The 72,089-nt window shown below is 40.7% G+C and overlaps 3 protein-coding genes across 4 annotated transcripts in view; 1 reads left to right on the top strand and 2 right to left on the bottom strand.

Moving 5' to 3' along the window:
* Positions 1-9,836: 9,836 nt before the first annotated feature.
* On the top strand, positions 9,837-54,340 carry fmn1 (formin 1). The gene is made up of 17 exons (XM_060917834.1): positions 9,837-12,448; positions 13,050-13,155; positions 15,811-15,872; positions 16,046-16,755; positions 17,714-17,855; positions 24,311-24,398; positions 35,199-35,260; positions 38,114-38,202; positions 38,591-38,720; positions 38,974-39,120; positions 42,648-42,707; positions 42,805-42,925; positions 45,730-45,822; positions 49,491-49,542; positions 52,380-52,529; positions 52,756-52,837; positions 53,289-54,340. The coding sequence occupies exons 1-17, from the start codon at positions 10,406-10,408 to the stop codon at positions 53,331-53,333; spliced, it is 4,182 nt and encodes a 1,393-aa protein (XP_060773817.1). The 5' UTR covers positions 9,837-10,405; the 3' UTR covers positions 53,334-54,340.
* grem1a (gremlin 1a, DAN family BMP antagonist) lies at positions 53,932-59,869 on the bottom strand. 2 transcript variants are annotated; one of them, XM_060917836.1, is made up of 2 exons: positions 59,759-59,869; positions 53,932-59,179 (listed from the first exon to the last, which is right to left on the bottom strand). In XM_060917836.1, the coding sequence occupies exon 2, from the start codon at positions 59,177-59,179 to the stop codon at positions 58,658-58,660; it is 522 nt and encodes a 173-aa protein (XP_060773819.1). In that variant the 5' UTR covers positions 59,759-59,869; the 3' UTR covers positions 53,932-58,657. The 2 variants fall into 2 exon arrangements, with proteins under 2 accessions (XP_060773819.1, XP_060773820.1); XM_060917837.1 differs by having other exon boundaries at positions 53,932-59,257.
* A 5,036-nt stretch (positions 59,870-64,905) lies between these two features.
* LOC132883009 (neuroendocrine protein 7B2) overlaps positions 64,906-72,089 on the bottom strand; it is an 8,231-nt gene continuing 1,047 nt past the window's right edge. The window contains exons 2-5 of the mRNA XM_060916130.1: positions 68,401-68,550; positions 67,802-67,914; positions 67,473-67,526; positions 64,906-65,112 (exon numbers count right to left, since the gene is read on the bottom strand). Coding sequence (XP_060772113.1) covers positions 65,002-65,112; positions 67,473-67,526; positions 67,802-67,914; positions 68,401-68,550 — 428 coding nt within the window. The 3' untranslated portion in view covers positions 64,906-65,001. The remainder of the gene's footprint in view (positions 65,113-67,472; positions 67,527-67,801; positions 67,915-68,400; positions 68,551-72,089) is intronic.

Genomic DNA, 72,089 nt, shown 5'->3' on the forward strand with positions numbered 1-72,089 from the left:
CCGCCTTTCGCCCGTAGTCAGCTGGGATAGGCTCCAGCTTGCCTGCGACCCTGTAGAAGGATAAAGCGGCTAGAGATAATGAATGAATGAGATGTTATTGTTTCTATGGTAACAATTTGCATAGGGACTTGTATAATGGATGTTGCCCATAAAATATTTTCTAAATGTGTATAATCTTGGTGAAGATTTATGTAAGGACATTTTCCTGTTTCCCATTGTTGGATAGAGTCCCCAGTGTGTGTTTTTTGTAGTAGTAGTCAGAGATAAAGCTGTAATTTTCAGGACAGAAGGAACCCCTGTTCATATTAGGTGTTATAAAGTTCATAATAACAGGAACTAACTTGATTTCCGCATTTTCCTTATCATTAAACATAACCGGAAACAAATAAATGGTATGATATGCTTTCTTTTAATTTGCTGTGGTAAAAGAGGAATAACCCCCCCACCCCCATGTTCTATCCTGTATCACAATCCCATCATAGTTCACTTGAGTATATACAGCGCCCTCCACAATTATTGGCACCCCTGGTTAAGATGTGTTGAAAGCCTTAAAATAGATTACATTTTTATTGCAGAAGCATAAGCTCACACTGAAAATTGTAGAAAAATGTAACCCTTAACTCAAGTGAATTAAAAAAAAAAAATCCCTGACTAAAACATAATTCATCTCATCTCATCTCATTATCTCTAGCCGCTTTATCCCGTTCTACAGGGTCGCAGGCAAGCTGGAGCCTATCCCAGCTGACTACAGGCAAGAGGCAGGGTACACCCTGGACAAGTCGCCAGGTCATCACAGGGCTGACACATAGACACAGACAACCATTCACACTCACATTCACACCTACGGTCAATTTAGAGTCACCAGTTAACCTAACCTGCATGTCTTTGGACTGTGGGGGAAACTGGAGCACCCGGAGGAAACCCACGCAGACACAGGGAGAACATGCAAACTCCACACAGAAAGGCCCTCGCCGGCCATGGGGCTCGAACCCGGACCTTCTTGCTGTGAGGCGACAGCGCTAACCACTACACCACCGTGCCGACGAAAATAAATGTAATTGAAGCATTTCTGTCATTTCTACTGTAGTTTATAAAGTTGATCAGAGTATCTAGGAACCTTTAATTAGTAATTCATCACATCCTGTTTCCCTGGGGTATAAATATGATGTGACACAAAGGCCTATTTCTCTTATCCACTCTTCAACATGGGAAAGACAAGAGAACACACCATTCAAGTAAGGCAGATGTGTGTCGACCTTCATAAGTCAGGCAATGGCTACAAGAAAATAGCCACTCGCCTACACCTGCCCATATCTACAGTCAGAGGAATCATCAAGAAGTTTAAAACAACTGGAACAGTGGCAAACAAGCCTGGACGAGGATGCAAGTTTATCTTGCCACCACGCACAGTGAGGAGGATGGTAAGAGAAGTAAAAAGTTCTCCAAAGCTCACTGTTAGAGAATTGCATCAAAGAGTAGCATCTTGGGGTCACAAAGTCTCCATAACAACCATCAGGCGCTATCTGCATGCCAACAAGCTGTTTGGGAGGCATGCACGAAAAAAGCCTTTTCTCACTTACAAGCATAAACTTAAACATCTGGAGCTCGCTAAGCGGTACTGGGACTTCAACTGGGACCGTGTGCTTTGGTCAGATGAGACCAAGATAGAGCTTTTTGGCAACAAACACTCTAATACATCACAAAGATGAGTATGTGGAAAAGCACCTCATGCCCACTGTGAAGTATGGGGGAGGATCGGTGATGCTGTGGGCCTGCTTCTCTTTCAAAGGCCCCGGGAACCTTGTTAGGGCGCATGGCATCATGAACTCTTTGAAATACCAGGACATTTTAAATCAAAATCTGGTGGCCTCTGCCCGAAAGCTGAAGAGGGGTCGTCACTGGGTCTTTCAGCAAGATAATGACCCTAAACATGTGGCCAAATCTACACAAAAATGGTTCACCAGACACAAAATCAAGTTCCTCCTATGGCCATTTCAGTCCCCAGACCTCAACCCAATTGAAAACCTGTGGGGTGAGCTGAAGAAGAGAGTGCATAGGAGAGGACCCAGGACTCTGGATGATTTAGAGCAGGGCTTTTCAAAGTGTGGGGCGCGCCTCCCCTAGGGGGTGCCAGATTTCTTCGGGGGGGGGGGGGGGGGCAACATGAGGAAAAATAAACCAGAATAAGTTACTATTGCGGACATTTAGCGAACTTCAGCTAGCCTTTGCCAGAGACAAAATGGATCGATTTTTAGTACCTAAAGCTACAGTGAGTGAGGAGACAGAGTCTGGGCCAAGCAAAAAAAGAAGGAAGTATGACCACGATTATTTAAAGTTTGGATTTTCATGGACTGGATCTGAAGATGCTCCACTGCCACAGTGTGTTGTCTGCCAAGAGGTGCTAGCTAACGATGCTATGAGATGTTTAAAATGTGTAAAACAAGATGTTTTTTTTTTTAAAGCACAGATGTTTAAAATGTGTAAAAAAAAAAAAAAGATGTTTTAAAAAAGCACAGATGTTTGAAATGTGTAAAAAAGATGTTTTAAAAAGCACAAATGTTTAAAATGTGTAAAAAAGAGGTTTTAAAAAAAGCACAGATGTTTAAAATGTGTAAAAAAGAGGTTTTAAAAAAAGCACAGATGTTTAAAATGTGTAAAAAAAAGATGTTTTAAAAAAGCACAGATGTTTAAAATGTGTAAAAAAAAAGGATTTAAAAAGCACAGATGTTTTAAATGTGTAAAAAAATGTTTTAAAAAAGCACAGATGTTTAAAATGTGTAAAAAAGAGGTTTTAAAAAAAGCACAGATGTTTAAAAAAAGCACAGATGTTTAAAATGTGTAAAAAAAGAGGTTTTAAAAAAGCACAGATGTTTGAAATGTGTAAAAAAAGATGTTTTAAAAAAGCACAGATGTTTAAAATGTGTAAAAAAAGAGGTTTAAAAAAAGCACAGATGTTTAAAATGTGTAAAAAAGAGGTTTTAAAAAAGCACAGATGTTTAAAATGTGTAAAAAAGAGGTTTTAAAAAAAGCACAGATGTTTAAAAAAAGCACAGATGTTTAAAATGTGTAAAAAAAGAGGTTTTAAAAAAGCACAGATGTTTGAAATGTGTAAAAAAGAGGTTTTAAAAAGCACAAATGTTTAAAATGTGTAAAAAAGAGGTTTAAAAAAAGCACAGATGTTTAAAATGTGTAAAAAAAAAGATGTTTTAAAAAAGCACAGATGTTTAAAATGTGTAAAACAAGATGTTTTAAAAAGCACAGATGTTTAAAATGTGTAAAAGAAAAAAATAAAAATGTGTACAACAACCATTTTTTTAAATACGAATGGAACATTAAGTATAGCAACAACAAAAATTGTAAGGGGGGGGGGGAGTGCTGTTGTTTATTTGCTCTCTGAGGGGGGGATGACTCTCCCACACTTTGAAAACCCCTGATTTAGAGAGATTGTGCAAAGAGAAATGGTCGAATATCCCTCTCTCTGTATTCTCCCATCTTGTGAAATGTTACAGGAGAATATTAAGTGCTGTCTTGTTGGCAAAAGGGAGTTGTACAAAGTATTAACATCAGGGGTGCCAATAATTGTGGCACACATGATTTCTCATCTCATCTCATTATCTGTAGCCGCTTTATCCTGTTCTACAGGGTCGCAGGCAAGCTGGAGCCTATCCCAGCTGACTACGGGCGAAAGGCGGGGTACACCCTGGACAAGTCGCCAGGTCATCACAGGGCTGACACATAGACACAGACAACCATTCACACTCACATTCACACCTACGGTCAATTTAGAGTCACCAGTTAACCTAACCTGCATGTCTTTGGACTGTGGGGAAAACCGGAGCACCCGGAGGAAACCCACGCGGACACGGGGAGAACATGCAAACTCCACACAGAAAGGCCCTCGCCGGCCCCGGGGCTCGAACCCGGACCTTCTTGCTGTGAGGTGACAGCGCTAACCACTACACCACCGTGCCACCCTAAAACAAGATGTTTTTTTTTAAAGCACAGATGTTTAAAATGTGTGAAAAAAAAGATGTTTTAAAAAAGCACAGATGTTTGAAATGTGTAAAAAATATGTTTTAAAAAGCACAAATGTTTAAAATGTGTAAAAAAGAGGTTTTAAAAAAGGCACAGATGTTTAAAATGTGTAAAAAAAGAGGCTTTAAAAAAGCACAGATGTTTAAAATGTGTAAAAAAAAAAGAGGTTTTAAAAAGCACAGATGTTTTAAATGTGTAAAAAATGTTTTAAAAAAGCACAGATGTTTAAAATGTGTAAAAAAAGAGGTTTTAAAAAAGCACAGATGTTTGAAATGTGTAAAAAAAGATGTTTTAAAAAAGCACAGATGTTTAAAATGTGTAAAAAAAGAGGTTTTAAAAAGCACAGATGTTTTAAATGTGTAAAAAATGTTTTAAAAAAGCACAGATGTTTAAAATGTGTAAAAAAGAGGTTTTAAAAAAGCACAGATGTTTAAAATGTGTAAAAGAAAAAAATAAAAATGTGTACAACAACCATTTTTTATAATACGAATGGAACATTAAGTATAGCAACAACAAAAATTGTAAGGGGGGGGAGCACTGTTGTTTATTTGCTCTCTGAGGGGGGGATGACTCTCCCACACTTTGAAAACCCCTGATTTAGAGAGATTGTGCAAAGAGAAATGGTCGAATATCCCTCTCTCTGTATTCTCCCATCTTGTGAAATGTTACAGGAGAATATTAAGTGCTGTCTTGTTGGCAAAAGGGAGTTGTACAAAGTATTAACATCAGGGGTGCCAATAATTGTGGCACACATGATTTCTCATCTCATCTCATTATCTGTAGCCGCTTTATCCTGTTCTACAGGGTCGCAGGCAAGCTGGAGCCTATCCCAGCTGACTACGGGCGAAAGGCGGGGTACACCCTGGACAAGTCGCCAGGTCATCACAGGGCTGACACATAGACACAGACAACCATTCACACTCACATTCACACCTACGGTCAATTTAGAGTCACCAGTTAACCTAACCTGCATGTCTTTGGACTGTGGGGGAAACCGGAGCACCCGGAGGAAACCCACGCGGACACGGGGAGAACATGCAAACTCCACACAGAAAGGCCCTCGCCAGCCACGGGGCTCGAACCCAGAACCTTCTTGCTGTGAGGCGACAGCGCTAACCACTACACCACCGTGCCGCCCACACATGATTTCATGTAAAATAATTATTTCTTAATGTGGGATTTTTTTTCCCACTGAATAAATGCACTTGAATTAAAGGTTGGATTTTTCTCTTTTTTTGCATTGTTGTCCTATATTATTTTTTTTTAAGAATTTATTAGAAGCCTAAGAACATATCTTAACGAGGGGTGCCAATAATTGTGGAGGGCGCTGTATTGTGAATATATTGTTCAGAAGCACTTGAGCAGCTGCCAGTTAGTTGCTTTGTAGTCGTAGTCATGGTACGGTAGCCTAGATGTTACCTGGACGTGTCCTGAGATATGAACAGGCATTGATACTTTCATTTAGAGCAGAAGTTTCCCACACTACCTCTCCAGCAGCTATATTACAGGAAGCCAATAATGCTCCTTTCTCATCAGTCTTTCAGGAAATGAACTCTCTCAAGACACCCTGATCCCTAATGGGATTAGTATGAGAGAGAGATTAGTGTGGATTGTGACACACCAAGTAGACATCTAGTGCTAGGCATTTGAAGTGTATGTGAGATGAGCACAATGACTCACGTTTACTCATTCAACATGAAAACAGAGTTTTTCCCAGAAATATTGTCTTAAAAGGAGTTGTCATGGGGTTTAGATCAGTCTTTTCAAAAAAATGACAAGCAATGTCATGTAGGTGACACAGCCTTTGCATTTCCAGAAGCTGACACAAGCAGATAGTGGTGTGAGATGATAAATGATATGCAGTCTGTCGAGACGATGATGACTGTTCCATGTTAGTATCTAGGCCCTGATCACACTCCTCCTCCATGTGGTGTGAGAACACCAGCAAAAATAAGTTCAACTGATGGAAAGTACACCATACTGTGAACCTCTGCTACAGGAATGAAATAGAAACTAAACACATGCGGTAATGGCTTTGCACTGGTGTCATTTATTTGTTTTTACATTTGTATGAGTAATCATCTATGTAGAGGATGTACAACAGCATTTAGTGATGATGCTGATGGTTCTTGCTGTTGTTCGTTCATTCATTCACCTTCCGTAACTGTTTTATCCTAGTCAGGGTCCAGAACCTATCTAGAACAAATCCCAGGGCTACCTGTTTTTAAATGACTAAGGTTTGGATTAAACCAATTTGATTGAGGTGATCAGTCAAACAACATCATCATCATCATCATCATCATCATCATCATCATCCTCTGGCTTTGCTTCACAGAGCCCTGGGGGGACCAGGCTCCACTCTGAGAACCATGCATTTGGACAGTTCTGTGAGCAGTCATCTAAAATTAACACAACGCTCCTTTTATGAAACTGTTGTAGATGCCATAGCTATGTGGTGTATGATAAGTTAGGTTTATGGTACATAAAGCTGACAGATACAGCACATGCAGTAACTCTTCATGTCCAATGAGTGGCATCCTAGCAATTCCTATGATGATAGAACCAAACTGTCAGTCTGTACTGCTGGTAAGGACTGTTATCTCTCAGAATTTAAATATCCAATTTAGTTATCCTCCTGCTATTGATATTATATAAATATTCTGACACTAATCAGAAAATATTAGGATCCTTTCTGTCAAAAGATAATTACAATGTAAAATCTATTAATATCATGAAATTTATCTACACAGGGGAGGATACTTGGTTATTTTATGAGGCTCAGTGTGTATCCTGCTGCAAGTCTGTGGACTACACCTCCAGACACAAACACACTGACTTCCTAGGAATACTCTCAGCTGATAAAGGCACAACCCGTGACCCACTTACCTCCGCCAACCCGGCAATAACTGTAAGAGAATATCATTGTTTGAAACAGCATTACATGAAATCAATACAGAAATACCTTGGCAACAAAAATGCACAAAAACTTTGGCATAAATTGTTTCAAAGAATATTCTCTAAGCATTGTGATGATGATGAGTTTTAACCTCTATGTAGTTGGCACCCAATCTATACATAAAAAGTGTGTTATTTATTTGTGTTGTATTTGTCCTTATGTGTCATGGAAAAATGATTGTTTGGGCTAGTTTGGTTTTATAAAGTCTGTAACTGAGAGTGATGTCGCAGTGCACTGGACCCTGTTCATCTCAAAACTGCACCAAAAAGCTAACCAAATAAGTACCATTCCATTTATGTTGATTACTCGCACTCAGAGACAAAGTTGTGGAAAAGTATAGATCAGGGTTGGGTTATAAAAATATCCCAAACTTTGAATAGCCCAGAGACCACCTGGCACCACTACAAACCTGACAAGAGAAGGCCACCCACCAAAACTCACAGATGGGGCAAGGAGGGCATTAATCAGAGATGCAACAAAGACACCAAAGATAACACTGAAGGAGCTGCAAAGATCCACAGCAGAGATGGGAGTATCTGTCCATAGGACCACTTTAAGCTGTATATTACACAGAGTGGGGCTTTAATGGAAGAGTGGCCAGAAAAAAAGTAATTGCTTAAGAAAACACATTTGGAGTTTGCCCAACAGCATGTGGCAGACTCCCCAAACACATGGAAGAAGGTTCTCTGGTCAAATGAGACTAAAATTGGCCATCATGGGAAATGCCATGTGTGGTGCAAACCCAACACCCTGAGAACACCATTCCTACAGTGAAGCATGGTGGTGGCAGCATCATGCTGTGGGGATATTTTTCATCTGCAGGGACAGGGAAGCTGGTCAGGACTGAAGGAAAGATGGATGGCACTAAATACAGGGTGATTCTGGAGGAAAACCTGTTTGAGTCTAGCTAGAGGTTTAAGATTGGAACAGCATGTGGCAGGCTCCCCAAACACATGGAAGAAGATTCTCTGGTCAAATGAGACTAAAATTGGTTCATGTTCCAGCAGGACAATGACCCTAAAGATACTGCTAAAGCTACACTGTTGTGGTTTAAAGGGAAACATTTAAATGTCTTGGAATGGCCTAGTCAAAGCCCAGACCTCAATCCGATTGAGAATCTGTGGTACAACTTGAAGACTGCTGTACACCAATGCAACCCATCTAACTTGAAGGAGTTGGAGGAGTTTTGCCTTGAGGAATGGGCAAAAATCCCAGTGGCTAGATGTGCTCAGCTAATAGAGACATACCCCAAGAGACTTGCAGCTGTAATAAGTCTTGACTTTTTTTGGGGGGGTGAATACCTATGCACACTCCAGATTTCTGGGTTGTTTTTTTTTTATCTTAATTATTGTTTAATTGTTTTATTACTGTTTAATTCTTGTAAAACAACAATTTTCACCTTTAAAGTGGTAGGCATGTTGTGTAAATCAAATGGTGCTAGCCCCCCCAAAATCCATTTTAATTCCAGCTTGTAATGCGACAAAACAGGACAAACACCAAGGGGGATGAATATTTTTGCAAGACATTGTATAATGATATTTGAAAGCCCAGAGCTGACCAACTCTTAAATGACTTAAAGATACAGTTTGTATGTGTTCCAAACCTACAATAATCATAATTTTAAATATAACACAGAAACTGTTGTTTATAATAATGTAATGTGATGGATCTTGCTGAATTAAGAACTAAATATTATACTGAGATGTTATGGGGTTAAAGCCCCCCCATCCAAAGTCTCTGCATCAGTCAGAAAGAAATAGTGCGTTCAATGCAGCTGTAGCTTCCATTACTTGTATTCAAAAACTGTTGAATCTTTGCCAATTATCCATTACCTTATAACGTCACCATTATGCAAATGTGGAGCTATTCTTAAAATATGTGATTATAATTGCTATCAAATGCACACTGACACTTTTCTTAAGGGTTATTTGTGATTAGTGGCGTTCATTTCAGTCTGTCATGCTTCTGTAATAAGAACCAAGTCATATTTACACTATAGTTCCCACTAGATCAAATAGAGCACAATAATCATTTCTCCATTTTATGGTCTTACTATGAAAAAAGCAATGAAAAATGTTTAATTTTATTTTTAAGCATGGAAGGAAGGATGGATGGAAGGATGTTGCATCAATGTGGTTGAAATGGCTCAACAAATCTTCAAATTGATATTCTCAGTACAGATTGTTGAGCAAACAAATAAAAGGGTTAACAAGAGTCTTGGCCTTCCAAGGACATTTTAAATTCTTTTTTAGATTTTTTTTGGGCTTTTTGCACCTTTATTGGATAGGACAGTGTAGAGACAGGAAATGAGCAGGAGAGAGAGAGACGGGGAGGGATCGGGAAATGACCTCAGGCCGGAATCGAACCCAGGTCCCCGGATTTATGGTATGGCGCCTTATCCACCTGAGTCACGACGCCCCCCCAAGGACATTTTAAAACTCATTTTATGCATGTAGTGTCCAAAATATTGCATTGTAGCAGCTCCCTTTTCTCCCATTATTTGGTTTGGCAGAAGAAAAATGTACCTAACCTCTGAGGGCATGTTGCACATTGGCAGTGCCTGTGGATCGATCGGGTGAAAAGAGGCTAATTGTTGTGATTAACGTGGCAGTTTGTTGTGTGCTGAGGTGCAGACATCTTCAGCTGATCAGGGCAGGGGTCTAGTGAATAGATGTCACTGCAGCAAAGCATGTTTTACTGCCTAGCCATGACCTGTGTGCATTTGATAGTGTCAAAGGGTGTATTCAAACAGTGTGTGACCAGGAAAAGGAAAGAAGGTGGAGCGTTTGCACTGGGGAAAGGAGTGTATATGTGTAAATAAGATCATATTTTGCTGTGTGGTGGTTCTTGCATGACATACGGATTAAAAGCAAGAGGACCTGCCGATTCTACTGGTATAACTCAACTAAACTGGAGCAGAAAACTAAGTGAAGGTAAAGGAAAATCCCTTGGAGCATCCATACCAGTTGGAGAATTAATTTACTCCCAGCTCCAAATTGAACATTTGTAGATTGTCATTTGGATATCTGCTTTGGACTGACAAGATAAACAGAGATTTTGCATCATTCTCATTTTTACCTGACCTCATCCTTCTGGAAGTTTCAGTAATAATCAGGAAATCAAGATGACTAAAAGCACACTGGAAAAGAAGGATTTGGAGAACAGTTCCGGTGAAGAAATATGTGTACAATAACAAAGCATGATATTAGATGTTGTTGGCAAGTTTTAGAAATCCAACAAAACATTTATTTAGCAAGGATCCAAAAAACAAATTCTAGCTTGAATTGGCATGCCAACAAAACTGAATCAGCGAAAATGCAAAAATAACACGGAACTATTCTGCTTAGTGGAATGTTGAAGTCTGCATGTAAACCATAATATACCTCCAATTAAAGTGCCTTGCATGGAAAAAAAATGGATAGCAATCCTGCTAATTCATTGTTTGACAACTTATCCAACCTTTTCAACCCCATAGAGAAAACTGAAGACACACCAGTTCTTTCATCTTTTCGTTCCCTGTCTGAGAAAGACGATGAACCTCAGAACATCAGCATCCAAAAACCTCACACTATTAGGTTTGATAACGAAGTCCCTGTTGAAAAAGATCTCAAAGCAATGGATGGTTCTAGTCAAATTGATAGCGGGACAACATCTGAGACAGAAGACTTAATAGAGACGGAGGTTGTCTTAGCAAAAACAATCCAGCCTAGAGACAAATGCAACAACCATAACAATCTGGGTCAGAGATCGTCTCTGGAGCAAATACAGGATAATAATGTTGATACTTATGTTGATACTAACATTGACCGAGATGAAGTAAAAATTCAAGAAACATCAACTCATACTGGAAGGGAATTATTGGATATGGACCTACAAGTTTGTATGGATCGTGAATGCAATTCATGGAAAGATTCATCCTTGACATGCCAGGGTGACCAAAGGCTGGCAGATGCTCAAGCTGACAAGCTGTCCAAAGCATTTAGCCAGGAATATAATGATGCTAGTCTGAGTAACACAGCACCCACAGAGAGCCACAGAAGTGGGGATCTCTCAGACTGTATCAGCAAACAGACTGCAGAGGGATTACCAGACAAAGTTATGAGAGATGCCAACACAACTAATATCACCAAAGAAGAGATATTATCGACTGCACAGTATGAGAGGAATTGTCAAGAGTGGCCAACTGAGATTAAAGGTATGCAAACCAAAACTCTGGAACCATCACATATGGACAAAAATAAGGAACTATACACAGGGAGTGCATTTCAAACAAGTTCTCCAGATATCAACAATCCAATCTGTACTGTAGCAGAGTCAGATCATGCAGATGAGGCCATGTCTACTTTTGAAAGTAACCTGGTTATACCTAATGGAGACTTTGGTACAAAAGCAAAGTGCACAGACTCAGATACAAGCAACAATATGATCCAACTTAAAGAGGAACTCTGGAGCTCCTTAATTCCGGACACATGTAATGGATGTCATTTGGAATCAGACAGGCAAGCCTGTTCAGAAAATGGAGATTCAGTCCTCAAAGTCAAGTCTGATGGAGTGTTAAAAGTAAAATTAGAACCAACAACTCCAGACAGCCTCATTGAAACACAAAAAGGGAGAGAAACAAAAGATGTACAAGAATTGAGTAAGCTAGAAATGAAGAAGCTTAGTGGACAAGATGGAGGCATGATGATGAAAGACGAGAGTGAGAACCTGGTACAAATAGAGGGAGAAAACAAAGAAAGAGTGATGAAGGAAGAGACAAAGGATATATTACAAGAAGACAGCAATTCAGAATCCTTAGGTATTCCCTCTGCTCCTGGAAACCTAGAAGAGCAACCAAACACTGAAAACGCTTCAAGGTCCACCAGAAGAGATACCTTCTCTCCAAGCCTAAAGTTGGAGAAACCTCCTCAGCTACCCTCCATCTTTAGTGGACTGAAAGGGTTGAAAAAAGAAGTGCATGACCAGCAGAAAAAAGTATTAACCCTTGAACAACCTAAGCATCCTGTCCAGATGAAACAGGCTTCTGTTAAACGGGCACTTTTCTCAGATAAACATTCCAAAAGTGAGGGTAAAGGAAGCATCCTTGAGCAGCTCTCTCAACTCCTGAGCTTTGATGCTGGTAAAGTAGGAGCAAAAAAACCACAGGAACCCCCAGCAAGTCCTCCATTTTCACCTAGCAGTGAGACCACAGTAGCAGAAATGCCTTCCATAGAGGAAAGTGTGGAGGATCCTGATGTTGCTTCATCAGAGGAAAGTGGCAAAGTACAGAGACAACCCTCAGAGACAGCCCTCAATGCTTTCAAGGCTTTCTTTACCCCTAAACCAGCTAAGAGGGACACCTCAGACCATATCGACCTGGATGCTGTAAAGAGGGCGTTCAACCCGGAGACAATTCGAGCTATCTTTGACAGAAATTCTGGCAAGTCTCCAGACAACAAGAACATCTTTGATAAAAAAGTATGCATTAAGAAATTACTTTAGCATTGTTTATGAAAGAGTAAAAGCATATTTCAAATTAGAGAATTGTGCTGTATTTTTCCAAGATATTTAAAGTTTCTTATTGGAACCTTCTCTGATTGAGAAATACTCTGCTGTAGAATTTTGCATGGGCAAAATTCTTAGCAAAAAACCCTTCCCCCAGCGGGACTGAGCAAAAAAAATTTTACAGGTTCTTTAGTTAACATTTTTAAAACCATTTTATTACATGGCCAAGTAGTTATTTTTATTGTATTATTGTATTATTGTATTTGGCTTCATACATCAGATACACCAGCACTAAAAGCATGATTTAGTGTTGAAGTTTTATAAATGAATACAAATTAAAGTACTAAATTTAATAAATGAAGCCTACAGGAAACATGCTGTAGAATCAAGGTTTAGAATGTTATAAACATGGTTAAACAGTTTATTAAACTGGTTGAATGTCATTTAAACTCATTTACATTTTTATAAACTCTTACCTTGACTTTAAATTTGTACAGTATTGGAGAAAGTGACTGCTTGAAATGGTATGTTTATTGTATAAGTTCACGTGATGTGTTTTTTTCTTCTTCTCCAGGCTCCTGAGAGTGAGGAGAGGACTCCGGGGCGTCTGCAGGCTGTCTGGCCCCCTCCACAGCCCAAAGACAAGGAGGAGAAAATTGGGCTAAAATACACAGAAGCTGGTAAGTGGTTAAGAAATGTAAAGCAAATGTTTGTCCTGAGTGAAATATTTGCTTTTTATGTAATGGCACAACACTCTCCAAACAACTGCGAATACACCTCCACCCTCACTAATTCTTCAGAGAGTTAGATACCTTTTTTTTTAAATCAATTATATTATTTGTGGTTCCATTTTCCAACTCTGGTTTGCACCTAAATAAATAAATTGTATTAAATTCACTCAGGCAAACTGAAACCAGGTAAACTTTGTGCATTTTGTTATTCCACCATCACATGCTACTACTATTGACATACTTTGCGTATTGTACCAGGCAAATATCCTGTAATCCAGCAAGGTACAGAGTCTACAGACACACCTTAGTACACAATGTAAGAATAGTCATATCTCACATATGACTATGCTATTTATTAAAGGTGGGGTGAGCGATTTTTTGTCAGAACACTTTTAGTAATATTTGCTGAAGGTCTTCCAAAATCACAGACTATATCTTTATATTGTTTACTATTTCACATTTCACCCGTATAGCGTAGCTTTATTTCCATCTTTTGGAAAGTAGTCACTGTCTTAGTCACACCTATCTTGGAGCTATACTGATTGGATTTAACCGTTCAAACACAACAGCATTAGTGAGGTCAGGCACTCATGTCGGGTGAGAAGGTGCAGTCAGCATTCCAATTAATCTCAAAGTTGTCCAGTAGGGTTGAGGTCAGGGCTCTGTGCAGGCCGCTCAAGTTCTTCCAGTCCAACCTTGGCAAACCATGTCTTTATAGGCATTGCTTTGTGCACAGGGGCATTGGCATGCTGGAACAGGTTTGAACCCTTTAGTTCCAATGAAGGAAATTGTAATGCTACAGCATACCAAGACAATTTTAGACAGAATACAGTAGTATTTAAAAGAATACTGCATCCTAGTAACATTTTGGGTCATCAACAGAGCAGGTGCCCTGGCATGGAGGTGTTGTTGTTGCAGTGTTTAAGACTGTGAGCTATTGATTAGAAGGTTATTAGTTCAAAACCAGAGATTGCCAAACTGGCACTGTTGGGTCATTGAGCAAGAGCCTTATCCATTATCTGCTCAGCACAACTGTAAGTTGCTTTGGATAAAAATGTCTGTAAATGCACTGTGGAACTGTACTGCTGGGATGAGCACCATTCTTCCTACTCAAACAGGGTTGGTGATGGTGGTAGAGAGTGTTTTTTAACACGCTGGTCCAAATTCTCACATTGGTGTTCAACTGAGTTGAGATCTGGTGACTGAGAAGGACACAGCATATGGTTTATGTCATTTTCATACTCCTCAAACCCGTCAGTGCACCATTAAGCCCTGTAGATGGGGTTATTGTCATCCTGGAAGAGACCATTCCCATCAGGAAAGAAATGTTCATTATAGGATATCAGTCAGGTGATCAGTCAGAATAGCTTTGTATTGATTTGTAGTGAGTTTTCCCTCTACGGTGAAAGTGGACCCAAACCATATCAGCAAAATGTCCCGTATCATAATGTAGGGGCATTTCCATATCATCTGTAAAAACTAATGCATCAAATGTATTGTTTCCCTTCTTAATTTTGTCCTAATTGTATGCAAACTTGTGCTGTGACCTACAATACCAGTAAAAAGTTTGGACACACCTACTCATTCATAGTTTTTTTTGTATTTTGATTATTTTTTACTCTATAGAACAATACTAAAGATATAAAAACTATAAAATAACATATGGAACGTATATTGAATTATGTGGTAAACAAAAAAGTGTTTAAAAAAAGTTTCATATTTTAGATTCTTCAAAGTAGCCAGTGTTTACCTTGATGACGCTTTGCACACTATTGGCGTTATCTTAACCAGCTTCATGAGGTAGTCACCTGGAACGCTTTTCAATTAAAAGGTGTGCCTCATCAAAAGTTAATTAGTGGAATTTCTTCCTTAATGCATTTGAGCTCATCAAACTGTAAATAATAATAATACAGCAAATAGCTCTATACCACAACTGCAGTAATCCATATTATGTCAAGAACCGCTCAACTAAGAAAAGAGAAATGACAGTCCATTGTTACTTTAAGACGTGAAGTGTCTTTTAATTTAATTAAAAAAAAAAAAAACGACAGCGGCACGGTGGTGTAGTGGTTAGCGCTGTCGCCTCACAACAAGAAGGTCCGGGTTCGAGCCCCGTGGCCGGCGAGGGCCTTTCTGTGTGGAGTTTGCATGTTCTCACCGTGTCCGCGTGGGTTTCCTCCGGGTGCTCCGGTTTCCCCCACAGTCCAAAGACATGCAGGTTAGGTTAACTGGTGACTCTAAATTGACCGTAGGTGTGAATGTGAGTGTGAATGGTTGTCTGTGTCTATGTGTCAGCCCTGTGATGACCTGGCGACTTGTCTAGGGTGTACCCCGCCTCTCGCCCGTAGTCAGCTGGGATAGGCTCTAGCTTGCTTGCGACCCTGTAGAACAGGATAAAGCGGCTACAGATAATGAGATGAGATGAGATGAGATGAGATGAGATGAAAAAAATGACCACCAGTGACTTGGAAGATGTGTGCAAACTTTCGACCAGTACTATGTACATAGTATATGGATGATTGACAGCTCTGCATATATCAAAGCTATCACTGACTGCATGCAATGTTTTGGATAAATTGAGTGTTCAGCATTTTGTCCTTGCAGAACATCAAGCAGATCTTCTACAACTAAAAAGAGAGTGCAAAGAAGAGCTGGAGGCAGTAGAGGCAAGTTACAAACAAGACATGATCTTAAGCTGATAATTTGATGCTCCTGTCAAGTATTAAGTGTGTGAGAAAGGGGTAGAACTGTGGTTCTCAGTCATTTAAGCTAATTGCATATGCTTGACCATGTTTATCAAAGAATTTACCAAACTTATCCCTAAAATGATCCTGCACAGGCTGACTATAAGCTCCAGATCTATCACCTAAGAGAGAAGAATGAAGAATGTGTGTCCAGATTGCAAGCTGAAATTGTGGATCTGAAAAAAGCCACCAAGCGCTCACATGGTGAACTCAGAGATGTGGCTGTGTCCACAGAAGACAATTTCACACCTCGCATTTTTCGCACTGTGTGCATTCAGACAGACAGAGAGACTTTTATTAAACCTGTGGAGGAGCCAGAGTTAAGCAAAGACCTTTTCCTTCAACCAAATGTGCCTAAAAAACTTGATCTTGCATCAGTTAGCCTCTTGGGCAAACAGGAGGCTGCTCCACCTCCGTTACTGTCATTGACGACGCCACCACCACCACCCCCACCACCACCACCACCACCACTGTATGTTCAGTCAGGATTCGATAGTGTAACAACTTCAAAACCTTCAGCATCACTGCCTGATCCTTCTGTGTGTTATTCAAAATCTGCTCAGTCAGACAAGTGCCCGCCATTCACACAAGGCAATGGTCCACCCCCTCCACCACCACCTCCACCAACAATCAGAGCTGGTCTCTCTCCTCCACCACCCCTACCAGGCCCTGTGCCCTCTCTTTCCATTGGAGGTGGACTTTTCCTCTCTAGACATGAGGAGAGGCCACAACGAAAGCCAAGAGTGGAACCCATCTGCCCAATGAAGCCACTCTACTGGACACGGATACAGCTTCAAGATAGCAGGTAGTACTTGAGCACTCACATCACTCACATCATCAAACTTACATGAGCAACTTTTAGAAATCCAGTTCGTTAGTTCTCAAGGGGTCTTTGGATAGTTAAGGATTTGTAACTTACTAAAGGAATTTTACCTGGAACCCTCAGTGGAAGGGAAATACTCTGTTGTAGGGCTCTATATAGAAATTTTAAGATACAAGTTTTTTCCTGTCCAAAATGAATAACATCCATATCGCATTATTGAAATGTTGATTTATTTTTGTTAGACCCTGTAAACATAATATTTCCATGGCAAAAATATGGAGACATTTCAATCATCTTTCATCACTCCCTTCAAAGAAAGACAGATCTGTGTGTGAAAGCAGGAAAGAGACATTTTCAAGACTTCCTGATTAGACATCAGGGGCAGTATAAGTTTAACCGCAGCAGCCTGAGGTCTGTCTTTGGGGCCAGTAGTCGTACAAGCAGACCTTCCAGGACCTCTAGTGGTGGTGTGGATTTCTGTGGGATCCTGTTTCCAGGCCCTCGCTCTGCTGTTGCACTGTTATTTGACACCTCTTGAAAGCCTTCCTCCCTCACTGGGCAACCAGCAAGCCAAAGCTGAACCCAGTCAAGCTTAGCCTTGCAGCGCCTTGCTGGCTCTCTAACTGTTTTCATGGGAGCAAGAGTTTAGCAAGGCAGAGCACTCGTATTTGACCCCCTACTGATTTCATGTGGTTTCAAGCATGGTTACCCAGAAACAGTAACAGTGTGTTTCCATTAGTTTTTGCATTTGCTTAGTATTTGGTAGGCTGCCTGCCTGCTGTCTTTGAAGTGTGAAAACTGAATCTTGCTAACCTTTTACAATGAGAAGAAAAGCTTTCAATTATTCAGGATTATGTTAAAGAGGGAGGGAGTACGGCTTATAGAAATGAAGCCTTCGTGGTGTCTGGATGTCTGTCTTCATCTCTGTCTCTTCTCCTAGAAATGATACATTGTGGAGCTTGCTGAAGGAGCCGGCCATAATAAATACTAATGAGTTTGCTGAGTTGTTTGCTAAAATGGCTTCACCCGCCAAAAGGAAACCCCTATCTGAGGCATATGACAAGAAAGCCAATGCCAAGAAGGTATAAAATCCTCTCTAATCATCAGGATAATGGTGATTAAAGGACACTTTATATAGTTCATTAATATTTATATCATAGTCAGTCAGCAGTTTTTATACAGACTTCTGTAATTTACAAGGCAGTATTCTGTAAAATGGGGCGGCACGGTGGTGTAATGGTTAGTACTATCACCTCACAACAAGAAGGTTCTGGGTTCAAGCACAGTGGCCTATGGGGGCCTTTCTGTGTGGAATTTGCATGTTCTCCCTGTGTCTGTGTGGGTTTCCTCCGGGTGCTCCAGTTTCCCCCACAGTCCAAAGACATGCAGGTTCGGTTAACTGGTGGCTCTAAACTGACCATAGGTGTGAATGTGAGTGTGAATGGTTGTTTGTGTCTATATGTGTCTGCCCTGTGATGATCTGGCGACTTGTCCAGGGTGTACCCCACCTCTCGCCCATAATCAGCTGGGATAGGCTCCAGCTTGCCCACGACCCTGCACAGGATAAGCGGTTACAGGTGATGGATGGATGGATAGTCTGTAAAATGACAAAAGTAATGCCACAGACAATGTATGGTTCACAGGCTCATAAGCATGTATGTTTTTAAGTTGCCTTAAGGTTTTAGAATGAAAATTGTCTGGCCACACAGTACAACTACTTGTACCCTTAAATACCGAAAAACAGAATTGTCACATCTTTATTTAGCAACATCAACTACGAAAATCAAGCACTATGCCAATCTTTCCTGGCAGTAGCTCGATGATTTAGTTAGAAAGCTCTGCCAACATGGTAGCTACAGTAAGCATTACAGAATAACAATAAAATACCTCCCTAGGGTCCATGCCCATGCTCAGGCTCAGATCCGTGCCTGAGTCCATGCCCATGCCCGGGTTCATGCCTATGGTTGAGTCTATGCCCATGCTGATGCCAGGGTCGATGCCCATGCTCAAGTCCATATCTAGGCCTAAACCCATGTCAATGTCCTTGTGGTGTCCTTTTCACTTCCTAATTTGCTGGTACCCATTCAGCTCATTAAAACAATGCTTTATTCTACCTGAAAAGTAATGAAATACTTTGAATTAAGTAATGCTATTTGGTATCATTGTGTGCACCACATTGAGCATGGACCAAAGCAAAAGTATTCATCCCCTTGGCGTTTGTCCTCTTTTGTTGCACTACAAGCTGGAATTAAAATGAATTTTTGGGGGGTTAGCACCATTTGATTTACACAACATGCCTACAACTTTAAAGGTGAAAATTGTTTTTTTGTTGTGATGCAAACAATAATTAAGATGAAAAAAACAGAAATCTGGAGTGTGCATAGGTATTCACCCCCTTTCGTATGAAACCCCTAAATAAGAGCTGGTCCAACCAATTCACTTCATAAGTCACATAATTAGTTCATTAAGATCCACCTGTGTGCAATCAAAGTGTCACATGATCTGTAACATGATGTCTGTACAAATCAACCTGTTCTGGATCCTTCCAGACTCTGCAATGCTACTAAGCAAGCAAAATGAAAACCAAGAAGCACTCCAAACAGATGAGAGACAAAGTTGTGAAGAAGTATAGATCAGGGTTGGGTTATAAAAAATATCCCAAACTTTGAATACCCCACAGAGCACCATTAAATCAATTACAGCAAAATGGAAAGAATATGGCACCACTACAAACCTGAACTCAGAAGGCCGCCCACCAAAACTCACAGACCGGGCAAGGAGGGCATTAATCAGAGATGCAACAAAGACACCAAAGATAACACTGAAGGAGCTGCAAAGATCCACAGCAGAGATGGGAGTATCTGTCCATAGGACCACTTTAAGCCATACACTCCACAGAGTGGGACTTTATGGAAGAATGGTCAGAAAAAAGCCATTGCTTAAAGAAAAAAAAAAAAAGAAATCATGTTTGGAGTTTGCCCAACAGCATGTGGCAGACTCCCCAAACACATGGAAGAAGATTCTCTGGTCAGATGAGACTAAACTTGCACTTTTGGGCCATCATGGGAAATGCCATGTGTAACGCAAACCCAACATCCTGAGAACACCATTCCTGCAGTGAAGCATGATGGTGGCAGCATCATGCTGTGGGGATATTTTTCATCTGCAGGGACAGGGAAGCTGGTCAGGACTGAAGGAAAGATGGATGGCACTAAATACAGGGTGATTCTGGAGGAAAACCTGTTTGAGTCGGCCAGAAGTTTGAGACTGGGACGAAGGTTCACGGTCCAGCAGGACAATGACCCTAAACATACTGCTAAAGCTACACTGGAGTGGTTTAAAGGGAAACATTTAAATGTCTTGGAATGGCCTTGTCAAAGCCCAGACCTCAATCAAATTGAGAATCTGTGGCATAACTTGAAGATTGCTGTAAACCAATGCAACCCATTTAACTTGAAGGAGTTGGAGCAGTTTTGTCTTGAGGAATGGGCAAAAATCCCAGTGGCTAGATGTGCTAAGTAAATAGAGACATACCCCAAGAGACTTGCAGCTGTAATTGCAGCAAAAGGTGGCTCTACAAAGTATAGACTTTTTTTTGGGGGGGGGGGGGGGGGGGGTTTGAATACTTATGCACACCCCAGATTGTTTTTACATCTTAATTATTGTTTGTGTCACAATTAAAAAAATTGCACCTTCAAAGTGGTAGGCATGTTGTGTAAATCAAATGGTGCTAACTCCCAAAAATCCATTTTAATTCCAGCATGTAATGCAACGAAACAGAACAAGCACCAAGGGGGATGAATACTTTTGCAAGACACTGTACATCAATGTCTGTTTGTACCATCCATCACTTTTTGAGAAACAGTGGGCTCAATCGAAAAAGAACCAGGATGATTCCATTGTTGAAAGAAAAACTTTAAAAAAAAAAAAGCCAGACTGGAATTTACAAAAATGCATATTGATAAGCCACAATGCTTCTGGGAACATGTCCTTTGGACACATGAGACAAAACTTAAGCTTATTGGCATGTCATATCAGCTCTATGTCCACAGAAGAAAAAAATGAAGCTTTCAAAGGAAAGAACACCACACCTAATATGAAACACGGAGGAGGCTTGGTTATGATTTGGAGCTGCTTTGCTGGATCTGGCATGGGGTGCCTTGAATCTATGCAGGGCACAATGAATTCTCAAGATTATCAAGGCATTCTGGACCAAAACATACTACTCAGTGTCAGAAAGATTTGTTTCAGTCACAGTTCATGGGTCCTCCAACAGGATAAAGACCCAAAACACACAGCTAAAAGCACCTATGAATGGTGAAGAACAAAACTTTGGACTATTCTGAAGTGGCCTTCTATGAGCCCTGCTCTTAATTGTATCAAACATCTCTGGAAAAAGCTGAAACATGCAGTGTGGAGAAGGCACCCTTCAAACCTGAGACAGCTATAGCAGTTTGCTCAGGAAAGTGGACAGATGCAGAAGTCTCATGGAGAGCTACAGAGATCGCTTGTTAGCAGTGATTGCTGCTAAAGGTTGTACAACAAAATATTAAGTTAAGGGTCCCATCGTTTTTGTCCATGCTATTTTTATTTGTTTTGTTATGTAAAATATTAAGTTGAATCAAAAATCAAAAGCAAAGTCTGACTTGTGTTAAACAAGACATAAACAATGATGGATGCCATTAATTTTTGTCAGTTTCAAGTTATTTCAGAAATAGTTGTGTTTTTTCTTCATGGAACAAATTTGTCCATATCTGTAGCAAAATTAGCTACAAAAATCAAGCACTGTGCCCAACAGTAGCTAGATGACTTAGCTAGAAAGATCTGCAAACAAGCTCATTGTCACTGCTGAACCCAATCCAGACTTGAGGCAAACCATGTTTGGTTGACGCCAGTATTGCAGCAGTAGGGTGTCCAGTTCCTTTCTGCACACTCACACACATATTCACACCTATGGACAATTTAGAGTAGTCAGTTAACCTAACTGCATGTCTTTGGACTGTGGGGGAAACCAGAGCACCCAGAGGAAACCCATGCTGACACGGGGAGAACATACAAACTTCACACAGAAAGTCCCCCGTCAGTCACTGGGCTCAAACCCAGAACCTTCTTGCTGTGAGGTGACAGCGCTAACCACTGCACCACCGTGCCGCCTGCTAACAAGGTAGCTACCGTAAGTATTATAGAATCACAATAAAATGCATCGGTCAAGCTAACATTAAGCTTTTATATCATAGCCAAATCCAACAAAGAGCTTACGGTGAAAATTGTTTCACCATATAGACTTTTTTTTTTTGGAGGGGGGTATATATTTGAATAACTATTATATTAAAATAAATATTCATAAATGTAAAATTTATTTCTGGAATTTATATATGTCTGTAAAGCTGCTTTGTGACAATGTCCATTGTTAAAAGTGCTATACAGATAAAACTGAACCGAATATTACGTAACTAGTGTTTGTTAAAAAGAGCCCTCACCCTCCCAGTGCTATCAAAGGATTTTGTGCTATAAAGCCCTACAGTGTTTTAATACATTAAACTGGGTGCTAATAGTTTACATTTCTTTTTTGAGCCAAGTGCAAGTATCTTTTGTCAAAGTTTAGGTAAAATAGCTTTTGTCTATTAAGTGATGAAAGTGTGATCTATCTATCTATCTATCTATCTATCTATCTATCTATCTATCTATCTATCTATCTATCTATCTATCTATTTGGAACTGGATCATGTTTAGCTCAGTTTTTGTTGGTTTGTAGCTTTACCTAAAAATACCTACACTACCGTTCAAAAGTTTGGGGTCACTTTGAAATTTCCTTATTTTTGAAAGAAAAGCACTGTTCTTTTCAGTGAAGATCACTTTAAACTAATCAGAAATCCACTCTATACATTGCTAATGTGGTAAATGACTATTCTAGCTAAATTCTACTAAGCCCATGTTTACATTAGACCGTATCAGCGGATCATCAGATTAACGTTTTTAAAACGATTAGTGTGCACACAGCAACACCAATACACGGATACGCTCGGCTCCGCAGGCATCCTGCGCTCCAAATCACTCCGCCCTGAACAGCGAGTGCCCTCTGGAGGGTGCGCACTCCGGCCTTGCGCAGCTCACACAGCGCGCGAGTGAAGTGCACAACCAGTGATTCGGGACTGAGCCGCTGTGTGTGTGATCCCAGCGCATATCACTTACCACTCGCAAGTGGAAGGATGGCAAGCCTAAAGACAATCATAACTACACAATGGGCAGTATTTGCATCAGTATTTGCAGTATTTTCATACTTTTATACTCTTTAATGAAAGGTGATACAAGGCGGAAGTCCGCGCCGTTTTTCAGCAGTCGCATCACATGACCAACGCCAGCGAATCAGGAAGGTGGATGTCACAGTGACGTTGTCCAATGACGACGCCAGCTAGAGCTCAGCACAGCGTATCCGCGTATCTCAATGTTTACACAGCACCGGATCAGACACGATCTGGATTGAATACGTGGACCCTGGCGGATTCCCGTTTCCCGGCGTTTCCAGGCGGTTTAATGTAAACGGACAGTGCATCCGCGAAGAAAACGAGACAGATACGGTCTAATGTAAACTTGGCCTAAATGTCTGGTTTTTGGTGCAATATCTCCATAGGTGTATAGAGGCCCATTTCCAGCAACTCTCACTCCAGTGTTCTAATGGTACAATGTGTTTGCTCATTGCCTCAGAAGGCTAATGGATGATTAGAAAACCCTTGTACAATCATGTTAGCACAGCTGAAAACAGTTGAGCTCTTTAGAGAAGCTATAAAACTGACCTTCCTTTGAGCAGATTGAGTTTCTGGAGCATCACATTTGTGGGGTCGATTAAATGCTCAAAATGACCAGAAAAATGTCTTGACTATATTTTTTATTCCTTTTACAACTTATGGTGGTAAATAAAAGTGTGTCTTTTCATGGAAAACACAAAATTGTCTGGGTGACCCCAAACTTTTGAACGGTAGTGTACTATCTAACTCTCTGTTAGTGGAAACCTGATCCCCTGTTCATCTCTTTCATCTTTTAAGCAAAATGTTCACATTATCTTCACATTATCTTCAAAAGTGCTTGTGTTGTTTCACTGTCATCATTACTTGGCTTTAGATAGTCTTTACTGAAAACATTCAACAGTTGTTGCTTTTATTTCAGGTAGAAAGTAGTAGTATGGTTTCACTGTTTTGTTGTGAATATCAGATTTTAATAGTTAAATTTCTAGATTATTTCTATTTCAGGCATAATAAATTTGACTGAGACATTATTTGTCTTAATAACTGGACGCCAGAATTACTGTTTCTGAAACTGCCATATGTAATTATCTTGGGATAAAAACTCACCAATTCTCTCCACAGCATTTAAGAGTTTATTAAAGATAATTACAGTACTGTTACTCTTGACCAGAGACTTTTTTTTCCATTTGTAGTTATTAGCTCTCCTCAGTCTTGCCTAAGACACAAAAACTTTATTTTCAGTAAACTCTAAGATACTTGACAAATGAAGTGTGTTGACCTTTCTGTCCCTTCAGATCATTAAGATGTTGGACAGCAAGCGTTCTCAAGCTGTGGGCATCTTAATCTCAAGTCTCCACCTGGAGATGAAGGACATACAGCAGGGTGAGAAGGTTTTCACACACAGCTGAAGACACCAAGCAAAAGCACCCCATCACCCCACATCAATCATCATTCAGTCTTCCACTGAAATGAAGTGCATAGCTTGAAACATCAATTCTACATTTTGTAATAATGACCAAATTTATTTGGGCCTTGGATTCATGTTTGGGCTGGATTGTGAGTGAAAGCCAAGTCAACCAGTTGATATTAGACAGCATCCAGTAGAAAATACACGAGTTTGGTTTTGAAGGCCTTTTATTCTGCTTAGTTGAACTGCCTTGTCTGAGTAATAGCACTGAAATGCCTTATTTGGAAAGTACTTGTGTTACATAACCACATGGTCTTTCCTATATTGACCTCAGATGCTAGATTCATCAACAAAAAGCAAAAAGTACCTGAAACTGAGACCGTTCCCTGGTACAGATCAATTAGCTGAGATTGTACATCTTTTTCATTACACCAGTACCACTTGGTTGCTTATCCAATTCAGCATGTTTTGTAACATACTTTATATTTGTCTTTTAACCCAGTTCATTTATTTCCACCCATACTAAACCATAACCACAATTCCTCTGAAATGTGTGAGGCCTGCTCATGCATCTGTTTACACTGTGTTATTATAAGTAACGCTACCAGGTACGTAGCAGAGACTAGTTTGATTGCTTTACAGTAATGACAAGTTGGGCAGCAAATTATAGTACTAGTCAGTGTTGTAGTCGAGTCACTAAACCTTGAGTCCGAGTCCAGCCTTAAGTCCCCAGTGTTCAAATCCGAGTCAAGTCCAAGTCATTAAAGAAAATTTCAAATCGAGTCAGAGTCAAGTCCACTATTGAGCCGAGTCGAGGCCGAGAACAAGACTCCAACCGCACCATTTGACGGTGGCTGTTGCTGCCTTTATGTGAAACTGTCTCTGCTACTATGTTGGACTAACGTTACTGCTCGACTGCCCCATTTTAATTACTAGGCTACAGATAAAAAGCTTGTTCATCGCTCAGCAAACCCCATCCACTATCAACAGGGCAAATAACATGAGAGAGGGTTAACACTAGCTAGTCCATCAGTCAGCAAGCAAGCCCCGCCCACTATCAACAGAGCAATGAACATAGCGTGCCACTTCCTTCTCTGGGTGGAGTCTTGCCAAATGACGATTGAAGTTCGAGGTTGTCCCCGTCGTCTCCTCGATAGTTCTTCTACATATGGAACACATAGCAGTGCATTTCTTCCCACTGCACGAGAAGTCTGTATAAACAAAGCGGACAATCCTAGGGGCGTCTCTCCAGGCATTTTAGCGCCATTAACGTTAGTTTCTTCCTGAACATGACGTATGAACAGGTGATTGTGCATTCTCTTGCACAAACTTAGTATAAAAATTAATGTGGATATACTGTAAATATCTTATGCCAAATTATTATGGCATGTTACAAAACATAAAGAAAAAATCCGAGTCCTCGTCTCCAATTTACGAGTCCAAATGCAGTTAATGCACGAGTCCAAGTCTAAGTCCGAATCATCGGTGCTCAAGTCCAAGTCAAGTCATGAGTCCTTAAAATTAGGGCATGAGTCGGACTCAATTCTGAGTCCTGGACTCGAGTACTACCGTACAAGCATGGTACCAATCAAAAGTTTGGACACATTTACCCATTCATAATAACAAATGGGTACTGTATGTTACAGTGACATAAAACAGTATATCACAGGTATTTTTGTTGTTAATTGGTGCTCATTTGATTGCGTAGTGAACTGTCATTTGAAGAAAGCCTTTTTTTTTTTACACAGGGGAAGTTCATTCCACCACCTGAGTTCCATTACAGAGCAGAGTTTAACAAGCCAAGTCATCACATTTGCATAGGATTTATTGCCTCTTATTAACTGGCCAACAAAATAGAATTGAATAGAACTACATGAAAAGAGTGTGATAATACACCAGACCTGACAACCATGAAGAAAATTAATGCTTCGTCACACATTATTTCCTGGCGCAGAAGAGCAAAGCAAACAAACAGCACTTTTAATCACTGTCCAGTTACAATTTACCAAAAATATTATTTGTAAAGTGTTAGATTGAACACTTCTGTGAAGGCTTGTTTAATCTTTCAGTCAATATTTCAGCCTTTGGTTACAATATGTCATTTTTGGTGAATTCAAAGCATCCTCTATTTATCTTGACAGAAAGCAAGGATGCAGCATCAGTGCATCTTTCAAGCACCATGAGCACAGTCCAAAATATTACGGAAAGGAGTAGGGTTCCAGAGAGTTTCTAGAGGGAGCTCAAAATACCTGCACAAATGTTGACTGGCTGATCTTCTATTTTTATTATGGAAAAAAGACAGCTCTTTTGGGGATTTTTGGAGTACGTTCTAGCATACTTTGATGTTAAAATGCGGCGCTTCTACACAAATATGCATAAAGATTGTCAGGTCTGATACAGTCTTATAGATAATTATTTTTTAGTATTTTGGTATTTTCCATTTCACCCTTCTCCCTCCCAGTTGAATACCTCAGACCTGAGAAATGGTGGGTCAAGCCACACTATGGTAGTGGCTCAAAAGAAACAGCGCAAAGGGGGATTGATAAGTTCTTTCAGGTATGTGGGGCCTGGGCTGTTTTCAGCATTGTAGGAAAGCATCAGTGTTTTATATCAGATGCAGGAAACTACAGGAAGTCAGTAGGGGGAGCACAGCAATAGGTGATGTGGGAAAACTTGGGAAGAATGAAAACAAGTCATGCAGCTGCATTCTTGATCAGTTACAGGGGTCTGAAGACCTGCCAAAATTGAGTTGCAGTAGTTCAATCTCAAGGTGACAAGGGACTGAACAAGTACCTGAGTGGCCTCTGTGGACAGAAATGGCTAGATACTCCTGAAGATGTCAGGGAGAAACCTCCATGACCATGTAAGGTTAGCAATGGGAGAAGAGACCAGTAGTCGGTTGTCCAAAATTACCCCAAGGTTAGGTGATCTAAGAATTATCTAGGAATAACACAAAGTCTTGAGAATGTACGTCTAGGGATATACAGCAGCTCAGTTTGCTGGGATTTTTAAGGTGATGAGCTGCCATTCATGATAAGATGTCTAGCAGATACAGTGGTGCTTAAAAGTTTGTGAACCCTTTAGAATTTTCTATATTTCTGCATAAATATCACGTAAAACATCATCAGATTTTCACACAAGTCCTAAAAGTAGATAAAGAGAACCCAGTTAAACAAATGAGACAAAAATATTATACTTGGTCATTTATTTATTGAGGAAAATGATCCAATATTGCAGATCTTTGTGTGGCAAAAGTATGTGAACCTTTGCTTTCAGTATCTGGTGTGACCCCCTTGTGCAGCAATAACTGCAACTAAACATTTCTGGTAACTGTTGATCAGTCCTGCACACCGGCTTGGAGGAATTTTAGCCCATTCCTCCATACAGAACAGCTTCAACTCTGGGATGTTGGTGGGTTTCCTCACATGAACTGCTCGCTTCAGGTCCTTCCGCAACATTTTGATTGGATTAAGGTCAGGTCTTTGACTTGGCCATTCCAAAACATTAACTTTATTCTTCTTTAACCATTCTTTGGTAGAATTACTTGTGTGCTTATGGTCGTTGTCTTTCTGCATGACCCACCTTCTCTTGAGATTCAGTTCATGGACAGATGTCCTGACATTTTCCTTTAGAATTTGCTGGTATAATTCAGAATTCATTGTTCCATCAATGATAGCAAGCCGTCCTGGCCCAGATGCAGCAAAACAGGCCCAAACCATGATACTACCACCACCATGTTTCACAGATGGGATAAGGTTCTTATGCTGGAATGCAGTGTTTTGCTTTCTCCAAACATAACACTTCTCATTTAAACCAAAAAGTTATATTTTGGTCTCATCAGTCCACAAAACATTTTTCCAATAGCCTTCTGGCTTGTCCATGTGATCTTTAGCAAACTGCAGACAAGCAGCAGTGTTCTTTTTGGAGAGCAGTGGCTTTCTCCTTGCAACCCTGCCATGCACATGATTGTTGTTCAGTGTTCTCCTGATGGTGGACTCATGAACATTAGCATTAGCCAATGTGAGAGAGGCCTTCAGTTACTTAGAAGTTACCCTGGGGTCCTTTGTGACCTCACTGACTATTACACGCCTTGCTCTTGGAGTGATCTTTGCTGGTCAACCACTCCTGGGGAGGGTAACAATGGTCTTGAATTTCCTCCATTTGTACACAATCTGTCTGACTGTGGATTGGTGGAGTCCAAACTCTTTAGAGATTTTTTTTAACCTTTTCCAGCCTGATGAGCATCAACAACGCTTTTTCCGAGATCCTCAGAAATCTCCTTTGTTCGTGTCATGATACACTTCCACAAACATGTGTTGTGAATATCTGACTTTGATAGATCCCTGTTCTTTAAATAAAGCAGGGTGCCCACTCACACCTGATTGTCATCCCATTGATTGAAAACACCTGACTCTAATTTTACCTTCAAATTAACTGCTAATCCTAGAGGTTCACATACTTTTGCCACTCACAGATATATAATATTGGATCATTTTCCTCAATAAATAAATGACCAAGTATAATATTTTTGTCTCATTTGTTTAACTGGGTTCCCTTTATCTACTTTTAGGATTTGTGTGAAAATCTGATGATGTTTTAGGTCATATTTATGCGGAAATATAGAAATTTCTAAAGGGTTCACAAAATTTCAAGCACCACTGTATGCTGAAATGTGAGGATACAACCTCACTGATAGAGAGTGTATAAAAGGAGAATAGAAGAGGACTCAGTACCAAGCCTTGTGGGACACCAGTGGAGAATCTGCATGGGCAGATGTGGATCCTCTTCATGTCACCTAATATGATTATCCTTTTAGATATGCAGCAAACCAACAACATTTGGTGCCACTATTTATAAGGAGGCTGTACTCATGAAGATGTACACAATTGTCTTGCAATTGACTATGTCAAAGGCTACCAAGAGGTCAAGGAGGACAAATACAGATGATACTGTAGTTTAGCTGATACAGTGGCATGAAATAACAGCCACAAGGGCTCTTTCTGTGAAGTGTGCTGCTTTGAAGACAGACGGGTTGGGACCTTGTTGGTTGTTCTGGGTAAGAAGTAATGATAACTGACTGTATACAGCACATTTATTTTCTGAGGGAGAGGTGTGCATCTGATCTGGGATCCCATGGGACCCAACAAAAAGTTGCAGTGGTGGGCCATTTTTACTTTTCTTTCATGTGAGTGGGAGTAGGCAGTCAAATATGAAGGTTGAGGAGCAAGTACAGACCACAGTTAACATATGAGCATATTGGTTCCTCGTACACTACACTTACCGTGTTCATTTATTTATCACAGTAAATGATTTATCTTGGTTAGAATTGCTGTAGATTATATTACTAACTTGTTTATGTTTTAAGATGTTTGTTCAAAAATATTGCAGGTATTTTCAAACAAAAATAATAATTGCAAGAACAGATGTGATTGGTCAAATGTTCTACAGGAGCAGGCAGAATTGGTTTTGAGTTTCAGTCAGAGTGGGTGAGATTGGTCAGAATTATTTTAGGAGCAGACAGTAATGCACACAACTCAGTTCTGAGGAGTCTAGCGTGTGCAGGCGACATGGTGGTGTAGTGGTTAGCACTGTCGCCTCACAGCAAGAAGGTTCTGGGTTCGAGCCCAGTGGCTGATGGGGACCTTTCTGTGTGGAGTTTGCATGTTCTCCCCGTGTCCGCGTGGGTTTCCTCCGGGTGCTCCGGTTTCCCCCACAGTCCAAAGACATGCAGGTTAGGTTAACTGGTGGCTCTAAATTGACTGCAGGTGTGAGTGTGAATGGTTGTTTGTCTCTATGTGTCAGCCCTGCGATGACCTGGCAATTTGTCCAGGGTGTACCACGCCTCTCACCCATAGTCAGCTGGGATAGGCTCCAGCTTGCCTGTGACCCTGTACAGGATAAGTGGTTACAGATAATGGATGGATAGTGTGGGCACAACTATTGCTGTCTTGAAAGCAGTCAGTACATGACCAGATATTATGGGATCATTTATGATGGAAGTGATCATTGTGGTGTCTTGCAAGATGGTCTAGAACATTATAGAGATGGGACGGTAAGAGGGATTGTGCAGTTTAGGAATATGGTAAGGGAACGATGCCAGATTATGGTGGCAGTTCATCACATTAATGATGGCGGCAAAGTCATCAATAGTCAGGGAATAGGATGGGGTGAAGGGGTGGTTTGGGAACAAAACTCAGCCTGGAATTTGCATTAATGTGGCCCTCTACTTTTGTCCAAAATAACATTAATGAAAGTGTGTTCAAAAGTAAGACATAGAGTGAAAGGATTACTCAGTTTCTCCTCCACTGGAGTCTGAAAAAGCTTCCTCCAAAATTGGAAGGTTTTTAAGTATCACCTGTTACTTAAAGGACATGGGACATGGATTTTTTTCTGGGTATAATTATGTATAAAGGACATAAGAAATGCCATCTAAATCACTGCAGGGCGTCAAAAATGTGAAAATCATCACATTATTCAACTTTTTTATACATCAGCGTAAAACAATGATTCGTTAATTAGCTAGGTGGTCATGTGACCCGTGACGTCACAAAAACTTTCGAAGGAGCCAGCGCTTGGGAATCTAATGTAAACAGGTTACCGAAATGGACACCATCGACAGTGACATTCCCGATGTTTCACAGAGATGTGAAGTTAGACCCTATCAATTCGAACCGATAGCTGGAAATTCACATGAACATGGATCTTGTCTTTACTCTGACGGGTCAGATGATTCTGAGAGTGAGAGTTCATTCAATCCCCATGAAATTGAAAGCGGTCGGCTCGATAACACTTCCTGGTAAGTTAAAAACAATTCTGCTCAAAGGCTAAGGCCAAATTAAAAAAATAGTGTGTTTCCGGTAACCCGACCGATCGAGAATTTCCGTGTCGAAATTGCCGACCGTAAAGTTTTTATTACAAATTTCCCTCGATCTTTTAGTGTAAGCGGCGTTAGTTTGTCATAATTTTTTGTTTCAACGCATTCAAGTTGTGAAAGAAACGATAAAAAGTAAAATGTTTCGCCACTTCTATCCGCCCTCCTGCATAAACATGGAAGCGCACTTGTATACTGAAGGAGGAAGGGAAAACCGAGCCGAGCCGCCATTTTGAATCCTCATTCAAGGCTGTAATGCAAATTGCTTCCTGTTCAGTATATAAGTGCACTTCCATGGCAGGGAAAAACACTACATTTTACCGCCTATGTAGTCCCCTATTTATACAAATAGGAGTCATTCAGGATTCAGCCATGTTTTTGCTCGGTGTTTTTGCTCGACCCAAGTTCTACAGTAGGCTAGGCTAGGCCGTCTGCTTTTAATGGAAGTAGCCTAGCCTAGAACGTTATTTTCACGTTATTTCTTGATAAGGTGTTTTCACGTTATTACATGAAAATATCATGAAATGTCGCTTCCGTAGATCATTACTCGAACTCTCGCGATATTTTTTTTTATTCGTTTAAAGATTTAAAACACTTTTATTTTATTATGATGTGTGGTATAAAGGATTCTGTGCCAAAATACTATTTTGTAAGATGTTTACTTGTATTAATTTTTTCGAACAAAATAAAAAAAATTAAGAAAAAAAAACTTCTTCCTACCTACCGACCTTATTTTAATATTTCATGTTACTGGAAACACACTTTTTTTTTTTTTGGCCTAATGATCTGTTGAAAGAAGTATTATTTTTGTATCATACATTGAAAGTTCATCATAGATCTAGCTAAAGTCCGTTGCAAGCTAGTTTTTTTTTGCTGATATTTTTCGAGATTGATTGAGATACAATGCTTCCAGAGTCCGAGATGAAAACATTCAAAATGGCGAAACGCCATCACACAGCCAACAACACTACGCCATTTGGCGAAAGAGATGAAAATTAATAAAAGTTAAACAAACTTACCAACATAACATTAATTTAAATGTCCATTAATGTTACAGGATTTCTTGACTGTCTCTACAGTTGTAGAAATGTTAGGCCCTGTATATTATGGCGCTATCACTGCCTCCATGAACCCGGCTATACGGCCTCTTAAATTTGGCTTGGCAATTAATATCGCTCAGTACCTGAGTATTAATGTTGAAAGAATCCTCAGTGAAATGGTCCGAACACAGTTTATGGGAAACAGTAGGTGCAAATTTTTTTCTACGGCAGTAGTGAGCCCACACTTTCCTCAGCTTCGGGTCCTTGGGGAATGCAAAAAAACTTACTCCAGGGCATTTCCCATTGGAATTATTGCAAACATAAGCAGCACAATACACCATGATGTTCAATGTACGTTAAAGACTATAAAACCAATTTTCTTGTCATTCACTTCTCCATTCATCTACCCGCTTGTGCTGTGCCCGAAAGTTTTTGTGACGTATGATCACGTGACAGCGGCTCTTCCGGTTGTAAAATATGCATATCGGAGCTCAAGCTGAAATGCCATATAATCATCACAAATATAACGATTTTGCTGAATTTAATAGATGATTTTGTATTTGTTGATGCAATTAATTCATATTTTTAATGGAAAGAAACCGATATAGCGTGCATTTATGTTTCATGTCCCATGTCCTTTAAAACTGACAATTGAAAGCTGCAGAGGAGAACCATTAGGGTCTTCTAGGCCTTCAGAGAAGGCCCAACCATATCAGCGTTTCAAATGTTAGCTTAATTTCTTTCATTTTTTAATTGCTTTCATTCTTTCATAATTTCATTATAATTATTCTTTTCTAATTGTAATTTGGCCTCATTTTCTATCAAATTTGCTTCAGAAATGAAAGGGTTACTGTCCTGAAAACATTAAAATCGAGTTATCCAATGAGATTTTTTTGTTTGTTGTCTCTAGACTGAGAAGAGTTTAGAGCTGGCTCACTCATTGGTTAGGACTTCATTGCTGGGACAGAAGGCCATGACAATGTATGTTTATGTTACCCATTTTCCGTAACCGCTTATCCTGTGCAGGGTCACGGGCAAGCTGGAGCCTATCCCAGCTGACTATGGGTGAGAGGCAGGGTACACCCTGGACAAGTCGCCAGATCATCGCAGGGCTGACACATAGAGACAAACAGCCATTCACACCTACGGTCAATTTAGAGCCACCAATTAACCTAACCTGCATGTCTTTGGACTGTGGGGGAAACCGGAGCACCCAGAAGAAACCCACGCAGACACGGAGAGAACATGCAAACTCCACACAGAAAGGCCCTCGTCGGCCACTGGGCTCGAACCCAGAACCTTCTTGTTGTGAGGCGACAGTGCTAACCACTACACTACCGTGCCACCCAGAAAGTGGCAGATGAATTAACCAATCAGATTTTGATTTATAGTGGGAGGGACCAAAAATGTATTGTCCTAGGCCTTCTTGAAGGCCAATGCTAACTTACCCACAATTCAGCGCCATTAGTGCAGCAGTGAAGTCACCTTTCAGCCAGTGTAGCGTTCATCAGTAGTGTTAGTGAATGCTAAAAAAGCAGTCAAGCCAGTGCTATCGAGAACTCCTAGCACAGGCTAATGACTGAGAAACTAAGATTTCTGTCTCCAGACTGTTCTTCCACACACGCTCGCCACAGTATTTTTCACTCAGACTTAAGTATTCATTTCCCTCTGTAATTTACTTAGTTGCTTTTAAAATCAACATTGACAACTACACACAATGGAGCAACCTGGCAGCCTGCCACTAATCCCTTTCAAAATCCTTTGCCCTGTTGATTTTTTGGTGTGTCTGGCTAAGTTTTGGCTGGGCTGAAGTCCCAGCTCTAATAGTAATGGTTTGCCACTGGAAAGTTGACAATTAAAACTTATTTTAAAAAATTGATGGACTAAACCAATCACAAATAATGTATCTGCGCAGTAGTGACCTGATTGTTAGTATCTTGCGGCAGCGTGTGTGTGTGCCTCCTGTGCAAGAGCATGTGAGAGAGGAATAAACGCCTATGCAGAGGAGCATGGGAACCCGGAGTCTACCACTCCTCATATACGTAAGACTTCAAACATCATCAAACAGCACTGGCTGTGAACAGAATCCTACATTTGTGAGATCCAAACTAAATAACTTTACCAGATCTCACAGTCCAGTTACTTACGGAGCATGGTAGGTCATGCATGCCTCATCTTTAATACAAAAATTGTAGAAAAGTGTAAAATTCCACATCACAAAATACCAGACAAATTTCCATGAGCCTCAGACCTCACACATTGACAGACATGCTGATATTCCAGTAAAAACCCAGACATACCTCAATTCAAAGTAAACAAGATTGACCAGTCTATACTGACCATACAATGCCCTCTTTTTACGCACCATCTTCCCTATCCAGCTTGCTGTTTATCTGTCCACATTTCTTGTCCTCTTTCCCTCACTACATTAGTTTTCTATTTCTTACTGTTTCGGGTAAGCCTGCCTCCTAGCTGTCAATGCATGTTCTAACAGTTAAGCTAGAGTTTTAAGTTTTGAGGTTATAAGCAGGTATGATTGTGAGAGTTTGAGTGCAATTATAGTGGTTGTACCAGTAGCAGGTTTAAAAATGGAAAAATTATTTTAAAAATGCTCACATTTAAGACACATTTAAAGCTGAGAGTAAGCAGGAATCTCTCTAAAATATACAGTATGCAGACTGAATACTAGGAGGTTCAGCCTGTGTTAGCCTGTTCTCTAAAGCATGGGCTCACAGTTGGGGTATACACCACAAATCAGTCTTTACAGTCTCCGCTCATGGAACTGACATTTATACATTTGGCCTGGAAGATATTAGCAAAATGAGCGAATTCAGAAACTAATACACACCCTTTTCCCCTCATAGCTATTTTGATGATGGACAACTCTGTGGTTGATCTGGATGCTATTGAAGCCCTGTATGAAAATGTAAGTGTCCCTTCCATAATTCATATTTGTATGTTAATAAGGTGTGAGGAGACCACTATACTGTGCCATGCTACTGAAGTGTTTACACTGGCAGCTTGCGTATTAATAGGAATGGAAAATTGTGTGGAAAAACCAGGCAGAGTAGTTAAAGAAATAGCTCTGTGAAAATGAAATCTAAACCCTAAATTTAGCTGCTCAGACATTTTGTTCGGTGTCTGAAGTTTGCTTCTTTAGTTTTCACTGACGTTCCAAGCCTAACGTCACTAACAAGTAATGTGAGAAACGAGTAATTTATAGACTTACATTTCACACACTTGCCTTAACTCAAGCCAAGCTGAGTTGTTCAGTCATCACATATAGACTTGCTTATGTGATTTGTGACTCTTTATGATGCACAGTTATCTATAAAATATACAAAAGCATGAATTATGTTTGAGCTAGGGGGAAGTTGTGTAATTTTCTGGCCCAATTCCAAAAAAAAATTGTGATGCTGTGTAAAATAAACTGCATCACAACTGCAGCCATCTCTCCTTCTTCCCTCAACACACCTCCCCCCAGTCATCACAGCAGCCCCCTCCTCCCCCACCTCAACACAGACTCCTCTATGCATTACTGCAGACCAGAGGTCAGAGGTCAACTGAGGAAGCTTCACCCCAGGAAAGCAGCAGGCCCGGACAAGGTGTGTCCACGACTACTGAGGACCTGCGCTGCTGAACTGGGTGAACCACTCCAACGCATCTTCAACCTCAGCCTGCAGCTGGGGAGAGTGCCAACCCTCTGGAAGACATCATGTATCATTCCAGTTCCCAAAAAGAATTGGCCCAGCGAACTGAACGACTTCCAACCGGTGGCGCTCACTTCACATCTGATGAAGACGTTGGAGCGGCTCTTCCTCAGCCTCCTCAGACCCCAGGTACAACATGCCCAGGACTGTCTACAGTTTGCGTATTGGGCAGGTGTTGGTGTGGAAGACGCCATCCTCTACCTGCTACACCGAGCCCACTCGCATCTGGATAAGGGAAATGGCACAGTGAGGATCCTCTTCTTGGACTTCTCAAGTGCCTTCAACACCATCCAGCCCCTACTGCTTCAGGACAAACTAAACAGGATGCGAGTGGACCCCTGCCTGGTCACCTGGATCTCCAGCTACCTCACTGACAGGCCGCAGTACGTCAGGCTGAAGGACATCACGTCTGACACTGTGATTAGCAGCACCGGAGCACCCCAGGGCACGGTGCTGGCCCCTCTTCTCTTCACCCTGTACACTGCGGACTTCTGCTACAACTCGGAGCTGTGTCGCATTCAGAAGTTTGCCGATGACACAGCCATCGTTGGGTGTATCAGTGATGACAGAGAGGAGAAGTACCTTAGAGGGTACTGCCCCAGTGACAAGCCATTGCAGCTCTAAAGGTACAATAATGTACTTTATTTTCTGAGAGTGAAGGGACAAGGCCAGAAACCAACACTGGATGCTCATGATCTTCAGGCTGTCAGGCGACACTGCATTAAAAACTGATGCAGTATGATTCTGTAGTGGAAATCACTGCATGGGCTCGGGAGCATGACAAAGGAGACTCTGAGCTGTTGAGCAACTGAAATTGTATATCAGGCAAGAATGAGACAACATTTCTCTTTCAAAACTACAGCAATTGGTCTGCTCAGTTCCCAAACGTTTACAGAGTGTTGTTAAAAGTAGAGGTGATGCAACACAGTGGTAAACATGCTCCTGTCCCAACTTTTTTAAATGTGTTGCTGACATCAAATAAGAAAATGAGAATATCCATCCATTATCTGTAACCGCTTATCCTGTGCAGGGCAAGCTGGAGCCTATCCCAGCTGACTATGGGCAAAAGGCGGGGTACACCCTGGACAAGTCGCCAAGTCATCACAGGGCTGAAACATAGAGACAAACAACCATTCACACCCACATTCAGACCTACGGTCAATTTAGAGCCACCAATTAACCTAACCTGCATGTCTTTGGACTGTGGGGGAAACCAGAGCACCCGGAGGAAACCCACACAGACACGGGGAGAACATGCAAACTCCGCCCCAAAATGAGCATATATTTTTCAAAAAACAATACAATTTCTCAGTTTCAACATTTTGATATGTTGTGTTTGTATTATTCCCAATGAAATATTCTGTTTGTATTTACGTTTTACACAACATCTCAATTTTTTTGAAATTGGGGTTATACTTCAAGACTAGCCATCATCCCAGAGCCTATGTTATAGTAAACTATTGACATCTGCAGTATGCTTCAACATAAAAGTAGTACCTGGCATCACCCATTATCTGTAGCCGCTTATCCTGTACAGGGTCACAGGCAAGCTGGAGCCTATCCCAGCTGACTATGGGCAAGAGGCAGGGTACACCCTGGACAGGTCATCACAGGGCTGACACATAGAGACAAACAACCATTCACGGTCAATTTAGAGCCACCAATTACTGTAGCCTAACCTGCACGTCTTTGGACTGTGGGGGAAACTGGAGCACCCGGAGGAAACCCACACAGACAACATGCAAACCCATACACAAAGGCCCTCGGCGGCCACTGGGCTTGAACCCAGGACTTTCTTGCTGTGAGGCAACAGTGCTAACCACTACACTACCATGCCACCTACCTGGCATAACATGTAGTTCAAAAGTAGCATTTTATTTTATTATTTTAAATTCGGATTTTTCATCGGGTTCACTGGAATAAGTGGTCTGTTTAAAAAAAAAACATACATTATTTTTCCACAGAATTTAATAATTTAATAGTGACATGTTTAGATAATCCTGTTTACGAAGAGAATTTAAGGTGTTTACTTTGTTAACCGGATGTCTGTCCTTCTTTATGGTCTTCAGAGAGCTCAGCCTGAAGAGTTGGCGAGAATAAGAAAATACTATGAAACCTCAGATGAAGAGCATATCAGACTGCTGGACAAGCCTGAACAGTGAGCTACTAGCGAGATTAGTATCGTATCCACTCTTGACATAAAACAGGAATATCATGTCAGTGATTATGAAACTACGTGAACAGTTGCTACAGGATGACTGTTCCATTCCACAATTTACATTGTTACCAGAGAGACAGTTAACCTGCCAAGTCCTTGTCACAAATTATATTTACAGTGTCCAGATGTTTTTCAGATATCAGTATTAAACGTTCAGCTACACAGCCAGATATTTCGTGTTGTCTGTGAAGATTCTCAATCATCCAGGTCATAGTAAAGTCCAGTTGCCCATTTCTACCACCCACAGATATTTCGTGTTCATTCTGTAGGATCAAACTGTGAAATTCGGTACAACATTGTAAGTTATACTGTGTATTCATTCTTCCAGGTTCCTGTATGAGCTCTCTCTGATTCCCCAATTCTCTCTGAGAGCACACTGTATCATTCTCCAGTCAACGTTCACTGATGCTGTTGCATCTATAAAACGCAAAACAAACATCGTTCTCCAAGTGTGTAAGGTACAATGCAGCTTTCAATGATAAGATATTATTGATATCAATGATATGATCACAAGACTGTTTACAATTCCAAATTGTTTTGAAGAATTATTTCAGATTAACATATTTTCTCTGAAAAATGTCCTACAAATGCCACACATAGAATATCCAAGAGCAACATGAACTTTAAGTTGGTGTTCAGGGAGTCTCCTGGTGTCTTGGGCACAGAGAGAGTGGACATGAATATTAATAGTTATGTGTTAACCTGTGACAGGGTCTACTGGAGAGAGAAAGTGTGAGAGAGGTGCTGGGGCTGGTCCTTGCCTTTGGGAACTACATGAACGGTGGGAGCAGAAACCGTGGCCAGGCAGATGGCTTTGGTCTTGAGATTCTCCCCAAGCTCAAAGACGTAAAGAGCAGGGTACGCTTTGCAAGAATATGATCCAATTGATCAATACACTTCAACTGTATGTTCTCAAACCCTGATTACAACACACCTGAAACACACACCAGCCAATGGAGCAATATAAGAGACTTTTGAGTGTTGGCCATGTTGTATAGTCAAACACAGTTTGACTAAACTCATGCAGTAGTAGTTTTCAGGTCTTTATCAAGCATATTAAGTAATCAGTCACAGTGCAGGCTGGAAAAAAAGTAAGTAAACCCTGAGAAGTGATAGCAACTTCTCCAAAAGCTACGGTGGTACTTGAAAGTTTGTGAACCCTTTAGAATTTTCTATATTTCTGCATAAATATGACCTAAAACATCATCAGATTTTCACACAAGTCCTAAAAGTAAATAAAGAGAACACAGTTAAACAAATGAGACAAAAATATTATACTTAGTCATTTATTTATTGAGGAAAATGATCCAATATTACATATCTGTGAGTGGCAAAAGTATGTGAACCTCTAGGATTAGCAATTAATTTGAAGGTGAAATTAGAGTCAGGTGTTTTCAATCAATGGGATGACAATCAGGTGTGAGTGGGCACCCTGTTTTATTTAAAGAACAGGGATCTATCAAAGTCTGATCTTCACAATGCATGTTTGTGGAAGTGTATCATGGCATGAGCAAAGGAGATTTCTGAGGACCTCAGAAAAAGTGTTGTTGATGCTCATCAGGCTGGAAAAGGTTACAAAACCATCTCTAAAGAGTTTGGACTCCACCAATCCACAGTCTGACAGATTGTGTACAAATAGAGGAAATTCAAGACCATTGTTACCCTCCCCAGGAGTGCTCGACCAACAAAGATCACTCCAAGACCAAGGTGTGTAATAGTCGACAAGGTCACAAAGGACCCCAGGGTAACTTCTAAGCAACTGAAGGCCTCTCTCACATTGGCTAATGTTAATGTTCATGAATCCAGCATCAGGAGAACACTGAACAACAATGGTGTGCATGGCAGGGTTGCAAGGAGAAAGCCACTGCTCTCCAAAAAGAACATTGCTGCTTGTCTCCAGTTTGCTAAAGATCATGTGGACAAGCCAAAAGGCTATTGGAAAAATGTTTTGTGGACAGATGCGACCAAAATAGAACTTTTTGGTTTAAATGAGAAGCGTTATGTTTGGAGAAAGGAAAACATTGCATTCCAGCATAAGAACTTTATCCCATCTGTGAAACATGGTGGTGGTAGTATCATGGTTTGGGCCTGTTTTGCTGCATCTGGGCCAGGACGGCTTGCCATCATTGATGGAGCAATGAATTCTGAATTATACCAGCGAATTCTAAAGGAAAATGTCAGGACATCTGTCCATGAACTGAATCTCAAGAGAAGGTGGGTCATGCAGCAAGACAACGACCCGAAGCACACAAGTCATTCTACCAAAGAATGGTTAAAGAAGAATAAAGTTAATGTTTTGGAATGGCCAAGTCAAAGTCCTGACCTTAATCCAGTCAAAATGTTGTGGAAGGACCTGAAGCGAGCAGTTCATGTGAGGAAACCCACCAACATCCCAGAGTTGAAGCTGTTCTGTATGGAGGAATGGGCTAAAATTCCTCCAAGCCGGTGTGCAGGACTGATCAACAGTGACTGGAAACATTTAGTTGCAGTTATTGCTGCACAAGGGGGTCACACCAGATACTGAAAGCAAAGGTTCACGTACTTTTGCCACTCACAGATATGTAATATTGGATCATTTTCATCAATAAATAAATGATCAAGTATAATATTTTGTCTCATTTGTTTAACTGGGTTCTCTGTATCTACTTTTAGGACTTGTGTGAAAATCTGATGATGTTTTAGGTCATATTTATGCAGAAATGTAAAAAATTCTAAAGGGTTCACAAACTTTCAAGCACCAATGTAATCAGAGTCTGGTGTTTCAATTAAGGAGGTGAGATTAAAAATGTAGGTTGTACAGGTGCTTTGCCCTTGAAATAAAGGCACACAGAGTCTGGTTACTGACAAATCTGTTCTTCTCAAGAACATTGATTAGAGTGACCCATGCCTTGATCCCATCATCTTTCACTTTAGACCTTAGAAGATGTATTATAGAGATGCACAAAGCTGGAAAAAGGCTACAAAAGCATTTCTAAAGACCTGGCTATTCATCAATTCACAATATGATAAATTGCCTACAAATGGAGGAAAATTCAGGACTGTTGCTATTCTCCATAGCAGTGGGCAAAGATCACACCCAGGGCAGAATGGGCAATCCTGAAAAAGATGAAAAGAACCCAAGGGTAACAGCAAAATACCTGCAGAAAACTCAACAAACTGTGAAAGTCTTTGTTCATGTGTCCACTATCAGAAAAACACTGAACAATCATAGTGTCAATCAAAGAACACCATGAATGTGTCCTTGTCTGAGCCATGTCTGTCCAAAGAAAAAAAATTTGTGGCATGTTTCAAGTTTGTCCAAAACCACCTGGATGTTCAACAGCGCTTCTGAGAAATTTGTCTGTGAACCAAAAGTTGAACTTTTCAGCAAAAATGCACAAAGCTATGTTTGGGAGTATCATGGTTTTAAGCTGCTTTGCTCTCTCAGGGCTTGGATGCCTTGCAATCATTAAGGGAACAATGAATTCAAACCAGTATCAAGATATTTTTCAGGAGAATGTCAGGGCAACAGTCCATAACCTCAAGCTTAAGAGAGGATGTGTGATGCAATGACCCAAAGATAATGACTAAAAACGCACATGTCAATCAACTAAAGAATGGCTGAAAAAGATGAACATTCATGTTCTGGAGTGACCAAGTCAAAGTCCTGACCTCAACCCAACTGAGATCCTGTGGCATGATCTGAAGACGACTATTCAATCAAGACATCCCAAAAAATAGTGATGAGTTTAAACTGTTTTGTGGTTTGGGTTTTTTTTTTTGTTTTGTTTTTTTGAGGAATGGTTCAAAATTCTTCCTCATCATTGTGCCAGTCTTATAAGATACAGGAAATGTTTGGTGTAGGTTGTTGCTGCGAAAGCTGGGTCTAGTCATTAAATTCAAGGGATCGTATAGTTTTTCCACCATGAGCTGGCCTAATGGTTAGTCTTGACTGGGAGATCGCGAGTTCTGCTTGCAGTTGGGTCATCTCAAAGACCATCATGAAAATGGTACCTATTGCCATCTGGCAAAACATGCTGCAATGCGTGTGGAGAGTCAAACTCTTGCGGTTACCAGAGGATTAGCCCCCCCACTGTAACCCTAGCTGTATGATAGGCAAGAGGCCGAGGGCTATAGAAGCGGAGATCGGCACCACCCATTGTGCCTTAAGGGCCTGGTTAGTACTGGGATGGGAAACTGTCTGGGAAGACCAGGTTCTGGCACGGGAGGGACGTTGACATACTTTTTCCAGCCTGCACTGTGAATGATTACTCAATGTGTTCAATAAAGACTTAAAACGTACTACTGTTTGTGTGTTTATTCATTTAGTCAGACTGTGTTTGTCAATAATCATGACATACTTTTTATGAATAGCAATAAGTTTCTTTTCCAAAAAACCTCCACAGGATAACTGCATAAGTTTGGTGGATTACGTAGTGTCTTACTATCTACGCAATCTTGATAAGGTAAATATTTTTTTACTCTTCATATTAAACTCTTTTTTTTTTTCTACATGAAATGCATGAACAATATTTTGCTTATCTAATATTTTATTCTCCTTAGAATGCTGGGACTGAAAACTGTGTGTTTCCATTGCCTGAGCCTCAGGATATCTTCCTTGCTTCCCAAGTTAAGTTTGAAGACCTTTCCAAAGAGCTCCGGAAGCTGGGCAAAGACCTTGAAGGTGAGAGCTTACAAAATCTCATCTCATCTCATTATCTCTAACCGCTTTATCCTGTTCTACAGGGTCGCAGGCAAGCTGGAGCCTATCCCAGCTGACTACGGGCGAAAGGCGGGGTACACCCTGGACAAGTCGCCAGGTCATCACAGGGCTGACACATAGACACAGACAACCATTCACACTCACATTCACACCTACGGTCAATTTAGAGTCACCAGTTAACCTAACCTGCATGTCTTTGGACTGTGGGGGAAACCGGAGCACCCGGAGGAAACCCACGGGGAGAACATGCAAACTCCGCATAGAAAGGCCCTCGCCGGCCACGGGGCTCGATCCCAGACCTTCTTGCTGTGAGGCGACAGCGCTAACCACTACACCACCGTGTCGCCCGCTTACAAAATCTTTTTTTTTAAAAAAAGAACCTTACCATATGCCATGTTTTGTTGTTGTTGGTGGTGGTGGTGATGGTAAACAATTTTAACTATTGTCATGAGATCCAATAATCACTATACTTAAACTATACAGTCAAGCTTGCTAGTATGCCTGTAATCAATCAGCTTTCATCCTGTTATTGCATTGTCTCAGTTCTGTTTAGGGGTTTCAATGCTCTGATGGCTTTGTTTCATGGTCAGTATTTCACAGCGATCCATTTTCCCAAGACTGGGAAAGTTACAACCCTGTGACTTTACTTTAATCAGAATAGATTGAAAACCATTTTCTTGCAACAAGTTTGGCTCTTGGCCATTGCCCACAGTCATTACAGAGCCATGTTAGGATTAAAGGCTTACTTGAATATGCTTTTGCCTATTATATTTATTTTTCCTTCTATACTTTAAGTTCCACTTTATTGTAGTTTATTTACAGTGCGTTTCGTGTGCAATCATACATTTCTGTATTGTGTCCATATGGCATAACCCACCACTGCAAAACCTAGAGCTTGCCTTTTCCCTAAAGTGTGTGTGTGTGTGTGTGTGTGTGTGTGTGTGTGTGTGTGTGTGTGTGTGTGTGTGTGTGTGTGTGTGAGATGATGTGTGCATGTTAGACAAAGTGGAGTCTCTGTGATTTTTCCCTGGCGCCTTTTAGATATGTCTTTAATCCTGCCCATCTGATGCTTTCTGGTATTGTATGATTTCAAGGCTTTGTTGCGTATGTCGTCGTTGAGGGTCGCAGGCTTGCAGTGCTGCTGTTCTTATGTAATCTGAGGGAAGAGCAGCTTATCTTCCCGCCGGCCACTCTCTATCTCTGCACAGATGCACCACAGTTCTCCTGTTACACTGTATCAGCTTCAGTTCAGTGTGGCCCTGCAGATTTGTGTCAGATATTCTTTTCTTTAGCTCTCAACAAGCCCTCCTTATCGGGCGACTGAGAGACTGCCAAATCTGGCCCATCACATTCTCTCCTTTGTCTCGCTGTTTGAACCTCCCGCATGCCTGCAACGAACCATGTCTTTTTTAGTTTTATATCATTTTGTTTTGTTTTACAATGGCATGTTTAGTTTGTTTGCCCTGAGCACGTAGTTTATGCTCGCGCTCTCTTTGACCACTTATCTCCTTCGCTATACGGTAGTATGGGGAATTTCTGATATTTAAATGACTCACTCTGGGAATTTTATTGTCTTGTGCAGACATTTCACATGGCAATTTTTTGCATTAAGGTCTCTTAATGCATTATGGACTTACTACTCAGACACTTTGACATCTTTGAAAAAGAAATGTTTGTCACACAGACATACGACATTGTTTACATTCTGGAAGATTGCTTAAGTAATCTTCTTCTGTTTCCTGAGGGTTTTATTGCATAACCAGTCACCCCACAGTTTACACAAATGCTGAATGAAAACAGTGGCATGCGCAGTCTTATCAGAGGCAGATGCAGATGGACTGAATCCAGCAGGCTTGGGCTCCCATCGCTCTCTATTATGACTGGGACAGCAGTCTGGCCCCTCTGATCCTCGGATTGGACTGAACTGACGATGAACAAACGGCGCAGCCTGGTGCCACAGGGGGGAGTGGCAGCTATCTGCTGCCGCCATCAGTGGTGCCACAAAACAGACTCTGAACCTCTGACTCCAGCACGGAGGCAGCTTCTTCCCCTACCTCATTTGGGGGAAAAAAAAGTACACTTACCTTTCTTGTGTTCTGAGAACATCATAAGCTATGAAGGACGGTCATGTAAAAAATATAGCTTAATTATAAGTTGACAGCTAGTTCTTAAAACCTTTTTTAAAGTAAATACTATTCAATTCATCTTCAGTACCTGCTTTATCTTGGTAAGAGTACAGTAGCAGGGATTCTGGACCCTATCCCAGGACCACAGGACATGAGGAGGGAAGACACCCTGCATGAGATGCCAATCCATTTCTGGGCACCACGCACACATTCATTCAGATCTAGGGATAATTTAATGTAGCCAAACCACATACTGTCATGTTTTTGGGGGTGGGAGGACACTGGAGAACCCAGAGAAAATTCACATGTACATGTGGAGAACATGCACAGAATACTTACTCCGCATAGATAGTAACCCAAGCTCAGAAGCTAAGTGGGGACCTCTGGGTTTAGTGTCTATGAGGTGGCAACACTGTGCCACCCATTAAGTAATAGTTATTGACAATAATAGGAATCATAACTTGTAACTAACAAGATGTCAAATGATTTTAGTTTATATTAACGACCATTACAGTGTTGCAGAAAGTCAAGAAATGATAGAACAGTAATATACTATGAAGATAAGGTCATATATATTTCAAATTTGAACCTATGAATAAGTATCAATAGGGTTATTTTTGATGGTGTGTTTTCATACAGGTTGTGAGAAGGATGTCCAAAGAGTGTGGTTAACGTCATCTCAAGAACACATCCATCCCTTCAAGGAGAAAATGGAAGCTTTTATCTCCAGTGGTAAGCCATGCATCAAAGTATCAGAACAGATTAATTTAAATTACTTTAAGGAGCATCTCTCCTCTTAGTTCTGGTTGACAGATAAGAGTCTTCTTCAAGACCCTAAAAGTGTGTTGTTGTTGTTGTTGTTTTGGCAGTCCCATGACTTAAATACCTACAATCACAATCATGACTGTAAGAGATATAGCAGGTTCACCTTTGTCAGCTTTATTGTCTTGGGCTAACTCAGGCACTCCAGACTGAGCTAAGGTCCATCCTGTTTGCCTTGATTCTTGATGAGATATCTTGAGATGGCTGTAGAACTTGAACTGAATTCATTTGATTCAACATAATTTAGAAAGGCACACACCTGTGTGTATAAGGTCCCACAATTCAGAATACATGTCAGACCAAAAACCAAGCCATGAAGTCCAAGAAACTCTCCAAAGACAGAATTGTGATCAAATTCTATTGAGACGTAGGATCCAAGAGCCCAGTGGGATTTATCATTATGAAATGGAAGAGGTTTGAAACCATCAGGACTCTTCTTACTGTTCAGCTAAACTCTGTAACCAGACTAGAAGGCCCATTGCCATGGAGGTGACCTAGAATACAATGACCTTCCTCTAACAGACCTTCATCAGCCCTCCACATAGATGTGAGAACCTACCCTCAGGGCAACCACCTCAGAAATCATCAATCAGGCCCAAGAAAACCTTCTCCATAAATCTTTCAGCATGACAACAACCCAAAGCATACAGACCAGACAATGCTGGAGTGGCTTCATGACAAATTTTTGAATGTCTTTTGAGTGACCCGGCCAAAGCCCAGACTCGAATCCCACAGAATATCTGTGGAGAGACCTGAAGATGGCAGTTGACAGATGCTTCCTATCCATTCTGATTGAGTTTGAGATGATATTCGAGGAAGAATGGAAGAGACTGGGCAAATTTAGGCATGCAAAAGTTGTAGACTCACACAAGAAGACTCAAAGGTGTAATTGTTGCCAAAGGTGCGTCTACAAAGTTCTGAATAAATGGTCTGTATACTTAGCTAAATGACAGATTTTCCTTTTTAAACAAACATGCAAATGGTCTAAAAATATTGATTTTGTTTTATGATTATGGGTTATTGTCTCATTCATCTCATCTCATTATCTCTAGCCGCTTTATCCTTCTACAGGGTCGCAGGCAAGCTGGAGCCTATCCCAGCTGACTACGGGCGAAAGGCGGGGTACACCCTGGACAAGTCGCCAGGTCATCACAGGGCTGACACATAGACACAGACAACCATTCACACTCACATTCACACCTACGGTCAATTTAGAGTCACCAGTTAACCTAACCTGCATGTCTTTGGGGGAAACCGGAGCACCCGGAGGAAACCCACGCGGACACGGGGAGAACATGCAAACTCCACACAGAAAGGCCCTCGCCGGCCCCGGGGCTCGAACCCAGGACCTTCTTGCTGTGAGGCGACAGCGCTAACCACTACACCACCATGGGTTATTGTGTGGAGAACAAAGTATGCAAAAACAGACAGCATCTTAATACTTTCCAAACCCACTTTATATTACATGCTGCAGTGAAAGTTAAAAAGACTCAGCAGTCTGAAATACTCACAATAATTACTCCATTATCTCTGCTGCATGGTAAAGATCTCATTCAGTTGCCCTGGAATATATCTATGTTAGGCCTTTTTGGGCACTTGATAACTGTCTGTGGTCTTCACTACCTGTGTGAGATAGCTAGCAGTCAGGTTCAGAAGGCAGGCAGACAGACAGATAGGGATCGGGGAGGCTTTGGCAATGACCAAGACTTCCAAGTGACTCGACTTTATGCCTTTTATGACTCATTTTTTGGTTTCCTTAAAAGTTAAGTAAAACATGTACACTGAAGAACTTATAACATGACTGAGGAAATGGAATAAATAGTTTTTCTGTCATGTAGAAGCCAGAGTGATGACGATATCAATACAGCGGATATAAAAAGTATACACACCCCATTAAAATGATAGGTTTTTCTGATGTAAAAAAAAAATGACTATGATAAATAATTTCAAAACTTTTCCCACCTTTAATGTGACCTATAACTTGTACAATTCAATTAAAAAACAAACAAATCTGTTGTGGGGGGAAACATAAAAATAAAAAATGTACAATAAGCTGGTTGCATAAGTGTGCACACCCTTAAACTAATACTTTGTTGAAGCACCTTTTGATTTAATTACAGCATTCAGTCTTTTTGGGTTCACGCCTGCCATCAATTAAAATGACTCTGATTAACCCCAAATAAAGTTCAGACATTTACTCCGTTGCATCCTCCAGCAAAAGCCAGGGTTCACAGAGAGCTTACAAAGCATCAGAGGGATCTCATTGTTGAAAGCTTTCAGTCAAGAGAAGGGTACAAAAACATTTCCACGGCATTAGATATACCATGGAGCACAGTGAAGACCGTCATCAAGAAGTGGAGAAAATATGGGACAACAGTGATATTACCGAGAACTGGACGTCCCTCCAAAATTGATGAAAAGACAAGACGAAAACTGGTCAGGGAGGCTGCCAAGAGGCCTACAGCAACACTGAAGGAGCTGCAGGAATTTCTGACAAGTACTGGTTGTGTACTACATGTGACAAGAATCTCCCGTATTCTCCATATGTCTGGACTATGAGGTAGGGTCAAAGAAAAACATCCAGGCCCGGCTAAATTTTGCAAAAAAAAATGCATCAACTCTCCCAAAAGCATGTGGGAAAATGTGTTATGGTCTGATGAAACCAAGGTTGAATTTTTTGGCCACAATTCCAAAAGGTATGTTTGGTGCAAAAACAACACTGCGCATCACCAAAAGAACCCCATACCCACGGTGAAGCATGGTGGTGGCAGCATCATGTTTTGGGGTTGTTTTTCTTCAGCTGGAACAGGGGCTTTAGTCAAGGTGGAGGGAATTATGAACAGTTCTAAATACCAGTCAATTTTGACCCAAAACCTTCAGGTGTCTACTAGAAAGCTAAAGATGAAAAGGAATTTCATCTTTCACCATGACAATGACCCCCAAAAAGTTTTGGAATGACCCAGTCAGAGCCCAGACCTAAATCCAATTGAAAATCTGTGGGGTGACCTGAAGAGGGCTGTGCACAAGAGATGCCCTCACAATCTGACAGATTTGGAGCACTTTTGCAAGGAAGAGTGGGCAAATATTGCCAAGTCTAGATGTGGCAGGCTGATCGACTCCGACCCAAAAAGACTGAATGCTGTAATTAAATCAAAAGGTGCTTCAACAAAGTATTAGTTGAAGGGTGTGCACACTCATGCAACCAGCTTATTGTACGTTTTTTTATTTTTTATGTTTTTCACCTAACAGATTTGTTTGTTTTTCAAATGAATTGTACAGATTATAGGTCACATTAAAGGTGGGAAAAGTTTTGAAATTATTTATCGTGGTCTCATTTTTTTACATCAGAAAACGCGATCATTTCAATGGGGTGTGTAGACTTTTTATATCCACTGTACTTTGTCTTTATTTCTAATTACAAGTGATTACTCATTTTAAACACTAATTCAGTGTATGTTATGTTCAGTATGTTCAGATGTTATGTTCAGTGTTCATTAATTTCTAAAACTGATGTGCAGAGGAATGTTTTAAAAGTAATTGCTTCTCAGCATGGAACTACTATACTTTTGTTTTTGCAGCCCAAAAAGAACAAATAACAGCCAAGCACCATCTCATATCCGCCCAAAAAAGGTACAACATTATTTTTCATTCTGGTTACTTTTGAATAGTTTTTGAATCATGCAGTCATTTTGTGCTTCTAGTAAAGTCTCTGCGTTATGGAAGGATTAAAATACAATTTTCTTGTTACATTTTTTTTAAAATAATGATGTCATACTTTTTAATACTTTGTTTAGTTGCGTTTAATCTTGTGGAATGCCTGCAGAAGGAATTCCTGTTCTCATTTATGTTATCAGCTATTATCAGTCATTTTCTCTCTTGAAGTTAATACAACAAAAAGCTTTCACGTTACCAAGAAACTGCAAACTCCTCAGTTCTGAAGACATTTCTATGTCAGAAATCTTACTGTTACAGCTGTACCCCTGACTGTTACAAACACTGTTACTGAAAACTCCTTCCAAAAAATATTAAATTAAATGGTAAAATTAGAAGGTCAGCATTTAACTTCACCTTCAAAGGAAGCTTCACCATACAAATAATCTCATCTCATCTCGTTATCTGTAGCTGCTTTATCCTGTTCTACAGGGTCACAGGCAAGCTGGAGCCTATCCCAGCTGACTACGGGCGAAAGGCGGGGTATACCCTGGACAAGTCGCCAGGTCATCACAGGGCTGACACATAGACACAGACAACCATTCACACTCAATTTAGTAGCCACCAATTAACCTAACCTGCATGTCTTTGGACTGTGGGGGAAACCGGAGCACCCGGAGGAAACCCACGCGGACAACATGCAAACTCCGCACAGAAAGGCCCTCGCCGGCCACGAACCCGGACCTTCTTGCTGTGAGGCGACAGCGCTAACCACTACACCACCATGCCGCCACAAATAATTATCTCATCTCATCTCATTATCTCTAGCCGCTTTATCCTTCTACAGGGTCGCAGGCAAGCTGGAGCCTATCCCAGCTGACTACGGGCGAAAGGCGGGGTACACCCTGGACAAGTCGCCAGGTCATCACAGGGCTGACACATAGACACAGACAACCATTCACACTCACATTCACACCTACGGTCAATTTAGAGTCACCAGTTAACCTAACCTGCATGTCTTTGGACTGTGGGGGAAACCGGAGCACCCGGAGGAAACCCACGCGGACACGGGGAGAACATGCAAACTCCGCACAGAAAGGCCCTCGCCGGCCCCGGGGCTCGAACCCGGACCTTCTCGCTGTGAGGCGACAGCGCTAACCACTACACCACCGTGCCGCCACAAATGATTATAAATTATTTTAATCACTTAATATGGAGCATCTGGAACACAAGTCCCCTTTGTAAGTTACTATAGAACTGATAATGTATTAGAATGAGTGCATTAATATAAAGCTATGATTTGCACTCCAGCCACTGTTATAAAAAATTAATCAACTCCTTTTGATCAGAATCAAGAATTCAATAGTATTGTCGTATGAAGTATCATAAAGTATTCAGTTTCATAAAATAACGCATTGACATAGTGTCAGTTAAAGTGAATGTAATGTCCCTAAACCACACTTTTTTCCTTGTACAAAGCAACAATCATTATGTTGATCGACCATGTGTTTTCGAACCATAGCTGATCCAAAAGGCCATAAATTAATGGAAAATCAATAAGATCAGCCGATTTTCACGGAATCTGCCGAGACTGATCCGGAAGATCCCGAAGGGGTGCGTGACATCACACGTGTAACAATCCAGTCATCAATTTAGTTCCCGTGCACAGCAGTGGTTAGACCAGTCTCGATATGGAATCACATTTTAGAGAGAATTCTGATTGGGATTCTTGTATGTCGGATGAAGGGGCAGATGATTATCAAGGATATTCCGGAGTAAATGGTTATCTTTTTGAGTCCCCAAGACGAGAAACAGATGCCAGTTCACTCAGTTCACGACAGTCTTCCTCTGTAGCGCGCATGAGATGGAGAGATAGATAGATAGCGAGAGAGATGTGCAGGTTACCTTTCATCATGTTTTCCTGAACAAAACTAAAAACAAATCGGGTTTTGCAATATTGCAATCGGAGAGCATTTAACACATTTCAGTTAATAATTAATGATGATGATTGCACGCGCAGGCATTTTTCTTCCTGTTAAAGTGCATCAGATATGATGAGATCGGATGTCGCGAGCGTGTAAATGTTGCTCGTAATCCTGTGTCTGGTGCACTGTGAGTGAGAGAGAGAGAGAGAGATAATGGGGGACTCGACGAACTGTCTAAATGTCAGATCAAATGTCATTTATTAAATAAATGTTTTTCTTTTTTGCTCCAATAATTCCCATGTGGTCGTTCTGGTAGTGATGAACACTTGAGGAATCAGATTTATTATTCGTCGGCGACACGGAATCTGCCCACTTCGTTTGCACAAACCTCACCCACTGTCGCTTTAGATTAGTGTTTTTTCTTGGAAATTTGTCAACTGAATGTCCTGTTGTACAGGAATTTGAACATCCAAACACAACGCAGCACTTTTCCATCGTTATTTTTGTAAGATTCCTACAACAATATCCAATCTCGGTGAGTAAACAAGCATGGATTCAGATGCACTGAAATGACCCAGATAACCAGGGTTCCATGCGTGACGTCGTGCGAGATTAGCCCTGAGGCAAGGCTGCCTTTTTCCGGGATCCGGACGCCACGGTTTATTGATAGTTTTGTGCTTGATCATGAAATAACAAATAATTTATATTATTTTCCCCCCTGCTTTATTAATTCATTTTGGTCGTTACTAATGATGTATATTCATTTTAAAGCATTACAAAAAGGCATTACATACACTTTAAGTCTTGCCTGTCTTTGTGTAATCTGAGAATCAGCCTTTCTACATACAGTATATACTTTATATCTGCTTTCTTTCTGACTCCATCTCTTAGCTTCCATGACCTGGTGCAGTACTTTGGAATGAAGCCCCGTTCTGGCGAGCAGGATATCCTACCATGCCATGTTTTTATGCTCTGGTTTGAGTTCTGCAATGACTTTAAGACCAGATGGAAGAGGGAGAACAAGGCCATTTCCAATGAGAGGTGGAAAAGTAGTTTTTTTTTCCATAGTTGACTAAAGCTGTCTGGATTTAAATCCTTTTTTTTTTTTTTAAATCCTGGTCTTAATAGTAAATTAAGCTTAACTTGATTTATATGAAGTAAACACATTTTGCAGTATTTGTTTCCTTGTGGCTAATTGACTAAATTTGTGGTTATGGGAAAATTGTGTAGTCTTTGTTTTTAGCCAAGCTATTTCTCTACACTCCAGACTGAAAGAAGCCCAGCGGTCAGTGGAAAACATCACAGCAGACAAAAAAGTGGAGACCAGGCAGGTCCATGCTAATGGCCTGGTAAGAGTCTAACTTTGTTCTAAATCTGTACGTTCATAAATAATATTAATAATAAAGATATAATAGAACAAGCACCACAGTAGGGAACAGAGAAACCATTATGAATATCACACGGATTTGAAACGTAATCTTTGCCAAAAGCTGACATTCACAGTTGATTTCCACTTGTGGAATACACTGTTTGTGGAAGCAGACCTCCAAAACCAAATTTGATCATGTTGTTGAAGGGAAACAAGGTCCATCTCTCTCTCTCGCTCTCTTTCTCTTTCTCCTGTTTCTATAAGCAATGATTTTAAAGTCATTTTGGGTTCATTTTCAGGGTCACCACTCACTGCTGCCAGAGAGGATCATCATAAGTTATATGTAGCGTGTAGTTATAAATAATGTGTCCTGCTTAAAGATAATGAATTTTCAGAAGAAACAAAATGCTGTTTTCTTTTTCTCATGACAGAAGGAAAGACTGCGTCTGAAAGAAGCAAGCGTTTCCAGCACCTGAGACAAAACAGACCCTCTACACTGACAGTATACTTTGTACGATTTATAAACTCATGCCTGTTTTTTTTTTTTTTAACCTTTATTTTCATGTTGAATCTGCATGTAACTTTGGCTTTTTTTTCTGCGCAAGAATCAGATCCTGAAAAGCTGCAGCAATGCACGGTTTTGTGCTCGGACACATCTGATTGAATGTGATGATTAACATAAGATTTGAATCAGTTCACCTCAATTCAGTTTTAGTTTTGTGCTGTTACAAAGCAGCTTTATAGAAATTTAGATTTAGATCCCTCATAAGCTAGCAGGAGATGACTGCGTCAAGGAAAAGCTCCCTGAGACAAGTTATGAGAGGAACCCAACGCAAAATGGATCCAGTCCTCTTCTGGGTGACTCCGGATATTGGAATTATAAATCATTACACCCGTATACTATAAAGTCAAATAGTACTAAGTGTGATGAAAGGAGGTTCAGTATGAGCTTATGGTTACAGTAGCATTTCTGTAACCAAGACTGGGAACCACGTCAAGTGGATTTATTTTTATTAAATATGGATAGATTGTCCAATAGCTTCCATATATTTAAAGAAAAACACCAGTTTATAAACCTCAGGACACTCTCGCCAGGAACTTTCTCCAGTCTCACTTGATCAAATTCCCCACAACACACCCACAAATTGCTACAGCTAACAAAAGATATCTTTATTTTGCATGTTGAGTATACTGTATTCTTTTGAAATATGTGTATTGACGGATAAAACACAGAAATATAATAATCACAGCATAAAAATTCATAGTCCATGATACTGTACATAAACATTTGAAAGTGGATAATTTTCTTTTCATTTAAAGATGCTGTTTGGAAAGGATGAATCAGATTTTAGTAGCAACGAGAGCTTGAGTTTAGAAATTCAAATACAAAACTGAAGGCAATAAATATGCATATTAATTAAAAATTAAAATACATTTCGATTTTCCGGCATTCAGAATAATTAAAATACATTATATACACAAATGAAGCGCTTTTTTTTTTCATCATTCAGGAAGCCTTCATCCACATAGTGGAGACTGACAGGATTTTTCACTGATTGTTGAAATACCATAGCCTACATTTACATTTGATGAAATAAAGATTGCACACAAAACATGGCCCACATCTGTGTGATTAAAAGCCACAGCTGTGCAACAGTAGGCAGAACATGCATTGCAAAACTCACCATAGATTTTCATTCAAGAAAATACAAATCTTACGGTTTGTTCGAGAAGCAGACCACTGAATTCATGCCAGCTATGGCGTTATTATTTACCATTTAAGAAAACTGAGCAGAAATGGCAGTAGCTGCAGTGGGATAAGGGCATCCCAGCAGGGGGAGGAATGGAACAGAATACCTAGGGCTTCCTTCTCAAGGGACCTGGAACAGACTTTTGCATTTTCAAAAAAAAAAAAAAATTGCAAAAGAGCCCACAGAGGCTGCATTTGTACAGGGATCAGAATAATGTGAGGCCTGAGACAGGGGCTCTAATAGACCCCCATGATACACAATGGTGGTAATTTTATAAAATACACTAATACTGATGACTTCATATACTGGTTAAATTAATAGCTTGTGTTATGAACAGTCAGTAAGTATTTTTCCACAATTTGATCTTTACTTGTACAATCAGAAAAAAAAGGGTTACTAAACTGTACCTTTCCTTTTCACTGGTGTGGTATGCTCAAGAGTGCGCCATTTGTACTTTTAGTGTGTATCTTGTACCTAGAAAAGTGCATGGAGTGTGAAATTTTACTCTAAAATTATGAGCATAAGGTTTATAAATGGGTGGCACGGTGGTGTAGTGGTTAGCGCTGTCGCCTCACAGCAAGAAGGTCCGGGTTCGAGCCCCGTGGCCGGCGAGGGCCTTTCTGTGCGGAGTTTGTATGTTGTCCGCGTGGGTTTCCTCCGGGTGCTCCGGTTTCCCCCACAGTCCAAAGACATGCAGGTTAGGTTAACTGGTGACTCTAAATTGACCGTAGGTGTGAATGTGAGTGTGAATGGTTGTGAATGTGATGACTTGTCCAGGGTGTCCCCCGCCTTTCGCCCGTAGTCAGCTGGGATAGGCTCCAGCTTGCCTGCGACCCTGTAGAACAGGATCAAGCAGCTAGAGATAATGAGATGAGGTTTATAAATAGTTAATATCATTACTCAACTATACACCATAACAGTAGGAGAGAGCTGGGAGACGGGATAGTTTGTATTCCCATAAATTAATTTCAACCAATCAGGTTTGAGATTACATCAGAAGTTAGATGTTGCCCCTGAGAGTAACCGACTTCGTTTTCAGCCATGAAGTCGGACACTGCAGTAAGGTTTGTGCAGTTCAATATTTTTGTCAACCAAAAATTGTACAGTATTTTCTACTTCAGTCCACCTCCATTCTATAGTGTAATGTACGCTCGTGAATTTGGGATTTGTTAGGAATTAAAGTACGTACCCTAGAGTTACCATATATAGTAGATTATTATTATTTATTAAACTTAAATTCTGGGGGAAAACATTGCAGATTTTTATTTTTATTTTTTCAAAATGGCCAGATGAGGAGAATTGGGACAGTTCATCCTGTTAGAAGTTTTTTCTTATGGTTTACAAATATAAAATTGTTTAAAAATATTCGTTAAAAATGTGAGCGTGTACCTGCATGAGGATTCAACTTATTTCATTCCTTCTTGAGAGTGGAATTGTTTAGTCGAGTCAGGTTTTGAGTAAACTGACATTTTTCTATTGCCGTACCAACACTGTATGTGTGTTCATATGTTACAAGTTTTGATAATAGATAAAAATTAAACATGTAGGTCTAGGTATTTCGTTTTTGTTCCAAGTCTCCCAATACAGTATAATGTCCCATGTCTCTCCTCAATGTTTCATGTCTCCCTGTAAAAAAAAAAAATAATGACAGACAAAGTGAAGTCTGAAGGTCAGTATATGTGACAAGCTAAGAAACTAATGCTGGGGTAAGAGGGTATAGTAAACACTCTCTAATGCAATATGAATGTGACAAATACTGTAATTTCACACAATCTACAAAAGCTGAAAACTTGTCCCAAGTCTCATCGCTTTCCCCTACACTACTGTATATGTTTCAAGATACATATTAAAGGGGAACTGAAGGCAAATTTTTTATTATCAAAATTCTATTTCTCATTTTATTAAATATAGGAACGCATTTTTTATCGCTATTTTGTCGCTGCTATAGCAAGTTATGAGTGTGTGAAATATGCTATGGAATATATCAGTCCATATGTCAAAGCAATGGCCATAAACGAGATTTGTTGAGACCTGTGCAAGACATCGTAGGACGGAAGTAAAACGTACAGCGGAAATCACAGTGACCAACATCTGCCAACGTTGTCAAAAGATGCATGCGTCCTCTTTCAAATACTGACGTAATCAAGCCGGAAGTTTTCCATGTCCGAAATCGCACCCTACTCACTATATAGTGAGAACGCCATTTTATTTTATAGTGCTGTCTGAAACCTTAGTGAGGATTATTTACACCCTATATAGTGCACTCAAAGTATCCCACAATGCATCACGAAAAGTAGTGTACAACCGATGGTCACTAACCAAAGCAATATATCCCATCATGCATTGCGGTCGCACTGAAAGAAATCAAATTAAAAGCCTCAAATTTGATATAAAAAAAGGCAGCGGCAAAGAAGAAAGTATTCAGCCTTGATTTAAAAAAAAACCTGAAAGATGCAGCTACTTTGTATTGATGAATGTGGAAAATACGCTCAGTATAATATGGATTTATCACAGAAATACATGCATGTATTTATTATTTTGAAAACCCACCAGCCGACTGATCTGGCACGGAGTAGTGTCCGAAAGCGTTTTTTTTTTTCCATTTAACCAATGGTTCAAAGTCGTATGGAATAATCTCCATCACTGATGAAGCTGGCAAATCTCAAAATTAATCTAAATTGGAATATGGCGGCGATCTGGCCGCTGTGTAAACAGTTTTCAAAATGGCGGCGCTGATACTTCACATTTGAAGTCTCGCACAAGTCTCGTGAAGATCGTGTGGATAAGTGACGCCTGCCGTGGACCAAACGAACTACATTCAACATGGCAAAAAACCGAAAAGGCCGATAAGTATAATATTTAATTGCAATTAGTTGCCAATACCGGTACGGTGGTGTAGTGGTTAGCACGGTCACCTCACAGCAAGAAGGTCCTGGATTTGAGCCCAGCGGCCGACGAGGGCCTTTCTGTGTGGAGTTTGCGTGTTCTCGCTGTGTCTACATGGGTTTCCTCCGGGTGCTCCGGTTTCCCCCACAGTCCAAAGACATGCAGGTTAGGTTAACTGGTGACTCTAAATTGACCGTAGGTGTGAATGTGAGTGTGAATGGTTGTCTCTGTGTGTCAGCCCTGCGATGACCTGGTGACTTGTCCAGGGTGTATCCCGCCTCTCGCCCATAGTCAGCTGGGATAGGCTCCAGCTTGCCTGCGACCCTGTAGAACAGGATAAGCGGCTACGGATAATGGATGGATGGATGTCAATACCGGCACGGTGGTGTAGTGGTTAGCACTGTCGCCTCGCAGCAAGAAGGTCCTGGGTTCGAGCCCAGCGGCCAACGAGGGCCTTTCTGTGTGGAGTTTGCATGCTCTCCGGGTGCTCTGAATTCCCCTACAGTCCAAAGACATGCAGCTTGGTGGCTCTAAATTGTCTAGGTGACTTGTCCAGGGTGCACCCCATAGTCAGCTGGGATAGACTCCAGCTTGCCTGTAGAACAGGATAAGCGACTAGAGATAATGGATGGATGGATGGATGGATGGATGGATGGATGGATAGTTGCCAATACGAGCCTATCCCAGCTGACTACGGCCGAAAGGCGGGGTACACCCTGGACAAGTCGCCAGGTCATCACAGGGCTGACACATAGACATAGACAACCATTCACACTCACATTCACACCTACGGTCAATTTAGAGTCACCAGTTAACCTAACCTGCATGTCTTTGGACTGTCGGGGAAACCGGAGAACCCGGAGGAAACCCACGCGGACACGGAGAGAACATGCAAACTCCGCACAGAAAGGCCCTCGCCGGCCACGGGGCTCGAACCCGGACCTTCTTGCTGTGAGGCGACACGTAAAAATGACTTCAGTTCCCCTTTAAAGGTACAAAAGAGGGACTCAAGGGCCCCACCCAATATCATCAAGAAAGTTTAGTTGTTTTTCTGAGAATGTATAACTAAAATGTGTGTCTGTAGTGTTATAATCAGCCATATGGAAAAGAAAAATACACACACCCCCCAAAAAAAAAAATTATATATATATATCTGATTGGTGTTAATCCAAGTCTATGGAAGTGCAGCGGCACTGTTTGACGCGCCTCACGCGTTTCCGTTTGATTCTCGGGGTCTGACCCGGGCAGATCAGTGTGTAAGTGACGGCCGTGAATGTTTTGGGTTTGCAGAAGGAGCAGGACTGGAAGGCGCTTTCTTCTTGGTAGACATGCCGCGGGATATAAAAGGAGTTGCACTGGCCATAGCAGAAGCTGTTGATGATGGTCCGGCTGATGCATCCCTCCTCCTCCAGCGTCTGCTTCAGCGGCTGCGCCTTACACCAGTCCCGCTTCAGGTAGTGGCGCTCGGTCACATGGAGGGCCTCCTGGCTGGAGTCAAGAGCCTCCTGCGCCGGCGCATGCGCAGACGTTCCCGCAGAGGACCAGCTCGGCGCAGGCTGTGCGGTCTGCTCCCAGGAGTTGGGGATGAGTTTAGTGCCCTGAAATCCGTCGCTGCTCCAGCATTTCACAGGACTGCAGAGGAGCCACAGACCCAGGATCACAGCAAACAATGCCTCTTTTGCCATCTTTTCATGTAAATATAATATAGAAAGCAAAGCTGTTTATTGGCTACAAGGTGTGCGCAAACAGAAATACTCTGAGGTCTAGAGGGTAAAAAAAAAAACACATACACAACCAGCCATTATGATCAATCAATATTTACAATCCTCATTTCAGCTTAAAAACAAAATAATAATAATAATAATAATAATAATAATAATAATAATAATAATAATAATAATAATAAAATGTTGCACCATTTGTGCGGATATATTTGATTAAACCGACCTAAAAATATCCAGAAGTAATCTGGGTCTCTATAATGTGAACCTGGTAATGCATAAAAATATTTCTGTCAAAATTATATAGGATCAATAATAATAATAATATAGAGATCTTCTGGAAATCTGAAAACTTCCCCTTCTTCATTTTCACTTATCAGCTTCCAGTAAACTTAAACTACACCCTCCAGTAAAAAAAAAAAAAAATATATATATATATATATATATATATATATATATATATATATATATATATATATAAACACTGTTTAGATCAAAACTAACATAAAGCTGGTTTGTTTGTTTGTTTGTTTGTTTGTTTACCTTGTGAATAGCTTGTTGTTGCTTTTCTTGCGTAAAGTTCAGTTCAGTCGGGATAATTATCTCTGTCAGCTTGCAAAACAAAAGTAAACTGAAGGTTCAGTATCCACAGCTCATATGGTGACGGATAGAAATTGTGAGGCGTCTGTGCACCGTTTTAAGTGAAAGTGGGCAGGATGCAGTGAGACTCAACCCACCCACCCACCCACTGACTTTCAGCTTAGGGATGCAACACTCATTCACTTCACTGAGTCCACTCTTTGACAGTTCAACCCCTGACAAAAATAAATAAATAATAATAAATATTATTATTATTATTGGGGTGGCACGGTGGTGTAGTGGTTAGGGCTGTCGCCTCACAGCAAGAAGGTCCGGGTTCGAGCCCCATAGCCAGCGAGGGCCTTTCTGTAAAGAGTTTGCATGTTCTCTCTGTGTCCACGTGGGTTTCCTCCGGGTGCTCTGGTTTTAATAATATGCTAAAACATATTTCTTACATTCACACCTACGGTCAATTTAGAGTCACCAGTTAACCTAACCTGCATGTTTTTGGACTGTGGGGACCGGAGCACTGTCACTTCACAGCAAGAAGGTTCTGGGTTTGAGCCCAGTGGCCGACAGGGGTCTTTCTGTGTGGAGTTTGCATGTTCTCCCCGTGTCTGCGTGAGTTTCCTCCAGGTGCTCCGGTTTCCCCCACAGTCCAACGAGATGCAGGTTAGGTTAACTGGTGACTCTAAATTGACTGTAGGTGTGAATGTGAGTGTGAATGGTTGTTTGTCTCTGTGTCAGCCCTATGATGATCTGGCGACTTGTCCAGGGTGTACCCCGCCTTTCACCCATAGTCAGCTGGGATAGTCTCCAGCTTGCCCACGACCCTGCACAAGATAAGCGGTTACAGATAATGGATGGATGGATAAATAAATAAATAAAATTCACAGATATGGCATAAAACTATTTTTATTTTATGTTAGGCTCCATCCTGCAAAGCTGATCTGTCTATAGAAGAAAGTTGAAACTTGCTTGATGAAGAATATTGCTTTTCATTAGTGAAGTCCATCCATCCATTATCTGTAACCGCTTATCCTGTTCTACAGGGTCACAGGCAAGCTGGAGCCTATCCCAGCTGACTACGGGCGAAAGGCAGGGTACACCCTGGACAAGTCGCCAGGTCATCACAGGGCTGACACATAGACACAGACAACCATTCACACTCACATTCACACCTACGGTCAATTTAGAGTCACCAGTTAACCTAACCTGCATGCCTTTGGGGGAAACCAGAGCACCCGGAGGAAACCCACGCGGACACGGGGAGAACATGCAAACTCCACACAGAAAGGCCCTCATCGGCTGCTGGGCTCGAACCCAGGACCTTCTTGCTATGAGGCAACAGTGCTAACCACTACACCACCGTGCCACCCATTAGTGAAGTCCATGTGTCAAAATATTCAAGCTATCATAAAAGCCTGAGGAGGTGCAACAAAGTACTAATTGTGATTTTTTTTTTTTTTTTGGTTGATGATTCCATAATTTTTTTCTTCTACTTGATCAGGAAATAATATGCTATTAATTACAGCAATTCAATTTACTTCATTTGATGTATGTCTTACAAAGCCAGAATGTTCAGCCATTAAATAAAACTATCTATGATATTTATTTATTGCTACAAAGTTTAAAAAAAAAAAAAAGCTGATTGAACATCCTCCAAGAATAGTGATTCCATATTTTTTTACTTCCTTTAGATTTGACTATGGTGCGCATTCGCCATGCCGTGGCGTTGTTTTGTCAACCTTATGGAACATCACAATGTTTACTTCCATCCAGAGTTGCATTAATGTTTTGCCGAGATTTTATCATGATGACAGAAGAGTCAAACCACTCTGTAAAGTCTTCTCCAGCACATTCCAAAGAGTTTCAATGGGGATAAGGTCAGGACTCTTTGGTGGCCAATTCATGTGTGAAAATTATTCCTCATGCTTCCTGAACCACTCTTTCACAATTTGAGCCCTAATTTTATGTCCGTACCATCAGGGAAGAAAAAAATCCACTGATGTGACGATAACCTGGTTATTCAGTACATTCAGGTCGTCAGCTGACTTCATTTTATTGCTACATAACTTTGCTGAGACTCGACCTGACCAACTGAAGCAACCACAGATCATAACACTGCCTCCAGAGGCTTGTACAGTGACCACTATGCATGATGTGTGCATCACTCAGGAATAGGGTCAGTCTGGACTCATCGGAACACATGACCTTTTTCTATTGCTCCAGAGTCCAATCTTTATGCTCCCTAGTGAATTGAAACCTTTTCTTCTGATTATCCTCACTAACGAGTGTTCTTCTTGTGGCGACACAGCTGTTTAGTCAGAATCCTGTGAATTCTGGTCACATTATGTGTGTGGAAATGCTCTTAATTTCCCTATTAAATATATCTGAGTTCTAATGTCAAATTTTTACTATTCAGCATCACGAAAGTGCTTGAATGGCCTCTGATCACGTCCAGTCAAGGGTTTTTTCTGACCACATTTCTTCCACAAAGTTAACAATATCTAACAGGTTTTAAAGGAGAACTGAAGGCAATTTTTTTTATTATCAAAATTCTATTTATCTCTCATCTCTCTCATTATCTCTAGCCGCTTTATCCTGTTCTACAGGGTCGCAGGCAAGCTGGAGCCTATCCCAGCTGACTACGGGCGAAAGGCGGGGTACACCCTGGACAAGTTGCCAGGTCATTACAGGGCTGACACATAGACACAGACAACCATTCACACTCACATTCACACCTACGGTCAATTTAGAGTCACCAGTTAACCTAACCTGCATGTCTTTGGACTGTGGGGGAAACCGGAGCACCCGGAGGAAACCCACGCGGACACGGGGAGAACATGCAAACTCCGCACAGAAAGGCCCTCGCCAGCCACGGGGCTCGAACCCAGGACCTTCTTGCTGTGAGGCGACAGCGCTAACCACTACACCACCGTGCCACCTCTATTTATCTCATTTTATTAAATATAGGAATGCATTTTTGATCGCTATTTTGTCACCGCTATAGCAAGTTATGAGTGTTTGAAATATGCTCTGTAATATATCAGTCCATATTTGAAAGCGATGGCCATAAATGAGATTCGTTGAGACCTGTGCGAGACATCGTAGGACGGAAGTAAAACGTACATCGGAAATCAAAGTGACCGACATCTCCCAACGTTGTCAAAAGACGCGCACGCCCTCTTTCGAATGCTGATGTAATCAAGCCGGAAGTTTTGTTTGTTTTGATAGCAATCAGGAAAGTTTGAAAAAAGTAGGCGGTAATCGTCATTTAAACTCGTTTTTGTGCAATATTTCATTTGGAAAACAGTTTTCAAAATGGCGGCACTGACACCTGGCTGACACTTCACATTTCGAAGTTTCGCACAAGTGTCGTGAAGATCGCGCGGATAAGCGACGCCTGCCGTGGACCAAACGAACTAAATTCAACATGGCTAAAAACCAAATAGTCTGATAAGTATAATATTTAATTGCAATTAGTTGCCAATACGAGTCGCGATATAAGGTTACTAAAACCGAAAACGTAATTGAATAACACGTTAATTAAGAAATAAAGCAAGTTTAAAAATGACTTCAGTTCCCCTTTAAGAATGCATTGAACGGTTTTTAACCCTTTAATTCTAGTTCTTTCCGAAATTACTGAAATTTCAGTAATTTCAGAAATCTCCTTCATTGTTTTCTTTGCTTGATGCAGGCCAATAATTTGATCCTTCTGAAACATGGTAACCTCTGTTCCACGATCACGAGATACGTCTTCCGGCATGGCTGTTTTAAAAATGAGAAGCTACTCACTGCATCAGTTAGGTTTAAAAGAACTGTTGCCAGCTGAAACATATTAATCACCGCAGTAATTATCCAATCAAAGGCTCTTAAGTATTTGCATATTTAAATCTAAATGGCGACTTTTTTCTTATCCAGTGTGTGTGTGTGTGTGTGTTTATTTCAACACTAACACATACATAAATGATAAATCCATCCAAAGCCGTCTGCCTTTCCTTGGCCATCATATCTCATCTCATCTCATTATCTCAAGCCGCTTTATCCTGTTCTACAGGGTCGCAGGCAAGCTGGAGCCTATCCCAGCTGACTACGGGCGAAAGGCAGGGTACACCCTGGACAAGTCGCCAGGTCATCACAGGGCTGACACATAGACACAGACAACCATTCACACTCACATTCACACCTACGGTCAATTTAGAGTCACCAGTTAACCTAACCTGCATGTCTTTGGACTGTGGGGGAAACCGGAGCACCCAGAGGAAACCCACGCGGACACGGGGAGAACATGCAAACTCCGCATAGAAAGGCCCTCGCCGGCCACGGGGCTCGAACCCGGACCTTCTTGCTGTGAGGCGACAGTGCTAACCACTACACCACCGTGCCGCCCTGGCCATCATATCATATAATTTAATCTTCTGAGTCTTATATCACAGACTTGCACCATTACACTACTGACTATTACAAGCAGCTCATTTAAAGCGCAGCTTTAAAGTCCATTTTCATACCAGTTGTTTCATCTCTTTTCCTTTTCATCATTTTTCAAAAGATTTGACATAAAAATATAAAGCATTGTTTTTTTCCCATAGATTTATAAAATGTTACACTATTGGCTTTGTTCCAATGACAATATAAAGTCACGCTTTGTGTCATGATATTTATAACTACTGTGATGTATATATCTTTATCCTGCCAGCTACAACTACTGCATGACATAAAATATTCAAATGGAAAAATATGAGTGAACTGCATTGGACTAATATACTTTTTTTTTTTTTTTTTTTAAATAAAACACCCCACACACACACCACATCTGGACAGCTGTGCCTGGAAAATACCCCATCTGGAAAACCTGGGGACTGAAAACTGAAACAGAAATGTGACAAATGGGATGTGATCAAGTAAAAGGATCAGCTCTGCGTAACAAGAACCGGATGTGCCTTATTGAAAAAGGTCTTTATAACATTTCAGAAGAACTTTTTTGAAAAAAACACGCATCAAAAATTTTGCACATGAACACGTTTGTTTTATTTAACTTTCTTAAAACAACAACAAAAACTATGTCAGGCCAAAAGACATTTTAAATTATCACTATCTTCAATTTCGCCAGTTTCATCTCATGGTTCAGGTTTACTGATCCTAATTTTAACATGCACAGATAGATACAGTAACTCTCTTATACAACCGTTATTTTAATATTACATTCAGACTTGTCTTGTAGTGGTTTCCATTTCTTCCTCCTCTGGGAAATGCGGCACAGATTTCTTAGCCACCACATTGTCCAGTCTCTGTCCCATCAGATATGGGTTGGTGCTCTGAAACAGAAAACAGAGGGGCGTCTGTCAGCATTTTCCTTTACATCTTACCAGCACAAACTGTCTTGTAGGCAGAGGTGTTATGGATTAAAATTTTCATGGTATGTTCTCCGAGTCTAAAAATATCATGGTTTCATGTTATGACTATTAATGGACCCTTTAAAAAACACACTGGGAGTGAAAATGAAAGGAGAATTTGACTGTGTCAAAATTTTTGAACACAAGTGTCTCTGCACTTGTTATATATATTCAAAATTATGTTAACACTTAAATGTTTGAAACCATTTATTCACAAAGCATACATCATACACTACCATTCAAAAGTTTGGGGTCACCCAGACAATTTTGTGTTTCCCATGAAAAGTCACACTTTTATTTCCCACCATAAGTTGTAAAATGAATAGAAAATATAGTCAAGACATTTTTCTGGTCATTTTGAGCATTTAATCGACCCCACAAATGTGATGCTCCAGAAACTCAATCTGCTCAAAGGAAGGTCAGTTTTATAGCTTCTCTAAAGAGCTCAACTGTTTTCAGCTGTGCTAACATGATTGTACAAGGGTTTTCTAATCATCCATTAGCCTTCTGAGGCAATGAGCAAACACATTGTACCATTAGAACACTGGAGTGAGAGTTGCTGGAAATGGGCCTCTATACACCTATGGAGATATTGCACCAAAAACCAGATGTTTGCAGCTAGAATAGTCATTTACCACATTAGCAATGTATAGAGTGTATTTCTGATTAGTTTAAAGTGATCTTCATTGAAAAGAACAGTGCTTTTCTTTCAAAAATAAGGACATTTCAAAGTGACCCCAAACTTTTGAACGGTAGTGTATATGCAAGATGGTTTACAGGATGGTCTCAACCTGTTCGCCATAAATGTTCAACACACAAAAACCAGTGAGCAACAGTGCCATTTAAAGCCTGGACACACATTTCACGGGGAATAGATGATACCACAGTCCTTATCCTGTCCTTGAGGTCATTGATATCACGAACTTTCCTACTATACACGCATTCCTTCACCATACCCCATAACCAGAAATCACAGGGCGTCAAATCAGGGGAGTGTGGAGGCCATGGCAATGGTCCACCACAACCCATCCATCAACCTGAAAATGTGTGGTCAAGATAAGCACGAACAGTACGGCCAAAATGCAGCGGTGCACCATCCTGTTGGAAATACCCTGCCAATTGGATGTGTAGTGGAAGTTCATCAATGGCGTACTGCTGCACCATCTGTGAGTAGACGTCTGACGTCACTGTTGGGGTGTCAAAAAAGTAGGGCCCAATTACGCCAAGAGCGGTCATGGAGCACCACACATTCAGGAGAAAAATAATCCATTAGTGTTACCATAATTTTGACTAACCCTGTGTGTGTGTGTCTATATATATATATATAAAATACACTACCGTTCAAAAGTTTGGGGTCACTTTGAAATGTCCTTATTTTTGAAAGAAAAGCACTGTTCTTTTCAATGAAGATCACTTTAAACTAATCAGAAATACACTCTATACATTGCTAATGTGGTAAATGACTATTCTAGCTGCAAATGTCTGGTTTTTGGTGCAATATCTCCATAGGTGTATAGAGGCCCATTTCCAGCAACTCTCACTCCAGTGTTCTAATGGTACAATGTGTTTGCTCATTGCCTCAGAAGGCTAATGGATGATTAGAAAACCCTTGTACAATCATGTTAGCACAGCTGAAAACAGTTGAGCTCTTTAGAGAAGCTATAAAACTGACCTTCCTTTGAGCAGATTGAGTTTCTGGAGCATCACATTTGTGGGGTCGATTAAATGCTCAAAATGGCCAGAAAAATGTCTTGACTATATTTTCTATTCATTTTACAACTTATGGTGGGAAATAAAAGTGTGACTTTTCATGGAAAACACAAAATTGTCTGGGTGACCCCAAACTTCTGAACGGTAGTGTACGTGTATATATATATATATATATATATATATATATATATATATATATATATATATATATATAATTAAGGGATTTTATGTTTGTGTTATATATAGCACAAAGATAAAATCCCTTAATGGTTCTTTTTTAGGAAAACACAGCTTCCATAAAATCTCTATGTCGTTAACATTTATCGTAAAATTTTAATCTGAGAATGATAGTGAAAAAAGGCAGCGCTCTGAGCAAAGTTTGTGATTTTTTTTTTGGAAGAAAGGAATGAAAACCGCTGGAGTAAGGAACATGTAGACAGGTAAAGATATCTGTCCCATCACACACCGTGATTAAACTGTGAAACTGTGACACCATAACAGCCCTATTTGTGCATCATGTACATTTCACATATTATTATATCAGGTAATGAAACATTAAGATTATAACAAACCCTTTTTCTTCTTTTCGGTCCTCCTTTCAGTTTTTCATATAACAGCTTTTTATTCTGGAAACATAATCAAAAACTAGAACATCAGTGATAAGCAGAAACAGCAAGTTCTTTTCTCAACTCGAATAAAAATTTTAATAAAACATAATTTAAAAGGTTCAAATGTTTCTTCTTTTCAATATAACCAATAAAGCTTTACTGACTGAAGTCAATATTCTCAACAACAGCATATAAAGTTCCAGTTAGAGATTTGGGTTGGGCAATTCTGAAACCAGATGTTACCCAGATGCTAATCTTGACTCTCTGTCCAAGTTATCCACACTGTAACTCACCCATTTGGCCAGTGAGGGGTAGTCATGTTCTGGGTCAAAGAGATGCTGGTGTTTCTGAAACTCTCGGCTGAACTCAGCTGTGTCTGGTGAATTCTCCAAACACCCATCAGCAGCTTAAAAAAAGATGTTATTTAAGAAGAAAATGTGTGGAAAAAAAATTGAAAAATAAGACATTCTATGGAAATACAATTTATTCTTATTTATTCTAACTTAACCTGACACACTCTCAGAAAATAAAGTATATTATTGTACCTTTAGGGGTACAACGGCTTGTCATTGGGGCAGTAAAGTAACCTCGGAGGTACTTATTTGTACATTTTATATACTGCTTGGGAACATGTATGAACCTTTTTGGCCCTAGAGGTCCAATAACGTGCCCTAGGGGGTACATTAGTGTAGAATGTACCTTGGGGGACAGAAATAGACTCCGACTGCACGCTTATTTCTGACAGTGCAGAGCAGAACAGTGATAAAACTAAGTGAAATGTAACTGATTAGATTGCAGTGCGGTGTCTTATATGGTGGGTATGCAATAATAAACAATTTTCAAGCATAATATTTTTATGGGATTTGGCAGGTGGTACTAGACTCATCTGTACCTGATTTTCCCAGAGGGCATGGGTTAGGGGGATCAGGATATCCATGGTCCTGGCTGAAGTCTTTTGGAACATTGTCCCCAGTCAGTTCTGCAACAATATTAGGGATGTTCCCGTAGGGGCCGAGATGCTGAAGTCCTTCATGAGCACCACCTAGAGGACATACACTTCCATAACTTAGCATGCAGCCAGAAATAATCATTTACAGACGAAGAAAAAGAGAAATTCATTTTTTAATAGAACATTCTGCTAATACGGCACATTATACAACAGTTAGTTCTGGTCCACTAATTTGATCGGACAAGTGGAGTTCCAAGGGTGTTGATATTTAGTAGAACAGCACCGGTACATTTTATGGTTTACTTTGTAGGCCTGCAGCCTACATCAAACAGGCTTCATGAAAGGAAGAAAATGAACTACTAACATGCACAGACTACTTAACCTGATACACTATACATCACACCACACATTCAATTAGAAACAGCAAGTCACTCCTCATGCACTCTCAGAAAATAAACTACACTGTTGTACCTTGAGGGGTACAATGGTTTGTCACTGGGGCAGGACCCTCTAAGGTACTTGTTTGTATACTGCTTGGGGGTGGCATGGTGGTGTAGTGGTTAGCACTGTCGCCTCACAGCAAGAAGGTTCTGGGTTCGAGCCCAGTGGCCAATGGGGGCCTTTCTGTGTGGAGTTTGCATGTTCTCCCCGTGTCTGTGTGGGTTTCCTCTGAGTGCTCTGGTTTCCCCCCACAGTCCCCCACAGGTTAGGCTAATTGGTGGCTCTAAATTGACCGTTGGTGTGAATTGTGAGTGTGAATGGTTGTTTGTCTCTGTGTGTCGGCCCTGTGATGACCTGGCGACTTGTCCAGGGTGTACCCCGCCTCTCGTCCATAGTCAGCTGGGATAGGCTCCAGCTTGCCTGCGACCCTGTAGGATAGGATGAAGCGGCTAGAGATAATGGATGTATGTATGCTGTACAATTATTCTGTCACAGAAGAAGAACAGTTCAAAGAAATTACCAAAAGGCCAAATATTGCCATGACATTCATATCCAAGGTGACATTCAGGGGCGTAGCTAGGATTTTTCAAAGGGGGGGGTCACACACTCCTGGCAGCCTGAGTACATACCCGCAGGTTTGTACAACCCTGATTCCAAAAAAGTTGGGACAAAGTACAAATTGTAAATAAAAATGGAATGCAATGATGTGGAAGTTTCAAAATTCCATATTTTATTCAGAATAGAACATAGATGACATATCAAATGTTTAAACTGAGAAAATGTATCATTTAAAGAGAAAAATTAGGTGATTTTAAATTTCATGACAACAACACATCTCAAAAAAGTTGGGACAAGGCCATGTTTACCACTGTGAGACATCCCCTTTTCTCTTTACAACAGTCTGTAAACGTCTGGGGACTGAGGAGACAAGTTGCTCAAGTTTAGGGATAGGAATGTTAACCCATTCTTGTCTAATGTAGGATTCTAGTTGCTCAACTGTCTTAGGTCTTTTTTGTCGTATCTTCCGTTTTATGATGCGCCAAATGTTTTCTATGGGTGAAAGGTCTGGACTGCAGGCTGGCCAGTTCAGTACCCGGACCCTTCTTCTACGCAGCCATGATGCTGTAATTGATGCAGTATGTGGTTTGGCATTGTCATGTTGGAAAATGCAAGGTCTTCCCTGAAAGAGACGTCGTCTGGATGGGAGCATATGTTGCTCTAGAACCTGGATATACCTTTCAGCATTGATGGTGTCTTTCCAGATGTGTAAGCTCCCCATGCCACACGCACTAATGCAACCCCATACCATCAGAGATGCAGGCTTCTGAACAGAGCACTGATAACAACTTGGGTCGTCCTTCTCCTCTTTACTCCGAATGACACGGCGTCCCTGATTTCCATAAAGAACTTCAAATTTTGATTCGTCTGACCACAGAACAGTTTTCCACTTTGCCACAGTCCATTTTAAATGAGCCTTGGCCCAGAGAAGACGTCTGCGCTTCTGGATCATGTTTAGATACGGCTTCTTCTTTGAACTATAGAGTTTTAGCTGCTGACGGCGGATGGCACGGTGAATTGTGTTCACAGATAATGTTCTCTGGAAATACTCCTGAGCCCATTTTGTGATTTCCAATACAGAAGCATGCCTGTATGTGATGCAGTGCCGTCTAAGGGCCCGAAGATCACGGGCACCCAGTATGGTTTTCCGGCCTTGACCCTTACGCACAGAGATTCTTCCAGATTCTCTGAATCTTTTGATGATATTATGCACTGTAGATGATGATATGTTCAAACTCTTTGCAATTTTACACTGTTGAACTCCTTTCTGATATTGCTCCACTATTTGTCGGCGCAGAATTAGGGGGATTGGTGATCCTCTTCCCATCTTTACTTCTGAGAGCCGCTGCCACTCCAAGATGTTCTTTTTATACCCAGTCATGTTAATGACCTATTGCCAATTGACCTAATGAGTTGCAATTTGGTCCTCCAGCTGTTCCTTTTTTGTACCTTTAACTTTTCCAGCCTCTTATTGCCCCGTCCCAACTTTTTTGAGATGTGTTGCTGTCATGAAATTTCAAATGAGTCAATATTTGGCATGAAATTTCAAAATGTCTCACTTTCGACATTTGATATGTTGTCTATGTTCTATTGTGAATACAATATCAGTTTTTGAGATTTCTAAATTATTGCATTCCGTTTTTATTTACAATTTGTACTTTGTCCCAACTTTTTTGGAATCGGGGTTGTATATAATAAATTGCTTATCTCTCTTCACGTCGAAAGAAGGAGGAAAGTCTCGCTTGTTTTGACATGGCGAATTATTAACACAAGAGGTAATTCGCAACTAAAAAGACTGCAGCTACACTGGGAGCTTGACCATGCTTTCTAGTGCGATCGTTTTTTGTTTTTTTTTATTGGGAATTTCACAAAATAGTACAGCACATTATTGGAATGGTCAATGGCATACCTCACAAAATATAAGTAACAGACACAAAGATATTAAAATATCAAAATAACCCACCCTAAAAGGAAGACGAAACAAAACAAGACAGGACAAAACAGTATTAGGCATTGAGTGTCCGCGTGAGTTTCCTCCGGGTGCTCCGGTTTCCCCCACAGTCCAAAGACATGCAGGTTAGGTTAACTGGTGACTCTAAATTGACCGTAGGTGTGAATGTGAGTGTGAATGGTTGTCTGTGTCTATGTGTCAACCCTGTGATGACCTGGCGACTTGTCCAGGGTGTACCCCGCCTTTCGCCCATAGTCAGCTGAGATAGGCTCCAGCTCGCCTGCGACCCTGTAGAAGGATAAAGCGGCTAGAGATAATGAGATGAGATGAGTGTACAGGGCTATTATAACAGCAGAGTTACACTACTGTTCAAAAGTTTGGGGTCACCCAGACAATTTTGTGTTTTCCATGAAAAGTCACACTTTTATTTCCCACCATAAGTTGTAAAATGAATAGAAAATATAGTCAAGACATTTTTCTGGCCATTTTGAGCATTTAATCGACCCCACAAATGTGATGCTCCAGAAACTCAATCTGCTCAAAGGAAGGTCAGTTTTATAGCTTCTCTAAAGAGCTCAACTGTTTTCAGCTGTGCTAACATGATTGTACAAGGGTTTTCTAATCATCCATTAGCCTTCTGAGGCAATGAGCAAACACATTGTACCATTAGAACACTGGAGTG

This window comes from Neoarius graeffei, chromosome 3, assembly GCF_027579695.1.
Source record: "Neoarius graeffei isolate fNeoGra1 chromosome 3, fNeoGra1.pri, whole genome shotgun sequence".
Taxonomy (NCBI): Eukaryota; Metazoa; Chordata; class Actinopteri; order Siluriformes; family Ariidae; genus Neoarius; species Neoarius graeffei.

What these genes read in the sequence shown, in the direction of transcription:
- fmn1 (XM_060917834.1), top strand. Translation starts at nt 10,406, where the DNA reads ATGGATAGCAATCCTGCTAATTCATTGTTTGACAACTTATCCAACCTT. An exon ending in ATACAGCTTCAAGATAGCAG is followed by an intron (nt 16,756 to 17,713) that starts GTAGTACTTGAG and finishes CTCTTCTCCTAG; the next exon opens with AAATGATACATTGTGGAGCT. An exon ending in AAGGCCATTTCCAATGAGAG is followed by an intron (nt 52,530 to 52,755) that starts GTGGAAAAGTAG and finishes TCTACACTCCAG; the next exon opens with ACTGAAAGAAGCCCAGCGGT.
- grem1a (XM_060917836.1), bottom strand. Translation starts at nt 59,179, where the DNA reads ATGGCAAAAGAGGCATTGTTTGCTGTGATCCTGGGTCTGTGGCTCCTC.